This window comes from Corvus moneduloides, chromosome 1 (assembly GCF_009650955.1).
Source record: "Corvus moneduloides isolate bCorMon1 chromosome 1, bCorMon1.pri, whole genome shotgun sequence".
In the NCBI taxonomy this organism is placed as follows: domain Eukaryota; kingdom Metazoa; phylum Chordata; class Aves; order Passeriformes; family Corvidae; genus Corvus; species Corvus moneduloides.
This window is the reverse complement of record NC_045476.1, coordinates 136,219,348-136,291,436: the sequence shown is the minus strand read 5'-3', so window position 1 is coordinate 136,291,436 and position 72,089 is coordinate 136,219,348. Positions and strand designations below refer to the sequence as shown.

General features: G+C 37.0%; 1 long non-coding RNA gene across 1 annotated transcript; it reads left to right on the top strand.

The window, feature by feature from the left end:
- Positions 1 to 15,518: 15,518 nt before the first annotated feature.
- Positions 15,519 to 17,571, top strand: LOC116449903. The gene is made up of 2 exons (XR_004242590.1): positions 15,519 to 15,787; positions 17,331 to 17,571. It is a non-coding gene; the product is annotated as an uncharacterized LOC116449903 (long non-coding RNA).
- The last annotated feature ends 54,518 nt before the right edge of the window (positions 17,572 to 72,089 follow it).

Genomic DNA, 72,089 nt, shown 5'->3' with positions numbered 1-72,089 from the left:
TGAAAATGGAATAGGTATTAAAGAATGCTATCAAAAATGGATTATCACAAAGGCAGGGCACACCGAGACAAATAAATAAAGTATATTTAAATTTGAATTTTAATCATGAATTAACACTGCAGGTAGAAGAAAGTTTTGATGAAAAAGCTATTAGCTGAACATATTGGATTTTTGGAAAGGAAAGCTGGTAGGAGTAGCCAAAACTACAAGGGGCCATGTGGCCCTTCAGAAGGACCTTGACAGGTTGGAGAGATGGGCAGAAAAAACAACTGAAATTTAATAAATGCGAGTGGAGGTCCTGCACATGGGGAAGAATAACCCCATGCACCAGTACAGGCTGGAGGCTAACCTGATGGTAAAACTCTGTGGAGAAGGATCTGGAGCTCCTGGTGGACAAACTGTCCATGAGTCAGCAGTGTGTCATTGTGGCCAAGAAGACCATTGGTGTCATGGGGTGCATTAGGAAGAGCATTTCCCGCAGGTTGAGGGAGGTGTTCCTGCCCCTTTACTCAGCTCTGGTGAGGTGTCACCTGGAGTGCTGTGTCCAGTTCTGGGCTCCTCAGTACAAGAGAAACATGGAGCTCCTGGAGTGGGTCCACTGGAGGGATACAAAGATGATGAGGGGACTGAGACATCTCTCTTATGAGGAAAGGCTGAGGGAACTTGGCCTATTCAGCTGTGAGGAAAGACGACTGAGGGGGACCTCATCAATGTATATCAGTATCTGAAGGGAGGTTGTCAAGAGGATGGAGCCAGGCTCTTCTAAGAAGTGCCAGCAATAGGGCAAGAGCCAATGACAGAAACTGGAACACAGGAAGTTCCACCTGAATATGAGAAAGAACATCTTTACTGTGTGGCTGACCACACACTGGAACAGATTGCCCAGAGAGATTGTGGAGTCTCTTTCATTGGAGATATTCAAGAACCTTCTGGATGCCATCCTATGCCATCTGCTCTGGGATGACCCTGCTTGAGCAGAGAGGTTGGACCAGATGACCCACTGTGGTCCCTTCCAACCTGACCCATTCAGTCATTCTGTGATTCTGTGTTTTCCATTGCCTGAGAGTGACGTCAGAAGAAAGTTACATATAGATAAACTGAAGCTTTGATAGCTTTATCTTTTACAGGAAGCAGGTAGATAGAAACATGTTAATTCAAACACTTAAGAAAAGTACCTTCTTGGGTGTTTTTCTGCTTTTTTTTTTTTGTGGCTGCCTATCTAGGGAATCTGTGTAGTCCATACTGTCCTAAAAACTTTCCTGTTTTATGTAACAAAGAAACAAAAGGTAAACATTACCTTCATTTGAGAAGCCATAATCAAGAATTCCTAAAATGTACAGTTAGACTATGAAAAGGAACAAACAGACAAGAAATAGAACTCAAGTCTCCTAGTGCTAACTTCTCGCATTTTTCTTACTCAATTTAATTCAAATGGGTTGGCGATTGAATCATGGACCCAGGCCAGCAGGGACTCTGAATCATTTGTTCAAAGAAATGAGCTGCTTTTATACACTTTTCTAAGGCATAGTATTTCCTTATATGGCGTGACCCATCAGCAACACATTTTCTCAATGTCCTTCTATGGGGTGGTCACTCACTGTTCACTCGCCTGTCAGCTCCCTGCAGGCTCCTCACCGTACGGGTCTGCTGTGTGACACCTCCTCCCCCCAGGGTCTGGTGGACACAAGCCTCTCTGTGCCGCCATGTGCTCCTTTGTGCTGCCATGTGCCTCTGCAGGCAGGTTTTACAACTCACAACCCAATTCTACCTTATAATTCTCCATACAAATGTCTATATCAACAGTCCCTCAAAGCCCAATATGTGGAATAAAATACTTTTTCACCTCAGTCAATACAAAACAAGGCTGGGATTTTCTGAGCACAACCAATTTGATACAGAATTACATAAGATAATTACACGTAGCTCTTCATTAACTCTCTCTGACTTGAGGGATCATGAAGATCACGATGCCAGGAAAATGGTTTAATCTCTAAACCTTAGAGGTCCCTAAACTGACCTCTGTCTTTATGATGTTGCACACAGAAGTGGGAACATTTTATAATTCAGTTTTACCTACTTTACACTCTATAAAAAAGCGAACAAATCGGTAGAAATGCAGATAAAAGAGAGCTTGAGAGCCTTTCCTGTCACTGTTGGAGAAGTTGGAAGATTGGCTGATGGATGAAGGAACAGAATTGGGATTAAACCTGGACCAGTGTCTCAGCCCCTCTCTACTGAGTCATAAGTTTTGGAGGATTCTGCTAAGCCTGAAATCTGTAAGACAAATTCTATTTTGTTTCCCCATCAGTCTGTTCTTCCAGACATTATTTCACAACAGTTACAGTGACCTCAATTCATATGCCTTGAACTCAGCATGCTCTCCCCCAACTTTCTCCTCCATTCCTGTGTGTTTCTATCTTCTCCAGAACTGCTGGCAATGCAAGTATGAGGTGAACTAATCAGAGACCTGTACTGGAAACTGGATCTAAAATCTCACAAGATGTTCTCTTAACATTTCTTTGGAGCCACTGGCTCATGTGAGCATGACTTTTTGCCCACTCTAACTATTTAAACTGTGACACATCTTTCTCAAAGATTTTGTTTTTTATCCATTTTGCAAATAATGCGAAATTGTTAAATGCAAAATGCCTGTAGCTGTGGCTGGTGTTACAATTAGAGCTAAGAAAATTGGCTTTCACAAAGTCGTTGATTGGTTGATGAAATAAAGTTGGTAATTAGGGAATAAAGAGGGTTGCTAATTAGTCTGTTGGATGTTGCTGCAGTTGATAGGTTGAACATTGATCAGATTTAATTGTTGTAGCTTATCAAAGTTAAAATTTATTAGTCAATGTGTTCATTCCTTTTATTGTTGATAAAATCATTATAAAAATGGTGGTACAAAATGGAGAACAGGGGAATGTTCCAGAACCCCTATAAGGGAATCCTAAAAGGGAGGGCCTCAACCCTTATCTGTATAAGGGTGGAAATGAAGGACTCTTATTGGCTATTCCCTGGACCAGCTGGAAGACACCAAACAACAGCCAAAGGACAACGAGCCAATAAATGGACTCAAGCCATCAGTGAGCCAATCATGATGCTCCAGTTGGGCGGGGAAAGGGGCGGCTGGGAGGCGGAGACTAGGGGTATAAAAGGTGTTGCCCTAGGGATCTGTTCTGTCTTGGGTCGAATTCCCTGTGCTGCTGTGGTTTGTTGTGTGTGAGGCATATAGTTGCAAGTGGCCTCTTATTGTTTTTTGTTTTTATTAATAAATTTGTTTTAAAGCTCAATCCTGAGCCCATTTTTAACAGCTGGGGAGAGAAAAGTGACTCTTAACTTGGATTGCCATAGGCTACCTCCTCAGCTTTTCTCTGACCTGGGACAGGACATGGTGAAAGGGAGCAGCTGTTCTCTCAGGGAGGGAAATCACAGTAGTGTGTTAGTCAGTTGAGAGGCAAATTGACTTAAAATATATCTAATTGTCCTTTTTTATATTTATGCTGTTCCTTTGCTATAAAAGTAATTTCTTTTCCTGACCACTGACCAAAACTAGTGTCTCTATAAGACGGAATGCTCCTTGCAATAGCTGGGAAGAAAGAAAAAGGTACTGTATTTTGCATGAGTTGTTACAATCTGAAAATTAGACATTCTGCTGTTGTCTGAGAGTTCTACCTTCTTTTAACAGGAGTGGCTTCTAGGCTGATCCTAACATTTCTCTTTTCCTAGTGGCAGTATGACCTTTCTGCTGAGGAGTCCGGCTGCCCACGCACGAGTTTCTGTGACCTTTATGGGAGCCTTGGTAGAATGGCTTACAGACACAATCAGCATACTTCCCTCTTATACTTAGCTATATAACAAAAACATTTTTGTGGAACACTTCTGTGTATTTGAAACAACAAAAATAGTTGAGCAATAAGTAAAACTAAGGATTATTTAAGAGTGGAAAAATCTGAACGAGTTAAAATAAAACCCACAATAAGTCATAAAGGTTATATGCAGCTAATCAATGCAGGATTCAAACACATTTTCTTTCCTTATTCAGGACCAAAGTTATTTGAATTTTTACCATTAATATTAACTGCACAATCTTCCATCTTCCTCGCCTGTTACCAGGACTTGACAAGGAATTCCTTTTACCTTGAAATATATTAGTATAAATTCTGTTTGAGTCTTGCTTTTCTAGTAGGCCCTTCTGGCAAGCTCTAAAAATCTTTTTTTCTGGTTCTCCAGAGATGAGTTAAAAAAACAGGAGAGGATTTATCCATGTTCCTTGTCTAGCTGAGAAAGCTTTTGATGTTATTTATTTATCATTGCAAGTGAGATTTTACCTAAAAACAATACCAGAGAAATGTCGCAGGTGGTAGAGCAATGTCAATTACTACTTTTTAATGTAAAATAAACTCAAAAATTCAAATGCATAGAGGAGAGAAAACTTGGTGAAAATACTTCAGTGTTACATATGGAAGCCAAGAGAGAACTGAAAGGGATATTGGAGAAAGTTAGAAAAACTCAGTGACAACACACACTCTGGCTGTTACATATTTGGTCAAAAAGACACAGTCATATAGCTGTCAAATTGTTTAAACTAATATTGTGCTGTAGCCCCATAACAATAAAAATATTGTAGTAGCTAAGACTTTTGAAATTTAAATGTGTTTTAAAATGGGAATTTTTCAGAACATTAGTGGTGTTGGAAGCAGCAAATTCAGTTTCAGGCTTTTGTAGGTATATTTAGAAGAGATATGTTTCTTTATTACTCTGAAAGAATTCTGGTTTAAACAGTCTAGTGACTTAGTTACAATGATGCATGTGTACAAAAATATATGACCCATTTACAAAATACTTCTAAGGCGGCTATTTTTTGAAAATTAAATAAGCTGGTAATAAAAATTTTAAACTTCCTAGTTTTCTTAAAACAATTCATGAAAGGTCTGCATTTCAACTTTACTTGCTCATGAATGTCTTTCAAAATATGCCAAAATGAATGACGTTGCAGTAATCTAAAGAGTGGCTAAATTAAATGTTCAGCTTAAGTTCAAATGAAAAGAACAAGTAGTTTAATAAAAGTGGGAAAACTCTTAAACCCACAGCACAAAAGAACATGAAAAGGCATTAGTGAATCACAGAATAAAGAGGCATATAAACCAAAAATAAAATAAGAACGAATATAAATAGTATTGGCTATTAGGTGGGATATTCAAAAAGAGGCTGCATGCAGGCTTTATTGTGCTTACACTGAAGTCAGTAATAAAACTCCCACTGTATTAACAGAGAACAGATCTAAGCCTACACTGAGCACTTTCAAGATCATGCCACTAACTCTACAGTAAACCATCAGATGATGAAAGGGAGCTTCAGATAGGAAATAACAATATTACTACTTTATTCCCTGAGAACCTAGTAAGGTTAGAGATTACTTCAAGTATGTTCAATACCAACGTTCCAGATGATCAATAGCAGATTTCATGTATGTTGTTAGAAACAATGGCTTACAGGGTGATTGTAAAAGTATTTTTCACATTGAAGTTAAGCAATATGGGTAGAATGAACATCAGCATTTGGGGATCTACAAGCTCCTTGAGCAACCTGTTTCAGTGTCTCACAGTAAAGAATTTCTTTCTGATACCTAATCTTAATTTCCCTTTTTTCAGTTTGCTCCTTGTCTTATCACTACAGTTCCTGATGAGGAGTCCCTCTCTAGCTTCTGTTTAGGCCACCTTCATATACTGGAAGGTTGTAATGAGATCTCCATGCAACCTTCTCATCTCCAGGCTGAACAGCCCTGTCTTTCTCAGCCTGATCTCATCATTAGAGGTAACATTTTCTTATGCTAACTGGTACCTTGGAAAGATCTAAGGATAGATGTGCCGGGTGATGTTGGATGCATATCGGCAAGAAAGAAAGCAAAACTGTGAGTTTGAAGGATCTACATATTGCGTTACCAGCCTGGGCCAAGCTGGTATAGAAGGCTGACCGAACTCAAAGGAAGCTGAACAAAGTGAAGTACAAAGTTCTGTAACTGGACAGGAACAACACCATGCAGCAGTATATGCTGGGAGCCATCCAGCTGGAAAGCAGCTGTGGGTCCTGAATGACACCAAGTTGAACGTAAGTCAGCAATGAGCCCTGTCAGAAAAGGTGGTCATCAGCATCTGTGCTTTCATTAACCAGAACACTGCCATCAGGTCTTTCTCCTCTGCTCAGCCCTGGTGAGGCCCATCTGGAGCACTGTGTCCAGTTCTGGAATCCCAAGTACAAAATACTGGAGGGAGTCTAGAAAGTGCCACCAGGATTATTAATGGCTTGGAACATCTCACCTAAGAGGATAGGTTGAGGTATGTGGGAATGCTTAGCCTGGAAAAAAGGGTCAGTAGGGATCTTACCAATATATATAAAACTTGAAGGGAGGATATGAAAAGAATGGATTCAGGTTCTTTTCCTTGTTGTCCATTGACAGGACAAGAGGCAATGGGTACAAACTGAAATACAGGAAATTCCATTAAAATATAAGAGTTTTCTTTCTCCTATGAGGTTGTTTCAACACTGGCACAGGTTGCCCGTAGAAGCTTTCCTGTTCTCCATTCATGCAGATGTTTGAAACCAGCTGAACATGGTACAAAATAAGCTGCTTTAGGTAACCCTGCTTTGAGCAGTATGCTGGACTAGATGGTCTTCAGAATTGCCATCCAATCTCTGTGGTATTAGAATACCAGTGGAAGAACACTTGATAAGAACTTAAAAATATGTAGTCTGATCTTCTGGTTAGAAAGTACACCTGAAAATTCATAAGTATGGTTGGTCTTGTGTTAAAAAAACAGTAGAATATCAAACTTCCCCAGGAGTATTATTTCTTGCTGTGGGTTCTAGATCCGATCCTGAAGGATTAGACGTATAGAGCAACTTTAGTGTAAAGAGGTATTTTAAGGATTAGGAGCACTCAGAGATAAGAAAAATGTATATCTACAAATAAAAAGCGCAACTATTTTTTTTTTTAAGGTAGTCCAATCAATTTAATTATGAAGCAATTTGAACCTGGAGAGCTAATTTACAGAACACATAATTAGCATATATAATTAATTGCTATGAGATACTATCTAATTCTGAGATTAATGGGATTAATAAAAATGAGAATAATATGCACAGCTAGAGTAGAGGATAGAGTACAATAGTAATAAGTGTCTCTTTGTATTAAGAGTCAACATTAAGAAAGAAAATCAATCAGGTTCAGTACAATACATTCCAATTACTAGACCGGGAGTCTCAAGTAATGATCTAATTTTTTGTGTTGTTGAAGCATCTGATACCAACCTTTCAGCCACTCACCTGGAATTTTTGTCCAAATAATCCCAAGGCTCAAAAAATTCCCCCAGAAGTAGTCTATTCTAAGGAAGGAATCCTCGTCAGTTCCTTCAGGCACTTGTATCAGATGGCCTCAATCCTCCTTGGATAGCTATCTGGATTCATACACCAAAGAGTTAAATACCTGATACCCTGATCTGGAAAACTGCCTATAGTTTTTATACTCTTTGATGTATTTTAATGTAATCGCTATAAAAATTAATAGATGAAAGTTATTCCAATATAATAATTAAATTGTATATCAATCCACCACTATTGGGCAGTTTGCCATTCAAAATAAGGATAGCATATTAACCATCTCTGAGGCAGTAACTTCTTCTGTAACTTCAATTTAATAATTTCAAAAGAAATTTTTTTATCCCAAATAGTCAGTGCACTGAAAATTATGAAATAAATAATTCTGAAAAATACCACATAATATGCACTTGAACCTGTCTATGTGGGTTGACAGAAATTGTGGTATATAAACATCAAGACAGGAATAAGAAACCACCCAGACACATTCCTGCATAATCTGCTCTAGGTGACCCTGCCTTGGCAGAGGATTGGACTAGATGACCTCTAGAGGTCCCTTCCAACCCTAATTATTCTGTGATTCTGTGATAAGAATTACATTTAAGATGATAGAAAATATTAGACATACAGAAAGATGTTACTTATTTCTTTAACATGAAAGTTAGAATATTTTTAAAAAAAATAAATAACGGAGGAAAGACAGGAGTAGAAACTGAAGAAGAATGAGAAAAGATATTAGTTAGAGGATAATGTTCATAGGACATTATACCAGTAAACATACATTTACAAAATCTACAACTAATAAGCTTGAAAACTGTGCAGAAAGAACGAGGTAATTTTAAATACCAGATCTGGTATTTAAATTTCAGGCCTGACCTTCCAGATTTTATTTTCTGATCAGTTTGGTAGTGCTGTGGGTAGAGGACAAAATAAATATTCCAACTACACATTTAGTGCAAATTAAACGTGTTCACTTATGGAGGTTTGCAACTTATTTAGCCTATTAAATGTATTTTCAGTCAGTAGAAACCTCAACCTCCCATTTTATTTAAGGAATTTATCAAAAGACTCACCTAAATTTCTCAGAAAAGAGAAGTATTTTCTTACACCTCTTTTACAATTCACTGAACAACTTTTGGTCTGGCGTAGAATCATACCGTAAATTATGATTGTTGATCATTATCTGCCTCTGGCTTAAAAAAGACTTGTCAAGTGAAGGTATGCACCAGTTTTTGTAGACCTCAAAATACTGTGGAGTGATTTCACTGTTATTTTCAGTTACTTCTGAGTCTTGAGTGGAAACAGCCAAGGGTGATTAACATGCTTGAACTTTCAAGAAAATCAGCGTGATCAGATATGCGGGACACACGATGAAACCAATCAGAGGTATTTTTATTCTGTGATAGGCCACAAACTGAAAGGCAAAACATCCTTAACTTGTAGAGGACTGTGTTTCTGTAACAAGCATAATTTCAACGGGCATGATTCCTTCACAATCAGGAAATCAATGAGAGAAGAGTACAATGCAGAGGCAAAGAAGAGAACATGAGCTAAGAGGTTCTTCTGAAGGACCCACTGTGACTGTAAAAAACAAAAAGAGAAACAAAAGAAACCTAAAAGCTCTACACAATTAAAAAGAAATAAATGTGCACTGAAATGCAAGCAAACAAACAACAGAAAAACCAAAAACAAAACAAAAGACCAAAAACAAACAACAAACAAACAGAAAACCCAAAACCACTCCCCCAAAAAACAGCTGAAAAAATGTGGTCTTTTCAGCCCTCTAACCTATCCCAGACTGCTCAGCTGAGAGCAGCAGAATACTTTTCACTTCATGTGATTCAATTAAAATCAGATAGGAGCTGTCAGACTGGCAAGAAAAGTGGTGGGTGCAGCTAGATAAGCTTTCATGTTTCCAAGCTGTTTAATCGCAGCTTAGATGTTCATTAGTAAATCAAGTCCCTGCATGATGGAAAACCTGTTCAGGTCATGTAGTTTATCAGGATTCAAGTGGTTTTACGGATTTATTAATGAGGTGTAATTAATTGAGAATCAGCAAACTGTATATTCAGGATCAATATTAGCAATAGGACACATAAACCACAATATTGTAAATGTTAATATGCATCAAAGTGCTTTCTAAATACCTTCTATATTCCTGATAAATCTTAATCCCTCTTTTTATCCCCAACACAGTAATACATTCACATGTACTTCTTCAGAAGCTATGGGTGATGCAGGCCCTCCAAGCCTGTGGGACATCCTGCTTGTTCCCCCTTCTCAGGGAGATGAGTGCGCTGGCTGCCCCCATAATCTTAGAGGGGAAATACCCTAAACCCCTAGGGTGCAAGTCACCAAGTGCCCCCTTGGTGTCTGTGAGTGAGATGGTGGCTGTGGCTGGGGGCACTGGCAGAGCCCCTTGTGTGATGGGGCCAAGTTTGAAAGAGTGACACCAGCGCCACTCTTGCCCTGCTCCTGTCTTTACCTGTCATTGTTTTTCACTTGTATATCTGCTTAGATTACTTCCCCCCCGCCCCCCCCAGGTCTCTTAATTCCCCAGTTGCTGTTTGATTGGACTTATGGTTGTATTCCTATTTACCAAGATCAGTTTTGGAATTGCCCACTCAGACAATTTGGGTGTCCCACTCACACACACTCTTACAGGCTTGTTTTTGTCTTGCTGGCTGCTGGGATTCTGAACTCCTTGTCAAGGCTGGGGCCACGAAGAACTGGTGACACAGCAAGTTATTAACCATCAAAACATACCATGAAGATCAAAAGTGGCAATGGGACAGAGCTGTTCTGCATCTCTAATTTCTATGCTTCTGTGATATTTGCACAAATAAATTCCATGTCTGCAGTTACAGAAAAGAAGTAGTAAATATTGTTACCAAAATATATAATCTGTTTTTTCTCTCTTGCTCTGGATCTGGGTTCCTGAACAAGTATCAGAAGTGATGGCTGACATTAATATTCTGAAAGCAAGTGAACAGCAAGATTAAGGTTTTTGATGGATGGTTTTCTATCATTTTATAAATATTTTAACAGTTCTGAGGGAGAATTGCAATACTGTTTTTTGAACAGAAAAGAGTATTATTGCTCAAATTCAGAAAATACTTACAGCTGTACTGAAGTCCTAACAGTGAAGATGCAAAATAGAAGTCACAACTTTGAAATTGCAGAATAAATGATGCAGTTATGATGCCACTACAGAGAAAGGAAAAGTATAACAAGTTTAGTTATTATCAAAGTGAAATTGACAATTCCTTCCCTTTGTATAAACTCTAGTGGAGAATCAGTAAACATATCAATGCTCTACACTTTGTTAACTGCTGTATATATTTGCTCTGCTTCTGCAAAATCCTAAACCACCCAAATTAAAGGTAGCTTGATGCATGTGAAGACCTTTATAAAAGAAAAAATCCATTAAAAGCAAATAATTATTTTTCAGGATGGTGTGGTTCTAATAACAAAAAGCAATTTTTGCTTCACTGCCCAGAATGTCTAAGTTCTTGCCCTCTTAGCTCAGAAACCATAGGACTTTGAAAGTAACAATGGAAGAATATGTCAGCCTAAGTAAACCTAGTGACACTGTTGATTCACTTCTTGCTTGATAAACTGAATAATCACAATTACATACGTGCATGAGAATGGAAAATACCTATACCTTTTAGTATATGCATGGTTAAGCAAAGTAACCTTATAAATTTAAACTGTAGCTACACAGGCATAGTAAGCAACCTAATAAATTTTACAATTCAAAGAATCAAGTGAATAAAGAGTTACTACTGGATAATGCTGTTTTTGCACTGTTTTATAGCTCGAAAGATGCTGTATTTTCCTCTAATTTTAAGAATTTTTTCCCCAATTTCATATAAATTTCATTAATTTAATGTGTATTCCCACAAAACAAATAAATAAACAGAAAACCCACCTTAGAGTTGCTGAAGTATTATTCTTAAAATTAAAGCCTTTAATTTTAAATGTTGTATCTCAATTTTTGACATTATATTTGGAATCATGTTTCCAGTTCCCTTATATCTGCCAGCCTTCTACTGGTGGAAGTTTAATTTTTTTTCCTCAGAAAAATCTAAAATGGTATTTGTATGCTTATGAGTTTTAAACTTTCTCAAGGTATTCAAACCATTGGATAACATTTCTTTTGTTCGTGTGGTAAATGTCAGCAAATTGCAGAGAAAGTTGGAAGATGGATCCGTATGGAATGGCAGATATGGAATATGGAATTTCTAATGGCAGAAATGTCATAGATTGCTGATGATTGCCAAGTGCCTCTCCTGTATTTCTGCCAAGCAATCAGAGAAACATAAGAAAGCATCCACAGTGCTGTTATGCTAAATTAACTCTTCGACAGTAGCAGGGGTGTGTGGGGAGCCTCCTTGTCACCCCTTTAATGCATGCAGCAAGCATTGGAGGAAGTTAAATACTGTAACTTTCTTTTCTGCATCTACCTAATATTCACATCTCTAAGCATCTGTTGGACTTGCTTATAATTTTCCCGGTACCTGCTTGCGGTCAGTGCAGCTCTGTGGCTTCAGAGTATATGCCTACCTGCAGATGAGGACCAAAAGCCCAAGGCCTAAGGTAAAGCAACACTAAGGGAAGCATTTGAGCATGGCCAATATGTAGAAGATAATAATAGTTCCATATTAATTTACTGGTGCTAAACTGGCTAGAAGACATGCAAAGACAGACAAAGGAATTACAAAGAGTGCCATTTAACATCAACTTGGAAAATTTTTAAAACTCTGAGATCAAAGTGGAAAAGACTGATGAGAAAAAACCATTCTGAGTGTAGGTTGTCAGTGTGGTTCAGGAAAGGATCAAGATCATAGATGACTGGTGTGTTGAAATCTTTTGAGATTATTGCCACCACAGTAGACAAGGTGGCACACCAGGAGCTCTCATTCAGGGCTTCTCAGTAAAAGCTCTGCAGCCACTTCAGGGGAGTCTTGCTAAATAAGGTATTTGTTTTAAAATTGATGACAGATACATAAACAAGGCCAGAAGAGAAGTTGAACACTAGGAAAAAAAAATGCTGGTATCTATTGTGTTAGTAGCTCACATTGTGCTTGTCCTGAGATTTACCAGACACTTTTTGCTGCCAGCGATTAAGCCCATGGTCTGAAGTGGCTGCTCACCGAGTGGATGATGGCAGACTGGCAACACACACCACCTCAGAGCATCAAAGACACCAGGGGACAAGCATGATGCTGAATCTTTTACTATCTGAGGGGTGACTTACTGCAGATTCACCTCTGCAGGCTGATGATCAGTTGCTTTAGAGGGGACACATGTTTCTTCACTGTGTATAAAGGGCAGGGTGCAGGCAGCAGGGGTTGCTGGGCAGCCTTTGTGAGGAGACAAGAGCTGCTCTGTGCCAGACACAGCCAGTTTCAGATGGTGCCAGCTGTGCCCAGGGCACAGATGAACCCCTTGGCCTATGGGAGGTGCATCTGGATCAACATATTTAAGAAAGAGTGGTAAAACACTGAGAGAAAAGGATCAGTGACATGAGAGCATATGAGGTTCTTCATGGTGGAGCTAGCCATTCCTACAGAGGAGCTGTAAACCATGGAGGACTCACACAAGAGAGGAGGAAACAAGCATTAAGGAAGGAGCAGAAGCAAAGCAAGGAACAAGGAATAGCAGAAGACACTTCTATACCCTGATGCCAACCCCCTGCCCCACGTGTCACCTCACCAAAGAGGAAGCACATAATCTGCAACGATAACCAGGTGAGGGAAGTCCTGCAGTGAAGGTGAGCTGGGGAAAGGTGGAGGAAAGATGTCTTCAAGTGCTTAAATGTTTGTCTTCTTTGTTTCCAATACCCAAATCTGTAAGTAAATGCTTTAAATTGAATTTAATTCCCCAGAGTTGAGTCTGCTTTGCTTGTGACAGTAATTGCTGCATGATTTCACTGCTTTTATTTTGCCCCATGGGTTTCCTCACTCTTGTTCTTCCTTGTCCTGCTTGTGGTGGAGCAGCAGTGGGAGTAGCCCCACTGACTGCCAGACAGGGCAACACACCAGTCACTCAGCCTCAGATAACTAAAACTTTAGTTATCCGGTCATCTAGGCTGCTTCCATAAGAACAGCTACTCATGGAGAGAGATTCATCTCATTTAAGATAATGATCAGGGAAATGGCCTACACATTTTAAGAAGGTTCTAATTTATAGTTCTTTCCTTTCCAAGACAGTGGCTTGATACAGTACGATTTGTGAAAGCGTAGGTTTAATAATCTGCTGCCCAATAATGAGAACTATCCTCTTGCAGCAGGGAGACCAGTCCCTCAAAACTTTATATATTTATTTTAATATTTAATAAATCAAGCTTAGCAGTGAAATCTGTGCAAGGCTGTGGCAGTCTGAAGTAAGCAGAAAAACAAACCTAGAAGTGCATGTTAAAATTAAATACATTGGTAAAGTCTTGGCACGAAATTATGTGTGGATTTGTAGATTATCCTCTTCAATGGGCATGAATCCCATTTTAGATACCTGCATAGTTTATACATGAGGACATAGAACTCCACCTCACAGCAAGAGTGCATGTCCTTGCTTATGGAAATTGAGGCATTGGGGGTTATCTTAAGAAACAGAAATCTCAAATTCTGTACTTCATTGTCAGTTATCTTCAAGTAAACCACTGTCTAAATTAGCATTATATTTGATATAATCAATGGAGTGTGTAGAGATAATCAGCTGAACAATAAATGCACATCTACTGTAGGATGGAGTGAATAGTTTTCCATACTCTTCATTGTATTGACCAGATACTCATTGATTATAAAGGGAGATTAAGCTTGATTCAGGTGTCCAAACATAGGCAGCACATGCCATTTAAGCTATCCTGAGATGTTCCCTTCTCCATAGAGGTGGTAGACAACGGTATTTTTGGGACTCACACCCATGCCTATGCTCTTTAAGAGCAGCAACTAAACACCAGCAGTGACAGGAAGCTATTATACTATCTCAAATTACAGTAGATATATACATTTGGGGGTCTTAACTGAACTCTTGATTGACATGGAAAGAAAGAATTGTGTCTTACTGGATCGTATATTATACACTATCTCCAAGTGGATGTGGAAGAAAAGGCTGCATAATCATGCAATCTGTAGAAACATGATACACCGGCTAAGTGATTTGGGACATGAATTTCCAATTGATTCTATTCTGCATTAAGTCATAATAATGTATTCAGAAATATTTTGCCACTTGCTTTTGAAAACTTGGCCAGTATATTTTAGATGACTTAAGAATTTATTTATTGTTCAGTTATTTTTAATTTAACTGTTATTTTAACTTTGAATATGTGTGATGAAAAGTTAGAAGCAGGTAGGTAGCCTATTAAGCAAAGGCTGAAATTGTTTGTACTGCATTTTGAGGGAGAGCTGAAAGGGAGATAACAACTGAATATACCATCAATATTTGAAAAGCTATTGTGCTGTGCATACAGTTTCCAAGATAGCAACGAGATAAATATGCAAGAAAAGCTGTTTGCACTCGTGATATGAAGCAGTGTTACTATAGATCCCAACCTGGGAGTATCTGAAGAGCAGCCGCAGGGGAATGCTGCAGGCAGCTAGCTGATGCAAGACTGTCAAAATTCAAGGACTTTCAGGACATTTTCTTAAATGAAAAAGAGACTCAAAATTGCAAATTTACTTCTTTGAAGCACTTCTGTTTCATCTGTGGTGATTACTAGGATGTTTTGCTTTGCCTAAAGATTTCTCTGAACTTAAAATAGCACAGACTAAATTCTTCCTCTCCTGTTTAGTCTTGAAGTTCTTAGATGTCCTTACAGTAAACAGACAACTATTTGGGAGGATATGAAGAAAATAAATCCTTTTTCATATTTTAGTTTTAAAGGTTATGCTGGTTCAAAATTTAAAATAATTACTACTTTTTCTGGTGGTAATTTGTCTGCAAATAATGAAAGAAAATGGTATTGGAATATTTTCAACTATATTTTTGAGTCACTGTAAGTAGGTCTTTTAAAACAGCTTAGATTGCTCACTGTGCAACAAGGAAAACAAAATTCATAGCACAGGCAAGTGTGAATCTGGGTCATGTTTGTTCAGCTATGCCTCTCATGTCTGAAGTCAAAATGCTATTACCATACTGAATATAAAGAAGGTAGTTGTTATCTTGAGACTGTTTTTCACTTAGTCTTTAACACAGACTGAATGGCCAGATTCATTCTCACTACTAAAATCCCATCACATCATTTACACTAGCAGGCTCTTGCTGTAAACTTATAGCAGGGAGCTGAACAGGATGCAAAGACAACATCGAAGATTAAACTATGCAGCTCGAGAAATGTGGAATCCCTGTTTGCTTAGTTTTTTTGGTTCTTAGAATAACTTTCTTTTGGATGGGCTGTGTAGGATATCTGGTAAGTCTCTCCACCTCCTCTGCTTGCTCTATTCTTTTCCCCTCTTGATCTCTCCTGTCAGAAAATGAGCTTTTAGTTGATTCTTTTCCCTTGTCTTACCTGCTAATAGGCATTTTTCTGACTTACCTCAATAGCAGTCATCCTTACCAAAGAAATGATGAAAAAAATATTTCCTAGTTTCATACAGTTATAACTGTTCATTTGCAGTAGCAGGCAGACCAATGGAAACAAGAGAGAAGATCTCAGCTCATCTCAGCCAATGGTATTTCTTTTGGAAATATTTGTTATCATAATTCAGGGACTTTTTCTATTTCTTTTCACCATTTTACTTTTTAAAATATTTCTGACTCTTTTCCTTATGCTTTGATTGAACTGACATTTCAAAAGTCTTATTTTTAAACACAGTAATTTACATAAACAAATACAAAAATTATGCTAATGACAGTTTGTTGTCCTCTTTGAGTAAGTTTACTAAATGCATACAAAATGTTCAGAATTCAGGCAAGAAACATTATCCTGTTCTTATATGAACAATCTTGTATTAATCCATATTTTGCTACTTTTATGCATATGCATTTACCCAGACATAAAATATTCAATATTCTGACAAGCTGGTACTTGGTGTAAGAAATATAGTGGGTTTAACATCTTGTCCTAGATTTTAAGAAATGGGCTTTTTGTGTATTCAACTTTGCATATACAAATAATTGAGTTTGAATTTCTGCATGCATAATTCATAACAGGTGCAAATTTACTCTTTGGATGATTAGATAAGAGCTAATATTTGTGCTCACAATCACTTTAGGCACATAAATTCAGGTCAGTAATTTGTGAGCACAAAATTACTTAACCTGTGAAGGCAGGTAGACACAGGTAAATCAGACCTTGATTTTTCTGACTGATAGAGGGTAGATTTGTTCCTGGAAGGTGCTGAGAACTTGTAAGAAATTTTGAGAATTCGCTATTGGTCTTTTTATCATAAGAAGAGCAGAGTGATCAGCACCTTGCAGAACTATGGCATTCCCAAAACACCCTTTGTGAGCGAACAGACTCACTTTTAGGCTACAATTCAGAAAGTAGATGTTTAACCCAAAGGGCAAGTGAAGTGTCAATGGATGTGTTTATGTGCTTTAAATTAACTACATATTTAAGTAACTTGGTAAATAATGAAAATTTTTAAGAGGTTTGTAAAGGGGGAACAAGCAATTAACATCAAAAAGGCACAGGACATTCAGGAGATGTAAAAGAAATTAACCGTCACACATTTGCTAGAGAGCATTAAAACTTTGCATGGATGCCTTAATTCAAATGTAAAGTGGTATTGGGTAACTGTATCTTAATCCCCCTTTAGCTAGTGAAGAAAGGTCATTTTACTTCTGATTGAAGGTAGTCACAGAAGGTTTTAATATGCTTTGATTTTGTTTCATCTTTTCTGAGTAAAAGCAATAGTATACATTTAGGATGAAATGGCTATTTGTAAGTAAATGGCAGTACATTGACTGCAAAATATTTCTTATGAAACCTCTCATGGTCTGTCTGACAGGAGGATCAGCTGAACACACCAGCCCTGTCACGCAGAGGTGCTGAACTGAGGGCTGAAGGTTCCAGGATTTGCAGTTCAAACTGAAGATCAGCTCCCAAGCTCTGCAAAAATGAGAAGCAGAAACCCTGGTTGAAGTCAGCATTGTCAGAGTTTTATAAATCCTGCTGCAGGGCTCCAGCTGGGCTGAACTCCAAGAGTGTTTATTTGGATAATAACCAAAATAAAATAAAAATGAAGCTCTCTCTGTAACCTGTTCTATTCCTCATTATTCTTGCAGATTTATTTTAAAAGACCTTCTAGAGAAGGGCTATTTGCTCAGAAAGTCAAAAGCTGGAGACTGGTAGCAATAAAATAATTTTTGTTTATTTCTTTTCTGGACTGAGTTCTATATATCTCACTTATATCTATAATAGCCAATTATATATAATTGTATATGCATAAAAATATAACATAATCCATTCTATATTACAACACATTAGTTATATCTATAATTAAAAGGAGATTAATACGAGGACTGATAACATAGGAGAAATTTTAAGTGTGATCAGCCTAGCATTAATTTCTTTCTTTGAATATTCACCAACTTGCCACAGAACATGAAAAGAAAATTCCTCAATGAATAATAACCTTTAATATGCACAGTATACCATAAAACCAAACTAGGATAAAATGTGTGGATCAAGATCTTATTGGAATGATGTTGAATTAGAAGACTGTGGTAATGTCCCTCATGGTAATGCTGTATTCTCACACATGAACCCAGTGTCTTCTAGAGAATGTAAATGAAGGTTCTACCAAGTGGGAGAGGACTGACATCTGTGCTCTGACCCCACAGGGATGTCAGGCACTCAGTGTGCTGCTTTGGAGCAGAGCACTGACTTTGCAGCCCTGCAAAATAGTATTCCTTCTTAACAGGAACCTGGTCAGAGGTGCCCATGTTAGTATGTGATTGGACAGTATATTTGAGTTTACATTCATGCTACTAGGCTGGATTCTTCATAGTTAGTGAGCATATAACAGTTTTGTCTGGTACTGCTAACTATTTTTTTTTTTTTTGGCTGGTGTTATTCTGAGGCATAAGAAATAATCTACTACCAATGCAAATAAAAAAGTAAAACTCATTTTACCAAATTGCACAGACCTCTATCCTGAACTTCAGTGATTACAAAAGAATATAGACAGGCCTGCTAGGAGGGAAACAGGAAAAGCTCTGAGCCATGTAGCATGAGGCTGTATCAACACCTGTCTCACCCTGATTAGCCCCAGAAAACCTGGGCTTCTGTCCAAAGAAGAAGGTACCACAGAACATCTTTAAAATAAATAATAGAAGGAAGCTAAGCCCTTTATTTATTAATACTATCCAGGCAGAAAAAGTCTCAATGTTACAATATTGTGTTCAACATATTAAACTACATTTTTTCTTAAAAGGAGATCTGTGGAGGTCCTTGATTCTAATTAATCTCATTTCATCTACTTATATATCATGACAAGCTGCAAGAAACCATTTTGCAATGAAATTGGAGCAATTTTCTTTCTAAAACACCTACTTGTGAAGTGGCTTTTAATTGTGTCTAAAAACTATATATTTGAAGATGTCCTGTCTCAGGAACACTGAGAGATGAGGTGTCCTACCTCAAAGAAATGGACTTGATTGGTTTACCAAATTTAAATTATGATTTGTAAATTACATAAAATAGAAAGAAGTAGTGTGATTTTTGTATCACTCTATAATGAAAAGAGTTCCTATCAATTCTGTGTGAGTGTGTTGAGTTCATAAAGATAATTAAAAAGTAATCTCATCTCAAAACATCCTTTGAGGGCATTCTTACACAGCTTGAGTTGAACAAAGCAAATCTGAATTACTTAATTCAGGTGCTGAGGAGCTCACCACAACAGAGGAAAGTTCTCAGCTGGTACATACAGGGAAGACTTGCCACACAAGCCACACAAAAATTCAAAGATAGATGAAGGTCAAGAGAAAGAAAAATTAAGTCAACACTTTGTGGTAACCCTGATATAGGGAGTATTCACTGCTTTTAAAAACGAGTTAGGGAAGTCCTGGATCTTTTGGGTTTAATTTCTTTGAAATGCAGTGAAGAGATCATGTACATGAAGGAGGAAAACTTTCCTCAAACCACAAAATCGTACAATGTGATTAATGAAATGTATGTAGGTTACAAAAATTAATTTGATGGGTCTTAATAATAAAATAGATGATGAGGAATCCATGATTAGTGTTGAGGTTTTTTTAATGGTCTTTTGTCATTCTGAACTTTATTATAGTTCATTGTAATAGTCGTTTAACTTCTCTATTATTACTACCCATAGCAGGGAAATGTAACAGGGTGATTCATCTATAAAGACTGTAACAAAGCAGGTGAAAAAAAAATCCATTCCTAACAGACACTGACAGATAATACAAACAGAGGAAAAAATGCTCGGTCCAAATCATCAGAATTGAAGAATATATATTTTTATTATATTATACTATTTATTGTGTGCCTATGCAAATCTTTCTGAAAGAAAACTCAATGAGATGAATATATTTTCCCTTGAAAATATGTTTTCCCTTCAAAGTTTTACTTCTGTTATATCTGGACTTTTGAATTATAAAAACAATTGACTGATACCAAAACATTAATTTCATCTTAGTGTAATTTTTTATGTACCTTAGATACATCTAGAACTCTTGGTTGTGTGTGTGCTGGGAAGGGAACAGAGTTCAGATGAGTTGGAAGGAGCATCTTTTAGTCCCTGTTTCAGAGTGCTTGAACCACCATACATTTTACCTTCTCAAACAACTGGCAGTTTTTTGCCTTCAGAATGGCGAAGGCTTGGCTTTTGAAGCTGCTGACCAGACAGTTTACAATAGTAGGAGTTCCTCTATTTGTTTTTTTTCTGTGAGCTGCCTGAATAATTTGGAACCAGTTACTTCAGGTTTTTGTGCCTTGGTCTCCCTACTTTTTTGAATGGATTTGATATTGACCTAGTTTTATATAAAGTCCTATTTCTTTTTGCTGTACTTAGCAACTGAATGGTCCATTATCACTAAAACAGTAAGAAAATCTGCAGGTGAGGTTAGACACCCGTTTTTCCGTACTTGTGTTGGCTTCTGGTAAATTCAGTGGTAAAGAACCAACTGACGAATAACTGCAGAACATTTTAGCCAGCATGTGGTGTGTCAGATGCTGAAATGTGATGCTGTGTGGCAGTATTTTATCACTGAATAGCATTGTCACACAGCATACACAGATGTCTGAATTAAAGTGGGCCCAGAGAGCCTAAACTAACAAGAGCAATACATTTAACTTGATTTGTACAGCTCATAAGAAAGGCAAATAATTTTAATAATTAATATTTCTGTTGTGTCTTTTACACCAAACATTGCATTTTCATTTGTTTATTCAGCTTTGATTTCATTGAAGACACTGGAAATTTTATCCCAATCTGGATGGATTTTTAATTAATCTTAAAATCACTTACAGGTTTGAAATTAAAGTCTTGTTTCAACAGCTCTTAATTTTATGATTAACTCATATCCATAAAGGTAAGCCTATTCATGCCAGTGTGGTTATTCCATATATAAGATCCCTGGATAACATTATTAAAGTGTCTAAAATAAGTAAAAATTAATAATCGCTGTCTTCTGTCAAGGTTAGATATCTCAATCTAAGGTCCTTCAGGGTTTAATCACCTTGTCTTCATGTTTAAATGCATTTTGAAATCTGTCCCTGTCTGCAGCAGTAAGACCTACAGCAATAGAACTTGGTATCACAGCTCTGCTATTTATTTTCAAAGTCTATTATAAATACGTGATCCTTTTGTTTATATAGCTGTTTTCAGAAAGGAAGATGTTATTTTCATTATGCATATGGATTAGCCTTGGAATTCAATCTGATGACCCTTTACAAAAGCCTGGAGAATGCTCCTGCCTGCACTCTTTTCTGTAAGGATGTCAGAGTGTGAATCAAATGTTCCAATTTTTTTAATAGCTGTAAAAGGCTGAATGGAACTAGACTTTGTACTGGTTTTATGACTAATGTGGGAAACTAGCCAAAGAGAGTTCTGAAAGGTTAGAATGACTTTGATAGTGTTGGTGCCTAATCATTGCATGGAATATTAATGTGACAGACAGGTGCTTTGTAAAGTCCTATTTTAAATGAGGTAGTGACTTACCAGAAGGAAAAGATATATCAGAGTCTGACTCTAAATAATTTCACTGTTTATAATTCCTTGCCATTGGTTTCCAAAGGCAGTGATTACTTTTCATTGTAATATTTTGCACGCAGTAGCTTTATATCTATTTTACAAGATATGTTACCAGGGTGCATAAACACTAGACTGTGATCGAACTAATTTTGATTTAATTTGACATGTCAGGAGCCTCAACTCAACATGTGTTACTCCGTAATCATTTAACCAATGTCAGTAGAATCCAAAAGCCAATTTTATACCTGCACTAAAACCTTGACTATGAAACAGAACTCAGACACTGACACAATTATTTCATTTTGGTTTCAGTGACAAATTAAAACTGACAAAGAGGAAAGAAAATTAACAAACTTTGAAAGGGAAGCATGTACAGTCTAATGGATTAATCTCTAAATTTACCTGCCATCTTTCTGTTTCTCTAATAATCCTGGAAAAAAGAACTAATGAAGTACAACGAACACAGATTTCCGCAGGTCTCAAGCACAATGGCATGCTTAAGAATCTACCAGTTTTCCTAATATTAGCTCATTTGAAAGGTACAGTTTAGCCACAAGTATTTACTTAAGGTGAAATACAGTCTACAAAGGCTCATACCAGTCACAGGTTTTTAAAGATTAATTATTTGAGAAATTATGGATCTTATATCGGAAGTTATAGGTTTCATTCATTAATGTAAGAAAGAATAATTTGTTTAGATGTCATTGATGCTGGTTATAGATTTGGTAGAATTACAAAAAAAATAGGCATGGTGTGGCTGTAAATACAATGATTTTCATTTTTGGCATAAACATCATTTTCAATAAAATTGTGTGGCTTACAATTTCACTGTACCTCCATGATTTTTTGGGGCAGTTTCCAATTCCACATGAAATTCTTGTCTCAGTAGTCACAGACTCACATTTTGCTCTTTACATGTTTGTCTTGCTTGCTCCTTTAATTTAGAGAAAGTGTTCCATACTCCAGTAGAACACTTGATTTTGGCTACCTATTCATTTTGATATTTTGCTCCTCTCTTTGTCTTTTATCTCAGTCTTTTACCTTAATCATACTCTAGTGGTTCCAGCTTTAGAAACAATTACCTTTGCTTCAGAATCCTTTACATAAAGATCTGCTTTTTTTTTTTCTTGAGAGAATGAGCAGTGATTAGCTAGGTGAATGCCAAGGTTCCTCATTTTCTAATTTGTGTGTGGAAGTGGAGTGTGTCATTCCATCAAAATTCCAGTTCTCTACACTCAAAAGCAGCATAATGAAGTAGTGCTTGGCTGTGCAGTGCTCAGGGACTCCATGTTTTTTTTCTGACATTCCCTTAATACTGCTTTTTAAAAATTGTTTAATTACCTTCTGCACAATATGCCACACCAATAGATAGACACACTAATGTAGATTACAGTTATATAATTGGCTTTTTAAACAGGGTCGGGAAAATAACTTCAGGAGCAAGGAAGGAGTGACAGAATAAAGTCTTAAACAGAAAGGGAAACCTAGGATAAAGAAACTGTGACTTGTGCAACAATTTTCAGCTGGCTGATAGGTGTTGAATGCTGCCAAAGTCTCACAAAATGAACAGTGCAGATTTGCACATAGCTCGGTCAAATGGTAATTTTGCATGTAGACATAAATGTGTTTGTCAGGATGAAACTTCACAGTTACACTTGGACATTGTGGCATTACTGTATAGTGGCATTCAGCAAGTTTATTTACTGGCCATCGATGTATTATATTTTAACTTCATTTTATTGGTATCCCCAAGATAAGATAACTTGAACTTTTCCCTATTTTCTGGTTGGTTAATTTTCTTTTTAATAATTTTTTTTAAAGTAGTTTATTCATTGATTAAAATACCAACCCCCTATGCCATTCTGTAATCCTAAAGGCAGTTACTTGGTTTTGGTTTGGGGGGGGTTTTTCTTTTTGGGGGGGGACAGTTTTTTGTTTTGGTTTGTTTGCTTGTGGGGTTTTTTGGGTTTTTATTTTGTTTTGTTTATTTTAATTCTTGATTAACCCAAGATTTGGATGCCAGTTGCATTGTCTGGTAATGGTAACAGCTGATAGTTTTTCATGTAAAATGACAGTACTGTGCTTTACAGCAAGCTGCCCGTTTTAATTACGTATCAGTCTGGCAATTCAAGCCATGAAAAACAAAAATAAATCACACTGCTGCTTAGGCAAGACATTGTCATTTTGATAACAAATATGCATTTGTTATCATTGTACTGGAAATAAAAAAGCAATAATTACATCAAGAGTAATGAGCAGTCAAGGTAATCTGAGCTTGTTAGTACACAAGGGGTGTGTGGCTGAATCAGAAGGGACAGAAGCACAGCAGGTTCAAAGTTGCTGGTACTCTACATGGGTCATGGTCCTGTGAGAAGATTTGCTGATACCCCAGACTTGATGTTCCCTTTGCTGGTTCAGGTGGCACATTAGCATCATGCTTAACACACACTGACAGGTCTAGGTTTCTTTCAAAAATATGCTCCTGGAGGATAAAAAGAAGCCTATTAGCTTCGCTATTGAAATTCTTTGCTTAGGAAATGAGACTGCTGTGTTCTGCTTGGCCTAGAAATCCTAAAACCTATGGCTTTTGCATCTCAGAAGAGCATCTGATTGGGATGGAAGCTAGATTCTCCTCCAGAGATTAGGATGCTAAAATACAGGAGTCCAATGAGTAGGACTTTGAGTTCTTTTCAGACATGTTATACATGTATTTTGCATGCATATTCTATTTAGACTTTTTCACCTGTCTTAACAACACAAGCGTCTATTTTTCTTCATTTTATGAAGAAAAATCTTCATTCCTGATAAACTTCACACCAAAACAAAGAAAAGCCTTGCAATATTAAGGAAGGCCTTAATCATATCTTCTTTGACTCATTGTTCCTAATGTTCTTTTCAGGCATTCAAGGCTTGAATGACTAAACCAGCCATTTAAGGCTATAAAAATCATGGTTCATTTTATAAGAAAAATAAGCCTCACTTTCTTGTGCTTTCTAATGTATTACCAAGGTTCCTTCTCCCTTTCAATATCCTTCCCAGACTATAGATACAAATTTTCACTATGTTTTTTAAAGGAACTGGATCTCATTTGAAAATTTGTTGCATTTAGTTTTCTGTATATTGCTTATATATTTTTAATGACCATTATGACACAAGTTATATCTGCTTATCTGGCATAAGGTGATCTCTACCACCTTATTCTGAAAACTAACCTGAAAGCCAACATACTGCATAATTAAAGCTATGCAAAATCTGTTATGCCCCAGGGAATAGTGTGTCCCCTACAGAAACCCGACTCAATTCCATTTTTAACGTTTTCTTATTCAACTGTTCCTTTTTGTTTTCTTAAGTAAATCATCATCCCCATAAGACTGGTATTGACATCAAGGTAAACTCTTGCCCTGTACTACTCCTGGGCAATTAGAAAATGGAAGGCTAGTAAGGAGAATGGTAGACACTGGAGTTAGATGATCTGTGCTCTACAACCAGGTTTTGTAACTTGGTCTCACGACAAATGAAGAAAAAGTGAAAAATAACATAAAAAATTAAACCTGAATGTCACAGAAGCTCTGTTCATATAAGCGTTACAACAGTTTACTGGTGAGAGCAATTAAGGAAAGTGTTTTGGGAAAAATAGAGAAAAATCAACATCTTCTGTTGTCCTCTCTCAGCTTCTAGAATCAGAGGTATAACACACACATACCCGCAGCCTGTATTCAAGAAAGGAAGAAATGATTTACTGTTTTCTGTTGGAAGGGATCTAAATATTATATTAATTTCAGATCTTTGGAAAAGAGAAGATAATTATAACAACTTAATTTGACTTCTTGAATAACATAGATCATAACGTCATCAAATGATTCCTCTGTCATGCCTTTTAAAAGTTTTGATCTTGATTTCAATTTTAAATCCAACACGTTCCACTGATCCTCATGCATGTATATATATATCAGTGACTAAATCCTTATGTATTAGAATTGCTCATGTTCATTTTATGTCCTCGTTTAGATAAATATCGCACTCACACTGGCACCTCATTTTATTCTTTTCTTGTAAAGTCCAGAAGTCAATTTTAGAATTCACCACTGACTTTTGACTCACAATTTTTCATCTTCTTCATATTTCTCTCTCCAAACCCACTGTCCAGTATTTTACTATCTTAAAATCATTGTTTATCATCTTGTGTTTCAGATTCCTTGTCCTATCTTCTGTCTCTTGATCTTTGCTTCCTATTGTTTTCCAAGCTTATACACTTTTGCACCTGGCCTTCTTAGTAGAAGCAGTGTGAACATAGCTAGATGAGATGAGTTATGGTTTCAGTTTCTAATTGCACAGTAGCTTGCAGCAGTTATCAAAGGCAAAATTTGTTCAGGTTTGAAATTCTAAACCGAAGAAAGCTCAGAATGTTTGGAAACATACAGGCCAAAGTTGTTCATCTTTCTCCTGAGAAAAAGTGCCGCATTTTAAAAAGCTGCATTTATTTACTGGGTCTTATGGTTCTGGAACCAGTAGATCTTAGTACAAGAAAGTATTCTTTGAGTTAAAGGAAATTCCACTGCTTTGAAATCATCCAGTGAAAACTGTTCCAAAACATTTTTGTTAGGGAAGTGGGTATCATCACTAACAACTGAAGGCACTGGTGAAACACATCTTCCTTTCTCAGTAGTAGAGGGGAATTGGGGCATTTCTGTGGAAGTGCACAAACTGAAGTAAATTTCCAGAATCCTTGCAGAATGACACTAGAGTGATCAGTTGTTAATCTTCTGGCTCAGATCCATACCCTGAATGCTATCATTTTTCAAAAGGCAAGATTTTCTTGATAGAACACTCTGCCTACGTAAAACCTAGGGCAGACTACATCTGTGACTCAGAGGTACAGGAACAGGAAAGATTAGTGACAGGGAGCACTGAGCAGTAATCTTTCTTTATAATTTCTTTTTTTTCTGCAACTTCAGTAGAAATCAGTGTCCATCCCTAATTCTATGTATATCAAGTGCAATACTTTTTTTCACTAAACTGATGTTTACCTTGGTTGTGAACAGGTAATAGAAATAATAAAAAGCTACAGGTGAGTCAGACAGGACAGTTGTATGAGATTTTCTTTAAGTTAAAGAAAAGTTATCTGTAGTATTGCTGTATTATAAAATATGGTCATTGTTATACTATGTAATGCAGTTTTATGCTGGAAATATCTGAGTATTTTGTGAATGAGCTGATAGGCGAAACAGTATTTCCAGTTCATGAACAGGTACCTCCTGTCGGCCAACTGCTAGTTGTGGATCCTGTTCTGAGGCTGCTCAGCCCCACCCACTGTCATGGTTTAACCCCAGCCAGCAGCAAAGACCCACACAGCTGCCTGCTCGCTTCCCCACCAGTGGGATTAAGGAGTAAAAGCTAGAGAAGTAAAAGCAAAAAGTGTAAAAGCTAAAAAACTCATGGGTTGAGATAAAGACAGATTAACAGGGAAAGCAAAAGCCACACACACAAACAAAGCAAAACAAGGACTTAATTCACTGCTATTCATGGACAGGCAGCTGTTCAGCTATCTCCAGGAGAGCAGGGCCACATCCAGTGTTACTTTGGGATACAGATGTCGTCACTCCAAAAATCCTCCTTCTTCTCCTCAGTTTTATATACTGAGCATGATGTCATATGATCTGGAATATCCCTTTGGTCAGTTTGATCCACCAATCATGGCTGTGTCTCCTCCTGACCTCCCATGCACCCCCAGTCCTCCCACCAGCTTGGTAGTGTGAAAAGCAGAAAAGACCTTGGCTCTGTGTAAGCCCTGCTCAGCAATTACAAAAACATGTCTATATTAACAGCCCTGTGTTCAGCCCAGATCCAAAACACAGCCCCATACCGGCCACTGTGGAGAAAATTAGCTCTACCCCAGATGAAACCAGCATACCCACCCTTAAAATAAAATTTAAATGCTTAGCACAGGCCTCTGACTTGAGCAGGTTCCCAAGAATTAGTTATTATGGTACACAGCACTTCAGTTTTGAAGCACCTTTGTGAATTTTGCTTACTATATTTTCCTGTGAAGCTGTGTAAGAGTTAGCAGCTCCACCAGGAAACAGATACTCACCATTCTGGCTCCAGTTTTGAATTTGTCATATCCCAGTAGTAGAACAGCTGGAACAGTGGAACGATGTATTTAACATTATGAATGGTATGGTTAATGAAAACATTACACCTGTAATGAAAATCCACAGAAGCTGAAAACACAAGCCTATGCTTGTCAAAAGAAATTCTTACATGAGCTAGGTCACTTAAAGCTACCTAGAGTTTGGTCAATGCGGCTTTTCTGAAGTTCTCTGAAGATCAAATCTAATTGAACAGCAAAAACACTCACCTGAGCACATGCTGGTCACTGCATGTAAGAGCCAGTAGTAACTTACACCAGAATGGGAAGGGTGCATCAACCTGTCTTTCCATTTGGCCTGTTTTCAAAAGGTTAATTTAAGTTTGTATATGAGACTTTCAAGAGTCAGTTTCTTAAAAAAGACAGAAAGAAATCTTTTGTGGGTAGTTCCAATTTGTAAAAATTGAAATTATGGAGATTCATAGGAAATCCATTAAGTCAAATTTATTTTTACCAGTACAAAACTTTATTTCTTAATCTGAATTTCAGATATGACTCTCTGTTATTGTAACCTGTGGCCATTACTTTGTATTCTGTCTAACATGAAAAAGAAACTAAACACTTACTGTTTGTGATGGTTTGTTTATTGCAGTAATTTTCATCTTTTACTTACACCTCTACTCTTTTTACTTTTTAAGGATTTTTTAAAAATTTGGTCCTTGCAGATCATGTTTTCTAAACCTCTGACCATTAACATCACTCTTTCATAAACTCTTCCTAAATGGTGAATGTTATTTGATAATTTTCCCATTTGAGGAGTATTTTTTTCCTTTATTAAACTTTATAGGTCCAATTATGACACTTGATAGCTACAGTGCTAGACCACTGTGGGTGGTGAATAGATATGATTCTCTACAACTTCTTAGGCACAAGTCACATGGATGATATTCAGAATATGATTTTTTTATCATGCTTTGTCTTGAGTGCCTTTGTCTTTTCTTATTACTGAACCAGTGAATCCCAAGTTGTATTGTCCAACTTATGTCAACCTATGCTGCAATCATCGATTCTATTTTTCCACATGGGAATTATTTTATAAAATTACTTTATAACCACATAATATACTAAAAATAATGTAAAATAGAAGAAATAGATCAATAATATTCCTCCTCCATATTTTAGTTTTGGTGATTTTTAATTTAAGCATAAGAGGAACAAGTAAGAAAAGAGAATTTATGCTAATATAGGATCACATTTCTTAAATTCTGAGAGCACATGGTATAATACAATTAGATAAGGAAAGCTACATTTTATATCAATGCAGTGAAATACAGCCAAAATGAAAGACATAACATCATTGGTCTGACTGCATATCTTAATAAATGCCAAGAATTTCTCCCAGCACAAGCTATGCTATACAGAGATCATTGAATGATCCATCTGTGACCAGTATATGTCAGTGAAAGTCGTCAAAATAGTCCTGACATAAGATATCCAGGAATATGCTCTATTTCCAAAGTGGTAACAACTACATATTGAACTCTCTCCTCCACCAATATACCTTTTTGGCTTTTTCCTGCTATAACTGGTCTACACAAAGCATCTCTGACAATAGTTGCAGTTAGATTTGAGGTTTTAAAGGGTTCATAGGGATTTGTTGGCCTTCTGAGTTGGAGTGAGCTTTAATGCGTTCTGAGGAACCATTAATATTCTTCTTTATCATATGAATGTGAACGAAGTAATTTCTGCCTTGTTGACTGAAAATTAACCACAGCTACCATACCCATCTGTACTAGTTTGAAAGCAAACCAGTGAGAGACTCCAAGTGAGAACTACAATTTAATAGGAAAATTAAAATAAATGCAATAGTACAGAAACACTGACAGAGTCAGAGTACAACCTGACACCCTGTCGGTCAGGGTGGCAGTAGCAGTCCGATGAAATGGTGGCTGCAGTCCTGTTGAGGTGATAGATGTGGTTCTGTTGAAGTGGTGATCCTGTAGAAGGGTCTGGTCTTCACCTGAAGGTCCAGTGGTGGTTGTGTAGCTCTTGTCCTCTGGGAAACCTGTAGGTAAGGGCTGAGTGTGGTGTTCCAAACCTCAGACCATATCCAGGTAGGAATGCTTGGTTCCTCCCCCTGGGCGGAGCATCTCACAATGGGATGATGTAATTTTATGAGTCATGCAGTGGGGCTGCATAGCCCATTAACAGAAGATATTCTTCTGGAGGGAGTTATCAGGGATGTGTCATGGAAGAGATAACACTGTCCCACCTGGTTTTAACAGCTTATGAAGATGGTGATAGAATACATACTTTTGGTTACATCTTACATTGTAACCGAAACCACCATCATAAGAAATGTAAAATTAGTCATTTGATATATCTTACAGGCAGGGATAGTTAGGCAAAGAATTTTAAAAATTTTCCCTGATTCAAATTTTTATTTAATGTTCAAGACACAATGGCAGATAAGTTTAACTTGTTTACTCTGATAACCTGCTTTTAATAGTAAAGACTGAATTCTTGAAATGAAAAAAGTCCTTATATTCCAGGAGTCCCTAGCCATTCTCCCTGTCTGGTTTTGGCAACAATTATATGACTCATTTTCAGTAAACCTTCAAATTTAGTATCTTTTAAGGTTACTGAAATTGACTTTCCAGTATCAGTAGCAATTAATGAGATTTTAACATTTTCAAAGTATTTAAGTAACAAAAGAATTCCATTGATTTAGATGTGTTAGTCCCTTTTCTTATTTGAGTATCAGCATAAAGCTTAACAAACGTATTTGTTTAAAGGTTCAGACAGGTACTAAGGGGTATTACAAATAAAACATATTAAGCACCTGGGACATCCTTAAGCAATTTTGAAAATCCTCCTAGTAGTTAATGAATCTTTAGATGACTAAATAAAGTTGGAACTGGGTTTTTGTGATGGGTTTAGGGACAGTGTTATTTTTGGTGTTGTTTGGGACTTTATCATAAATCCTATTCTTTTATAAAAAAAAATTTACAGTAGGAATGAGGTTTTCTTTTTATAAACTTACTGTACATTAGGCATGTCTGATGGACAAATGTAGAAAGATGGACATTTTTTGATTTAGATTTTCCCATTATTATCAAATAGAAATTATTGATACTGCAACTTCTTCAGTTAATTAGATAGTTGACTAAGTTGATGTGACACATCATATACTGTTACTATTCAAAGTGGCTGGTAGAAACCAACCCCTGCTATTTCAAAATATAGGAAAATGCATTTTACAACAGAATGTGAAAAACATAGACAAAAGCTGATTTTTGAAACTAAAATCTCCTATATAAATGCATAGGGAGCACTTTATGACATGAAGTGCTTTGTAATTTTTTTCTTCCTTAACTCTTGTAGGAACCCAGAGTGCCGAGAATATTTCTCTGCCTGTTTTGAAGGGTTTCTACCCCCTTGAACAACACCGTTTTAACCTCCAACCTTGAGAAAAAATGCCTACAATCAGACAAGAACTAGAAAATACAATGGTGTGAATTAGGTGATAGACTACTATGTAAGATTGTCACAGGGTGGAAAATTTAGAGGTTTTAGGCTTCTCTTTGTAGTAAATAGATAAGAGCAAAAAACATCAAAATGGAGGATTGTTGTTGTTCTCCAAAGCTTCTTCTTCTTCTTCTACTACTCCATATTCTGCAGTAAAAGTAACTTGGGATGATTGGACAAAAAATTCTGCAGTTCCTGGCTGTGTTACTGGATAATTGGTAGGAAAGTGAAAATAATACACGTTTCTAGTAACCATTGGTTAAATTATCTTTAAAAGGCTGTGTAAATCTTGATAATTGTACACTTCTCTCCTTCTTTCTCTGGTGTATGTTATGCCTGGGTCACGCTAGTGACTCTGTTTCTCTGATAAGTCTTAATAAACAACTATCTGGCGGCAGTGAGACTCCAGGAAAGTCTCTGTTTTCGCGAACTCCTTGCAAGGACTTTTAAAACTGCCTCTGCCATCAGAGAGATTTGTTTTACGGCACGCTTCAGTGTCAAACTCTGATATTGCTGCTTTTTTTAAGGTCACATCATTGAGCTACCCAAGTCTCCTTTGACACGTGTCTTTCTATGGCTAACTGTTCCAGTTGTTTTGTTACCTATCTCAACAATATCGTAAGAAATGTGAGAACTGACAAGTCACTTTTTTCTAGGAGAGAGAGGTCATCAAATGTCTAGATAGTGGCTAACAATCACTGTGTCTTTGTCAATGAACACATAGGAAGGAAATATTTGAGGCAGAGCTCCTGACACAGATTGAGTTCATATACTTTGAAAGCAGAAGTCTTCAAAAGAATAATGGACAATCTTAATGGGGTTTAGGGCCTCATAATTTTTAACAGTGCTCTGCAGTTTTCCAGACACCTGAACTACATTTTTCATCTGTGATGTACTAAATTCTCATAGTAAGGTAGAAGTTAGCATAAGAACTTCAGAAAGACATTTAATTTCACTTTATGTCAAGGTATTTCTGTCCTGAAACATTCCATTTTTCTTTTTCTTTTCGTTTTCAAAATACATTTTTCTTTCTCAAAAGTATCTGAGATAGATTTTAATGGGTATTACCTGAGTAGTATTGGCAATAGTTAAATCTTCTACCTGCAAAATGGGTTCTTTATCAATTGTATTATTTTTGAAAAGCAAGTAATGTCATTACTAAAAATAACTGTTAATATTATTAAAAATAATAATAAAACAACAAACCAAGACATATTTTAAAAGGCTTAGGTTCTATATATTTCCTCAAGTTCTATTCATTAGTTTAAATAGTTTTGAATTTATTCCAGGAATTAGATAGAAAGTAAAGGGAAGTGACATTTTAAACCATGGTGTTCCATTTATATTTTCACTCAGCAATACTGCTGCTTACTATAAACACTGAAAATGTCAAATCAGCCCTAGATCCTTTTGACTACCAGGTCACTGCTTACTGTGATGCTGATTTATCACTTTAGAGTGCAACAGAGTTCAGCTATTACTTATATGCACAGAAAAAGCCTCCATTTTTTACTAATACACAGGCTGAGTTACAGGTGCCCCACCAAGCTCTGTGCTACCTGTATTTTCACGAGATGTGAGAGTTCTACAGAGTGAAAAAATAGGAAACAAAAAGAAAAAAGCATAAGTTCTAGGAATTTAGGAACTCAAGAGAACATATTTTTGTGATCTTTATTTTGCCCAGTCTGATCTCCATCATAAGAAATCCCCTAACAGGTGCTTTTCATAGCAGTGGTGAAATGCATAAAATATCAAGGGTCCATTACAAATATGAACTTGTCTGTAAAGGAGAGGGCAGTAGGCAAAGAGGTGGTTCCAGCACAGAAGATGAGTGAGGTTATGCAATGTTCTTTTTTCTTCTGCATTCTCACACGGGAGACAGTTCTGATGAAAGAAACAGCATGATTTATCTGTATTTATTTTTCTTTTTTTTTCTGACAGATTTGAGTACATGGAATATAGTCATAGAATCATAGACTATCCTGAATTGGAAGGGACCCATAAAGAACATCAAGTGCAACTCCTAAAATGTACATTTTTAAATCATTAAATTTCCAAATGGGTGGATTTTTCAGTTGTGACTAAGGGTTTCTGTGTGGTACTAAGATTTACAAGCCTATTTGAGGACTAAGGATTTTTATATGCACACAATTTTATAAGCGTCTAGATAGAAGGGCCTAATAAACCTCTGGCAGAAAACTGGGTCACTGTCCTACATTTTTAACACGTATATGAAACAACAAAACCCCATTGCTCTATTTAGGAAGCAAGAAATTATTTGTCCTGATGATAAAGTGTCCCCAAATCAAAAGTTCTTCAGAGTTTTATTTTTTAAATACATATATGTACCTATCCCTTCTGCATTAATTTAGCCTATCTTTTCTTGCCATATGTCTTTCAAACTTACGGGATACTAGGAACACTGAGGTGTCTCAAATCTACATCACACATAAATTACAAAGTACAGGGATTATACTAATAAAGACTTTTAGGGCTCTTTCAGGATGTTTTCTACAATTGGATGGTTACCTTTAAGTAAGAAAAATAGAGTTCTGCTAAATTCCTCTGGACATTTATTTTAGGTATGGATATTTCATTTTGAAAAAGTGAAAAAAATATCTATTTACATGGCCCACTGCAAAATTGCAATGCAAAAGCACAGGTGCTGAATCACATGAGAAGCATCTGCTGGACCAGCTGTTGCCACCATTGCAGTGCAAGAGGGTGCCCAGGAGTATTTTCTCCTGCAGTTTAGTTTGCTCATTTGGGGAGAATGATAGGTGATGGACTGCCAAGCTGAGATGTGATTATTGTATTAAAGAGTGATTTGGTTGACCTCAGGTGTATCATCTTGTCAGTGACTCCCATGACTGGACTGCTGCCAAGACATATTTGCTGGGGAGTGGACAGATTTATTGAGTGCGACAAGAGGGAAAATAATGTCTCTTTGTTATAATGGACAATCTGCATGAGCTGTTATCAAGATAGTATAGCAGAGATGACTAAATATTTGTGATATACAAAACTCAGTAACAATGACTAACCTTTGTGTTAGAATGCTAGTTCACTGAGTGAAAAAAGCACCTAAGCAGTACTTTATTCTGACTAAGAAGGCTGAAATGAAAAAGAATATGATTTCGCTGAACTGTTAGACACCTGCATCTGTCTTGGAATGCAGTTACATAGGTACCTGGCTAGCACTTCAGGAAATCTGGTACTTGGTGTTTTATTTCTATTCCTAGGAAGCTGTGACAGAAAGGCACAACTGAGACACTTGGGTTACATGAGAATGTCCAACAGCATCAGATTCCTCACAGTGTGATTTAGGGACTTGTCATATCATTAAGTGATTATGCAGGAAATAGGCTACAGACCAGCCAGAACTTTTTGTAAACTTTTACTAAGAGTTTATGGACTGGAGAGAGAAAGCCTCAGGTGTTTCAATCTTGATATTGCAGTGTATTATCTTTAGGTATTTTCCATTCCTTTGGGGAATCCAGCTATTCTAGTATGTTACAGAATGTATAGCTCAAAATAGTATCTTTTCATTGTACAGTCCCAATGCTGCAAAGAAATTCTAAAGTAGGGTAAGATTTTGTACTCCACATCATTTTGCAGGAACAGAGTTTCGAGTTTAAACTCCACTTATATATCACTTTTAGTTTCTACTAAGAAATCAGGTTTACACGTGTAATGATAAGACAATCTCCACAGGTTTATGCAAAACTCTGCACAGCTTTTGTCTGTATTACTTAGATTGAATTTTCCATTGGTATCAATAATTTCATCAATAGCATGAGGACTATGGCTTATGTTGTTGTAAAGATGTGTTTTGCAAACAGCTAGTGAGATCATTAAATTAATTTTAGAACAGCTTATTCAAACAACTGATGAGGCCAGTAGTTTAGCTCTTCTCATTAGTGTTGGGTATAAACCTTTGCCCCCAACAGTGAAAGATAAATGTTTAATTTAAATAGATACCTAGTTCCCTTTATTAATGGATTTCCAGTATGCATTTGTAATGCTCTGTTTAGTGTTATGGGTTTTTTTTGCAGATGCATTCTCTACACTTGACTGTTAGAAGTTTTAATACCTTTAATAAAATCTTCTATAAACCTCATTACTAAAATGCAAGGCTGATAGCAAACTTCTAGGGAACTCTTTACACTATCAAGGTCACAATCTAAACAATTTATAACAGCTGTAAATATTTAATATGAGTTGGATACTCAAGGATGTTCATATATTTGTTTCAACTTTTTCCATAGAATTAGTTCCTTAAATTTTTTTTCATTTAGGACAAGGCTTCACATGTACTATACCCAATCCAGCACTGCTACCTGTATTTCTGTGGTGACCAGTGCATGTTGTTTCTTAGTGATGATTACATCAAGTCTGTTAAGACCACATAGAAAAAAAGGGGTTTTTTTTCCAATCTGCCAGTCTACAATCTGAAAGTCACTGTACATTGTATGCCATGGCATGCAAAAACATATTGCAACAACGTAAGCTTCTTTCTCCCTTACATGTGCTTTCCAGAATGGGAACAAGGACTGGTATCATGCAGGTGTATTTTGACAACTGCCAGGAAGATAGGACTCCTAACAAATACTAGGAGATGAAAACAGCTTTCTGGAAGGTAGAGGGAGTTTTGCCATTGGCTTCATCAGAGTTAGAAGTTCCCTTAGGGAGAATATGTGTTGAGGTAGTTGCCATGTTTTCACACTGTTAATTTTATGCTAATAGTATTTAAAGCATAGCTGTTCTGTTTGGGTAATAATGGTGAAACTAGAAGCTATCCTTGTTTTGTTTTCTATTTCCTTATATGTAATGGTTAAAAGGGTTACATTGGTATTGTAATCAAATGTCACTCATGCACACATTAAACTTCTACTCATTATATGTAGTCTCCATGGCATGTCTGACCTTCAGCCTAACAAATGATCCTTGATTATTATCCATTCACTGCACATTCGATGCCTACTGAAAGCATTTTTACACTTGTTTATTACTTTTTACCTGGTTATTATTAACTGCCAATAATATCTTGCAGTTAAACAATTTATGTCATATAAACCACCTTGCAATGCTTTCTAAATAGATATTGAACTACTATAATGCAGGCTTTTCTATGCTAGTCTTGAAGATGTGAATTGTCAATCAAAACCCAAACCTATCCTTATTTGTGCAGCTATTTCTTTGAGCTCAATGGAAAGGCTTTTTTACCCTACATTAAGAAAGTACTATTTCATCTTTCTGTAGTAGGATGTGCTGCAAATAAAATGAAGTAATACCAAACTCATTTATTGTGAAGGGCTGGGCTAGTAATTTGTCCACATCCAGTGTCCCTATTGCATTGTTCCAGTATTCAGGAACTAGAATTGAAGTTACGATGGTAGTCTTATTTTCACTAGTTCTGTCCTTCAGAGAATTCAAAATATCTGCCAGTATTTTTTCCTGAGGTATTCTGGATAGTATATATTTTGTATCAAACACACTGTTCTAATTTCTTTTCTTCTGAGTGACACTTAGGCTAATATTCCTTTTAATCTGCTTGGCAAAGCACTAGACACATCCCCAGCAGTTATAATTATCAAAACAATATTTAATTTGTTTATCAGTTTTATATTTATTCCAATACAATAATCTGTAAGAAAATGTACCTAGTATCTTATTCTCAATGTACAGGACAGGAGAATTTAACATCCAGTTGCTGATAGTCACACCTAGAATAAAAATATTCTGTCTGTATCCCTACTGGCAGTGAATTTCTGTAGTCATAGATCCTTCCTGGTTATCAATGAGTCTAGCTCCTTCTTGCCCATTTTCCTCAGATACTGCTAAGCTATTGAGTAGCAACAATTGTTTTCTTAATTTTTTTTTTTTTTCACTGAAAGGGTGTTTAGACACCAGAATAATTTGCCCAGGGAGGTGGTGGATCACCATTTCTGGAAGTGTTCAACAGTCTGGGTGTGGCACTTGGTGATATGGTTTAAGTGTGATTATGTTGGTGCTAGGTTGTTGGTTGGTATGGATCGTCTTGAAGATCTCTTCCAGTCTTGATTATTCTGTGAAAGGACCTCTGGAGGTCAACTGATCCAATCTCTCTGCTCAAGCTTTGCCACCTAGACCTATTTTCCCAGGACTGTGTCCAGATGGCTTTTAAATATTTCCAATAAGAAAGAATGCACAACCTCCCTGGACAACTTGTTCCAGCGTTTGACCACCAATGAAAAAATGTTTCCTGATGTTCAGAGGGAACCTCCTTGTTTTCGTGTGTGTTCATTGCCTCTGGGTCTGTCACTGAGCAACAATGAAAAGAACCTGACCCCATCCTCTCTCCTTACACTGTCCTTCAGGTATTTATATATAGTGATGATGTCCCTCATGCTATTTCACTTCTCCAAGCTGAGCAGTCCCAATTCTCTAACAGCCTTTCTTCATAGTATAGGAGCTCCAGTCCATTCACCATCCTTATGGCCCTTCACTGGACTGTCTCTAGCATGTCGATGTCTCTCTTGCACAGAGGATTCCAGAATGTGATGCAATACTCCAGGTGTGACCTCACCAGTTCAGAATAGAGGGGAAGATTCACTTCTCTCAACTTGCTGGCAATACTTTGTCTAATGCAGCCCAGGACACCATTGTCTACCTGTAGGAGAACATTGCTGGCTCATGTTGAACTTGGTGTCCACCAGGACCACCACATCCTATTCTGTCAAGCTCCTTTGCATCTGGGCTGTTGATTGAAGTTCCTTTCAATCTGTTCCTCCAGCCCATTCTGAATAGCTGCCCTGTCCTGCATATTGACAGTCCTACATTCCCAAGTTTGGTGACATCTGCAAAGTTGTTGAAAGTGCCCTTCACTGCAGGTAATTAATGAAGACATGAATCTTTGAGGGATGTGACTTGCTACTGGCTGCCAGCTAGACTTTGCATCACTGATCAGAACACTTTAAGCCAAGCAATCAAGCCACTGCAAGTGTGCCAACCCACTTGGTCGTCCGGTTATCCAGTCAGCATCTCAACAATTTGGTGACAAGGAGCCTACAGAAGGTTTACTAAAGTTAAGGTCTACAAAATCCACTACTCTCCTCTTGTCCACAAAACCAGTTATCTCATCATATAAGGCTATCAGGTAAGTCTGACATGATCGGTGCTAAACCCATCTTGCCCATTCCTAACTGTCTTCTTGTCCTTAATCTGCATAGAAATAACTTCTAAGAGGATTCCCTCTATAACTTTCCTAGAGACTGAACTTTGGCTGACCACAGTTACCTGGATCCTCCTTCTTGTCCTTGTAAAAGATGAGTGTGGTTTTTGCTTTTAATCCTGTCAACAGGAACCCATATTGTTGGCCACCTCCTCCTGCAGTTCCTTCACCTGGTTACTCAGGCCTCTGCTGCCCTTGTCCCAGGAGAGGCAAAAACCCTCTCTCCAGTCCCAGACGTGGACACAGATGTCTTCCTCATCAGAGATCTCCTCTGTGCCACTGACATTTGCACCAGTCAAGGACAGTCAACATGCCCTGTGCTTTACTGGGACCATCACTGCCTTATCTTCAGGCATCCCCATGCAGCCACCAACCAGCAGAGGTGCTCTGAGCCTTTTCTGTGTGACTGCTATGTCTCTGCTAGCTGAGTCTTCCTTTGGCCTCAAAGTATAATACAGACTTATCTACAGATCAGAAATGCAAAAGCTTCATAAAACACTCCACCCTTAACTGAAAACAGAAAAGTCACAGCACAAACTTGCTGGTATCTGAGAGCTATAGAGAAAAGTCTTATTTAATGACAAATTTTTTCCTGCACATAAGCAGACACAGATATTTAATGATCTGTATCTTAATTTATTCCCCTGCACCCTGTCCCTCATAGTCCCTACCTACTTGGATTAGGATGCCAGACTTTCTTCCCCAGAAAGTAAACGAGCAATTGTGGTGAATTTTCCATAAATCAAATATATCCTAAAAAGTGTTATATTTACTCTGTATTCATAAATCAACACTTGTAAAAAAATTAGATGTTTTCAGGAAGTGTCAAAATAATTTTGCTTGTATTCTGCTCAGCACTGTGTACTCTGACAATTTCAAAAGTATGACAGCTTAGTAAGACTCAGCTTCAGAGCTCTGACAGGGGCATCTTCTACTCTCATAAAACTTTTAAAAAATTAAATTTTATTTTGGCAAAATTTACAGGTAGAAAAGGAGGTACACCTGTGGAAATCTGGTATACCTTAGCCGTATACTGGGAGATTGCATAGGCACTACTGTTTCAGGCAGACGTTCCCTCCTTCGAGAACATATTCTTTACATTTATTTTTCTATTTCTCATTACATATTATGTACTTAATTTATTACTGTCAATTGTGTGAAGCCAGAGAAAATGCTATTTCATATCAACATTATGGTGATCAACAGGAATCCTCAGACATCAAGGGGGTTTTCTTATTGGAATTCATGGATAAAGAAATTGATCAAATATAAAATTGATAGTGGCAAAAATTTGGTAAGTTCACAGGTGATTTGTGAAAATAATATTTCCATTTTTATTACTATATACTAACCTAGAAGTATTAGATTATTAGTGGTTAGAAATATCTATTATTCTGCTTATACCTGTTGAAATTAATAGGAATTCTGTCTGATTCTTAATTTACTTCCATTTGCTGTAACCTCATGTTATGGAATGTTTTCCAATTGCTCTGTGGATTTAGATAGTTGAACAAACAAAAGAGTTGGAGATAATGTTATTTAAAAATTAACATTTCTTGATATGATGAATAAAGCTTATCTCTGTGGCAACAATGTTCATTGCATCTCTTGTATCAAATTGTAATTTGTGTTGATTTACATTATTCTTGTCTAATAAAAGAGATTAATCTTACCTAGTAAAACTCAAAATTATAATAATTTTAAAATAGTTACTAAATAGTTTGGTAATACTCCAACCAAAATCAGTTCACAGTGATTTAGCCAAAAATTTTAAAAGCCTCTACCCAAAGACAAAAATCAACTATCATTGAGCTCTAACGAATAGTAACCAACTCTGATATGTTGTCCTCTTTGAAAGAACTAAAAATACTACAGTGGAAGCAAAAATTGAGAAACATAAATGTAATTACATTTAAGATGAATATTTTATTTTCAAGAAGCTCAACGAAGAAACTGTGCCTAATTGAGAAGGTTCATGCAGAACTTAGGAATTCCCTTCAAAACGTCGTTTCTATCAACAGCAAACGTTTACATTAAGCTCTGGGCTTTCCCCGTGATATTTTTCTTTCCAGAACACTACCATTCAAATGCAAGATCAGTGGATTTGTTCTGTCCCTTATTTCTTTGGAAATCCCTCCAGATTTTAGAGAAGGGCAATGCATGCAATATGTAGAAAAAGAAAATGAGATAACAATTCATAATAGATTTTCCACCTCACAAAAATTCAGGCTGAAGATCAATTATCTCACTCTACATTTTGCTCTCCTTACTGTTCCTTGCTTGTGAACCTGTGCTCCACTGGAGAACTTTCACAGGTTTTCAGAAGTGGTATACAATAAACAGCTGCCTCAGCCAAGGCATCTATTACCATTTTAAGTGCCTTACTGTAATCAGCCCTTTTAGATGGGTCTGGCAGATTAACAGATTTTTCATTGGTTCTGTACCCTTCTTTAGAGGCTAGGAAAAGCAGGTGAGATATCCTTGAATTCCTGAAATTGCTTTAAATGCTTACCTGCATTCCATTCAAAAATCTTACTAGTTTTTCTGGGAGTGTTTTAGATTGTTCTAATGGCCAGAGCCCTAACTATTTTTTTTTCTTATGTAATAAATTATAGACAGTATACTAAAAATTAAGATCTATTTTTACATAAGTATGTGTAGTATGGTCATGGAGGTTGAAGAATTATAGCTTGATATTTTATTGCCAATTATTGATCTTGCATGTATAATTTAGAGTACTGCATCATACAAATCATAAAGAAATTTGATTTATTGTAGGCATAATTGCTCATTATATAGCAGTCTTAATTGGTTTTCTCCCAAATTAAAAAAAAAAAGTGTGTGCATATATAAACACATGCCCTTTTTAAAGAACATATTCATATAAAGGATACAAAAATTCTTGACTTACAGTTAATTATCTAAGCTTTCATATCAACATTAATTGATAGGAAGACTAGTCTGCTGCAGAGTGATGTAATGAGACTCAATTAATTAATGTTAATTCAAATCTGAATAGAAGAAAACTATGAATTCATCTGGATTTCATTTCCAGAGAAGACTATCAATTTATAGGAAGAAATCCAGGCTTTAGTCAAAACTGCTAATCTAGATCTTGGAAATCTATTAAATGATAGAACAGCCTTGAAAGTGTCTCTGAATTGTCCAGTACAGAGTGCTGTGCTGCCATTCAGAAGGCTCCTGACAGGCTGGAGAAATGGGCAGAGCAGAAAATTCTGAAATTCAACAAACACAAATGCAGGGTCCTGCACCTGTGGAGGAATAACCCTATGCACCAGTATAAGCTGTGGTTTGACCTGCTGAGAAGCAGCTCTGAGAACTCTTTTTTTTACAGGAACACATCTTCAACAAAAACAGCTAAAGACGCTTCCTCCTCCTCCCCCCTTTGGCAGTGAAACCAGCCTACAGCATTTTACTTGGTTCACTTGTGGCAGCTGTGGTTGTAGGGACCCTGATGTCTCTTATGTACATACAAAAACCTGGCTTTCCTGTCCTGGCATGAGTGCTTAACTACTACCTGACCTGCCACCTTCCATTTCCTTCTAACAATATTTGAAAGAAAACGGAAGCTGTAAATGCCTTCTGTAAATCCCTATTGGTATGAACCCGATGAGGCTGGAAATGTGCACTGTGTAGAGGTTCTAAAACTGAATGGTCACATTCTGGTCACCAGAGAGACTGAGACATGAGGGAAGATCCTAAAAAAGCTGAAGAACCCTGGCACTAAGGTGCCACCTCAGTTCTGCAGTAGCTGAGAAGGGATTTTAGGAGTCCTTCACTTGGATGGAAGGCCTTAACATTTGCTCTGATTCCTGTATGGCTGTCTAAGTTGTATTTTGTTACTTCTGTATGTTTGTACACAGAGCAGATGAACTATTGCACTACAGACACACTGGCTTGGTGCAATTTTTCAAAAAACATTGGTTCAACAAGATGAAATATAGAAGGAAATTGAAATTTAAATAAGGAAGAAGTAGAAAATTCAAACAAAGGTCTATAACATTTTTAATGTAATTTTTGTTCTCCATTTCAAAGGTATATACAAAGAACACAACCGTAGAAAAATGTTACAAGATGTCATGATTAAGGCAAGTAGAAAAAAATTTTTTTTTACCTTATAAACAAAGAATATTCAAGCTGCTATTGTTAACTTTTCATTCTTATCTCTAAGTTAAAGGGTACATATGTCTGAATTTATATTTATTCTTAATTTTCTGGCAGCTGTTAAAGTTGTTTTCAATAAAAAGAAAGCAAAATGCTTTCAATCTGCAGGTGTGATTCATTGTGTTACTGAAAACAATCTCTGAATTTATTATTGTCAGTATTTATATCAGATTTTATGAAAGAGAACTTCAATCACACAACTACATACTCAAGAAAATTCAGTTATCTTTTATATATCTTTTTAAAATAAAGTCTAGATTCCAAAGTTGGTCAATAGCTCAGCATTTTTAATTTTTATAAATGTAGCTATATGTGATTTTGCTAATCTAAATCAACTAATCAGAACAGAAAACATTTAAGACCATCTTCCTTTACCTTCAATTTAATTAAGAATGGAGCTTTTTGGGAACATTGATCCTAGCTACAGGTACTGAGCACATCACAGTCTGACTGTTTAAGTATATGTTAATATCCTTGTTTTTTGGGTTACAATTTAAGCTGAATATCATTGAATACATTGTTTGAATGAATTTCCATGATCATTGTGTGTGAGTCTATCTGATGACTTATCCAGGTTTCTGTGGAGATTTTATACTATTTTCTAACTCAATCATGGTTCATTTTGTTCACTTGTGTAAAAATAGCTATCAAGACTGGAACATGGGAGGATCCAAAAAAAAAAAAACCCCGAGAACAAATATGTTATGGAAACCGCCACTAAATTTAATTGATATCTGATGCATCATGGAAACATTATCAATTGGCTTCAATTTCATACAGTTTCCTCAATTAGTAGTTGGTGAAAAACATTAAAAATTCCCTGAAAATGAGATACAAGTTCAAAGGTTTTGAAAATTTTCTAAATGCTATTACAAGAAAAAAAAGAAAATAAAAATACCTTTGTCGAAACATTAAATTGTTGGTTTGTTTGGGTTTTTTTCCTGAATATTTGACTAATACTTGCAGAATTTTCAGCTGGCTGATGATGAATCAAGTCATCTTAGGCTGTTATTTTGATGCTGATGGAAGCCAGGAAAGATTTACCGGTTCTGCTTGAGAGTTCTCTTTTTTTTTTTTTAGCGCCCACTGTTAACAAAGCAACTCAGCACATGGAAACCCACATATCTGGCCTGAAGAAATCTTTGTCTTTACTGACAAAGTAAACAAGCTATTTCCTTCTGCGGTCTTATGGTTATTAATATTATTCCTTTAGAAGAAACAAGCTTGCTACTGAAGAGCAAGATAACGCTTCTTACGGAAGTTTCAGAGATGATCACACTTGCCAAGCAAACAGCATCATTTTATTTTGCAGATTTATGAGAAGAAAGAATATATACCGTGAATATTATTGGTAAATACTGGGGTAAAGAAGAAGAAAAAAAATCATTTAAAGGATTATTTCAAATAGATTCATTGCAGAGCATTTATCTGAGCTTTTTAAAACTGACTAAAACAGACAAAAATCTGCATTGGTAGCATAAAATGCTAGGTGGTTTAACCAGGGATATTTCAGCTGGTAACTATTATTTGAGCCTTTCTGTGAACACACTTTGGCTTTTGAATAGTGCTTTCTTCATTCCATAATAATAATAATTTAGACTAAATATGGTTCCTTACATTCTGTTAAATGACATAAGATATATAGGTCATGACATTACCACAAGTATTACATAATAGTGGATATTTTTTGGCAAAAAATTACTTCATTTTAAAAACAATAGGTGACCTCCAGTGAAGCTGGGAATAGTCAGTATCTATCATGAACATCACAATGGCTGTGTGAGTTTTCGTAGTTCCACTGACTGGAGTAAATTATCTTGACATTCTGTGCAATCTATCTAACGCTCAAAGCCTTTATTTACTTACAGAAAAAGTTGCCTTCTCTCATTCTAACAAATAGCATTTCATGAGGATAATACGTTAACCTATAGGTAAAATGGTCAGGACATAATGGTCTACTGGCATTACCATGGCTATCTTCCTTAGTGTTGAACAGTGATATGCTGTAGTTCACTAGACAGCCCAAAGAGGACCAATCATCCGACAACCAATTATTTTAGATCTCTAAAGACCTAGCACTGAAAAGAGTCACTCAAATGCCACTGGCAAAATTTCATAATAAATTAATAGTCGTACTAGTTTGAAAACAAACCAGTGGGAGGCACCAAGTCAGAATAACAATTTAATGGGGAAATTAAAGAAAAGTAAAAAAACTAAAAGAAAACACTGGTTCAAACTGACAGAGCCAAGATACAACCTGAATCCCTGTTAGGCAGGGTGGTGGTAGCAGTCTGGTAGAATGGTAGCTGTAGTCCTCTGAAGCAGTGATCCTGTAGTAAAAAGGGTCTGCTCTTCCTCAGAAGGTCCAGTGGTGGCTATGTAGCTCCTGTCCTCTGGGAATCCAGTGGAAAGGGTTCTCTCTGGTGTTCAGAGTCTCAGATTATATACAGAATGGGATGCTTGGTTCCTCCCTCTGGGTGGAGCATCTCACAATGGGGTAATGAGTCATGAGGCCAAGTGTTGATTAGGCTCATTAACAGAAGATAGTCCGAGGGAGTTACCTCTGAGTCATGCGGCAGAACAATGATGGGCCATTAACAGAAAGATAGTCTGGGGGGAGGAGGCAAGGAAACACTGCCCCACCTGATTTCAACAGCTCATGAGGATGGTAATAGAATACACTGCAACCCAGGACAGTAGTGTAATCCATAATTATGCTATAATCTGATGCTTTTAAAGCAAAAGCAGGTATGTACCAAGAAGAAACATTTGAAACCCATAGAAATTCCTCAGTAATGTCCCAGGACTTTCTGAAGGTTCTGTGGTTTAAGATACTCAGGGCAAGTCTATTAAAAAAACCAACATGTCAAAATATCATATGAAAATAATTTTTAAAATCTCAGCCAAACAGTTATTGAACTTTTATTATAAAATTGTGGCAGTGTTTTGGGGTGATAATAATCATAAAGAATAACCTTTGCTTTGGGTTTGGTTTTTTTTATTTTTTTTGGTACAAAACACAATATGTTCATTTAATATAGATGCACAAAGGTAAAAAATATATGTGAATTAAAAGCTTTGGAGAGTTCTAGTGAATTGTCTAAAAATGATAAATATTATTCAAATAAGAAATGGAATAGTATTTAAACTAAAAACGCAATGAAAAAATTATCTGTTAAGCTGTGAGGTATTTAGCAGGAGAGAGATAAGGGAGTTAGCATTTTAAAAAAATTTAAAAACAAACATAGAACTTTCAACCTAATATGTTCCTGTAATGAAGATTGAAAACAGGATATTTACTGTCTTGGAAGAAGAATACAGTCTAAATCAAGGAAGAAGTTAGCAAACCACTGCTTAAGTTCTATGTCAAATGTCATGTAAAACATAGTTTAAAGTGTTTCATGTAAGAAAAAGTGCAGTGCACAGTAGCTAAAGTAATATACAATTTCAAGAGTGTAAGAAATAGAGAAGTGCTAAGAAAACCGATACTGGGATAGAGCAGAGTTCATAATTACTGGATATGTACAAGGATTCACCATGTTCTTCCTGACCACACCACGCTTCATCCTGAAAATTAGGATGCTTTTCAAAAAATGAAAGGGATGAGAAATAAGGGAAGTGACTTGATAATCTTGTTTTTTAAAAAAATGTTCAGTTTGTCTCTTTGGTGTGATTGATTCCAGGTAAAAAGTTGCAGAGCATATGATTTGAGCACAAATGAATGGGTAAGATGAGAGATATATATCCTCAATAATAACTTTCAATGTCTGGGATATCATTGCTGTAAATAATTGGCTTTGATGTCTCATCAGTATTTTCCTTTAAGTTATTACTTTATAAATCTTTTCTTTTTTTCAGTTTGTAGTGATTAATTTTGGAAAGATTATATGTCACTGTAGTATATTTAATTCAAAGTTATGGATGCCTGCAGTATTCTATATTGCCTAGATAATATGACAGTAACAGTAGTCCTATTTAAAGCAAGAGGTTGAATTAAATATTCTCCCAATTTTCTTCCACCTAGCATTAGTAGAATTACTTTAAAGTGAAACTAGAAATTTGTAAGAGTGGTGGCTTATTTCCTGACAAAACAGTATTGAATATGTCTGCATCTAAAACCCTTTCAGTTTACAAATAGGTGTGAGGATACAGATTGTTGTAGACATACAAATATGTGAAGAAGAATAAGCATGGCAAGTGTAAAAAGAAAATGTGAACCTCAATAACATATTTTGGTTTTCTTAATACAGCTGTAATTCTTAACTTCTTTAAAATAAATATATTTTATCAGGAAATGTGTGAATCCTGATAATTCTCCTAGCAAATGAATATACTGCCAAGAACTAGATAGATATTTAAATGCAGTTCAAAAGATGACGAGTATAAATACATCTTTATGGATAGAATCCTCCCTCCTTCCAATTTGTATCCAAAAAAATCAGTGTGACAAGAAATGCTAAAAGATATAGATATATTTTCCCAATTTCAAAACTATAGCTAAATACTCCACATTATTATCTCTGAAGCAGAAGAAAGACCTGATTTAGACAAAGAAAATTTTCTGACAATATTAACCTAAATGCTACAATATAAGATGAGCTTCTATTGTCACTAAAAAGCACTGTCGCTAAATTCACAAGTGACCACCTTCAGGTTCCAGACTTAGGTTTTAGAAGAAAACAGCATCACCTTCTGAGTAGTCAAAATATCATTTATACCTTTTATTATTGTATTTCAGATGTATTTCTTCCATTTGTCTAGCCACATTCACATTGCACTTTTAATAAAGGCCTGTAGATATTGTAGAGAAGAGCTTTCCAGTCTGCTTGATACCCTCTTAAACAAATAAAGAAAATATTGGCTTTTTTCAAACCTCTGGCTGTTCAGTCTGTGACATGAGGAATACAGGGCATGGTGGTGACTAATAGGTCTCTGTGCACTTTAAGTGTGAGACAGTACCAAAGTTCACCTCCTTTCAATAGTTCTATTTATAAACTTTTAATTAGATCCTTTGCAGCTACACATCCTTTGGTCTGATCTAATTGATCATGCATTGTGGTTTTAGTAGGTTTCATAATAATAACACTTGGCACTAATATAACACTTTAGATTTTCAAAGTTAAACATTAAGTAATTAACCCACAGAAAGCCCTTTGGAAGTTAAGGACAGTAAGTAAATATTTTATTCACTTTATAAAACAGGAGTTTGGGAAACATGGAGTGATTTGACCAAGAACAGTGAGTGAGAAAAGGCTTCGTCCTGGGTTGCAGTGTATTCTGTTACCATCCTCATGAGCTGCTGAAACCAGGTGGAGCAGCGTTTCCTTGCCTCCTCCCTCTGGACTATCTTCTGTTAATGAGCCCATCAACGCCTGGCCTGACGACTCATCATCCCATTGTGAGAGGCTCCACCCAGAGGGAGGAACCAAGCATTCCATCCTGGATATAATCTGAGATTCGGAACACCACAGACACCCTTTCCACTGGATTCCCAGAGGACAGGAGCTACACAGCCACCACGGAACCTTCTGAGGAAGAGCAGACCCTTTCTACAAGATCACTGCTTCGACAGAGCCACATCCACCACTTCAGGAGGACTGCAGCCACCATCTTATCGGACTGTTACCACCACCCTGACTAACAGGGTGTCAGGTTGTATCCTGACTCTGTCAGTTTGAATCAGTGTTTTCTGCCTTTTTTTTATTTCCCTATTAAATTGTTATTTGGACTTGGTGCTTCCCACTGGCTTGTTTTCAAACTAGTACAGGCTTCTTAAAGAGAATCCTGGAGAAGCTGATAAAGTGGGCTTAAAATCAGTACTTGCATTTTTCTGAAAATTTTGATAATTTGAAACACTTTATTTCCAGATTTGAACTAAACCATGGTTTTATTTCTAAAGGTAAAATAAAAATAGAATACAAAAAAAATTACACATATATATATGTTAACTTACATTTTGTTTTAAAAGCTTTAAATTAATTATATTTATTGTCTTTTTAACATCTTTGTCATAAAGCTGGTTCTCTTATAATGCTATTCTTCATGACACATCTGTAGCTTTAAAACAGTCTGTCAAAGTTGCAATAGATGGTAGTAAAACCATTACATAACTTTTTGATTTACTAAAAAGCAAGAAAGGAAGCTGCAGCAGAAGGAAATACTTTGTTTCCATGGGGACACTTAGTTGAAAATAATGTGATTCCAAAAGTTACAGAAAAGCAACTTTTTTTCCCAGTTAATTAAAATGGAACTTTACGAGTCAAATTACAAGTCCATTGTATCTTGATGTCAGTCAGAAAAGCTAGCACTTAAATAAATTTAGGGACAAGCAAGATGAAGATACTGTTACCCTAAAAGCTATTCTTGACAGATATTGGGGATGTGTTTTTTCTTATGTGGGGTATTTTTTTTTTTTTTTTGACATTTTTATTTAACATATATTTGCTGGGCATAGTTCAGAGACTATAGACCCCCTTTATTGAAAAGTCATTACTAAAACCAAGGTTGAATTTTGATTGTTGATGCTTATCCTTCATTAGTCTTTTATTTCAACTTCTGTTTCCCATTCTTCCTGGCCCCATTGCAGCTTTCTGTCTAGATAAGAATTTCAGTGTTGGAAGTTTTCCAGTTTATAACTGGAGGCTGTAACAAGAGCTGGATGGTGGAAAAAAATGTGAGAGCAGGAAAGAAGATAGCAGCTGAAATTAAATGCTGACAATCTGGGCTAAAGAGCCTGCATGGCTTGTCTTGGGGAGATCAGTGAGGCAAAAAAAAATCAATTTTTATTGCTAATTAGCAATTAAAACCTTACCCTTTTATAGCTTATTAAAACATCATATAGAACTAATGGCTATTGAATTCGCAATGAAAATTGCACAGTACTTAAAGCAACAAAGATTTTTGTTAGGAAACAATGAAGTCTATCAATATTCCTTGCTCTCTTCTGGGTTTCCTAATGAAAGCTCTGACCTCTGCCTAGATATGCCACTCCAGAAGTGAACCCAGCAGCATTAAGAAGACAAAATTGACCTTGAGGAGTGGTACCTGACATCAGTGGAAGAGGCTGGCATCTTGTATTGGTGGTTTTGTAGAATCTACGCTGACATTAAAAAACATGGAAAAGAGATCATTTCAGTTGCCTGGGACTGGCAGCAGCTGAGATGGTGGTGATGATGTAGTAGAAATAGAGGGAGTAAGATCCATCAGTTTAACCATTTTTACTATTCCTTGACTGTATTCCTGAGGCATTTTAAGGGCCAGAGGGAGTCATTTAAAATTTCTGACCAAAACAGACAACCAATCTAGTTATTCATATTTCCCACTCCCCACTCTCTATGTTTGCGCAGTTCAGATTAATTCTTAAACCAGTGTTCTTCCTATCAAAAATTTTGTATACCAACGGCTGTAAGAGCTTTAAAGGAAGAAGGAAACTATTACATGAATGATCACCTTCCATTTAAGTTGAAGTTTGCTAATGCTTGGAAATGAATAGGTTTTGAGAAGCAAGAGCAAGTCAAACTATTTTTTAATTTTACTTGGAAAAAAAAGTGGCAGTTTCAAGTACAGGCATGTAAAAAATAAAATTCACAAGTCTAACAAATTCACAAATCTGTGTACAAATTACTTCTTTGGGTGAGTTCTAGTTTCTAACTTTTCTCCTTCAAATATTTTCATTCCTTTTGCTCATGAATTTGAAATCTTCAAAGTTATTATTTTACTTACATTTCATACAAATTTCTCCTAAAATCCTTTGTTATTGGAAAATAAAAGAGAAATCCCAGCAGAAATATATTAAGCTTTGTTTCCTTAGGTTAGTGTCCAATGTGTGATTTCTAAGTACACCTCATTTGTTATTATATTTGTCTTACTGTTTGAGTCCAGGCATCCTTTACATTAAAGAAGAAAAATTTGTTGGCTATTTTAGCCTGCAGCTTTGTAAGATGCTGCAAGAAGCATCAAGGACAAATCACCTAGAATTGCAAGATCAATTGATGGGAAAGGAAGAGCCTATCTTCCACATTATCACAGACCCCCTCATTAGGCATGCTGTGAGAGTGCTGACAAGTTGTGATGGATCAGCAGGCTCTGTCACACCAAGCTGTGTGGGAAACGCAGCCAGTGCTGCACTTACTGCTGGCATCCACTAGACAACATTCAGTGGGAACAGCACACCACTGAGCACATGGACCTCACAGACTGCAACAGCACCTCCCACTCAAATGTGCTTGCTGCCATTTTTCCAAAGTTCTCCAACATTCACAGAGTGGAAATGTTTACAGGAAGTGACACTGCAGTGATGCACTTCAGGAAGTGAAGCCCTTCAGAATGTAAACCAGCAGTAAAAAAAGCAGAGAAGCTTTATGATCAACATTGTAATGCCCATTTCTGGAGCCTTCTGTTATTTTTGTAGGACTCACAGCACAGTACTTGGTGCCCAGGAGGATGTTCTTTAACCAGACCTGTGCTTGGATGTAGTTCATGACATGACCATAGAAAAGGTTATGCTGACATATTTAGCCTGCTGACATAGTGCCAAAGTAGAAAGAAGAGTGAAAGGGGTGCATCAGCTTGTACTGATGCCTTAAGAGGCCTCCTAGAAACAGAGACTAGACAGGAGTAAGGGAATAAAAGCAGGTATTTATTGGAAAGGCCTCCAAAGGTACCCCCTGGGGAGCCAGAGGCTACTGCCAAGATGGGCCCCAAGATGGACAACAGGTCACGAGTTCTTCACACTTTTATAGGTTTGGTTCATTTGCATATCAGGGTTAATTCTCCAATTAAAGCTTCAGTTTAATGATGTAATTCCCCTCCACTTGCCCCCCTTTAGAGGCCTTTTGGTTTATACTTTTTGGGCCTAGGACAGTCTGGATGTCCTTGAAGAGCAGGCCCAGAGAGGCTTTGTTATGTCTACCTAGCATGAGAGAGCAGAAATTAACAGGTTACAAGAAACTTCAGAGTTACACACTAAGCAGTACAGAATTTGAAAAACATAAAAGTTAAAACCTAAGGCATCATACCCCCCCCTTTAGAGGGGGCCTCTACCTTGTTGAGACTCTATTCTAAATATTCAAAATATCTACTACATCATCTTCGTTTGTATCAGTCTCTGTTTTCTCCATTGTTTCAGGAGCAGAAGCCTTCTTTACTCTGGAGTAGTGAATCCAGGGTCTTTTGCCAGCAGCTTTGACTGTGGTGAGGGTGGTCAGCAAAATCTGTAATGGTCCTCTCCATGTGGCCTGCAGAGGATCACTGTCCCACCACTTAACACAGACCCAGTCTCCAGCCTGGAAGGGATGTGCAGGGGTGTCCAGTCGTATGGGTCTGGATAACACAATGTAATTCTGGAGCTTCTGCAAAGTAGAACCTAAAGCCATTAGATATCTCTGCAAATCAAGTTTTCCCCTCATGTGAATTTCACCTGGAACATGTGGAATTTGATATGGCCTGCCATACAATATTTCATAGGGACTGATTTTATCCCTCTGCCTCAGCTGTATGGGGATCCTCAGTAAAGCCATAGGCAAGGCCTGAACCCATGTCATGAATGTCTCTTGACAAATTTTGGTTAATTTGTGCCTTAAGGGTCCCATTCATGCATTCCACTTTACTGCTTGCTTGGGGTCTATAAGATCCCAAGCAATTCCCAAAATCCGGCTAACCTCTTGAATCACATTTTCAACAAAATGTGGTCCCCTATCCGAGGCATACCCAAAGGAAGCCCAAACCTTGGTGTTATATGATTAAGCAAAACTTTCACCACCTCCTTGGCTGTGTTAGTGCAACAGGGGTAAGCTTCAGGCCATCCACTGAAAGTGTCAACCAATACCAGTATGTACCTGTATCCTTCTTTGCGTGGTAACTCAGCAAAGTCTATTTGCTAGTAAGAGGCTCCCTTACTCCTGTCTAGTCTCTGTTTCTAGGAGGCCGGATAAGGCATCAGTACCACTTGAAGAAGAGTCACCACAAAAGGAGGTGGCAACAATGTCCTCCACCTCTGCAAAAGTCCTGGGCTGCAAACTGTCTATAGTTATCCACAGCTATTAGCTGTGATATAGATTTGCTATTTTTACTACCTACTGCTGTATTTGTGTTCAGCATATGTGGGAACAAGAGAGACTTTAGCTCCAGTAGCAGGCAGAATTTGCCTTGCTACAGTAAAATTCCCCAGGGCAGACACAACCGTGCAACGTTGTCAGTGTTGATGCTTCTTTCAATCAGTTATTATTAACACCAGTAGTTTAATCCTAAAGGTAGAGTGCACAGTTCTGGCAGTTTAGTTGCCGAGGATGGAGAAATGGTGACTGGATCATGGACAGTAATTTCTTTATAGTAATTTTTTCTGACAATCCATAAAGAAAAGGCTTGAGAATATCTTATTTAAAGCTGAAGTTAGTAAACTGAGATTAAAAAAAAATTAATGGAAGAACTTGTCTAGTAATTAAGTTACTTTTCTGTTATTGAAAAAATATTTTGAAACAGATACAATGGTTATGTACTTGTTAAAGAATTTGTTGGAATGATACCTTGACTTACATTAGAAATAAAACTAAAAATCCTAAGTGTCCAATTTTCCTTAAAATTATCTGGTTTGAATTATTTTGTAGAATTTGTTACATTTTCTACTAGCATGACCTCCTGTTTATGTATGGAACTATATGATGAGGGAAAAAAGAGAGGGAAGAAATATATTTCTTTCCTAAGAGAGATGTATGACCTGTGAATGTATGTAATACTAAAAGAAAATTTCATCACACAAATAAAGAGATTTTTTTTTCAAATCTATTAAAGATGCACAATATATGATAATAATATACCTATAACTTGGTATATTAAGTTCATATACTAATTTTTTCATGATGATTGAGTGAATTATTGTCTATGTAATAAAAAATTGTATTTTGCCCCCGAGGTTATTCACATTCAGGACTACAGGTGAAAAACCATGCATTTGTTTATGATGAGATGCATTCAAACATTTTATCAAAAACAGAAGACTTTTATTTGATAATAATTTATGACTCATATATAACAATAAATGAAATTTATTGAAAATGCTCCTGCACATAATGTGATGAAAATACTCCAGTCTCATTAAGTTTGCGACAATGCCACACATTTCAGAGATTACAGTAAGGGTTCAATTTATTTGTGAAACCTCAGATACATTTGGTTTAATATACTAAAAATAAAAACATAATTAAACACTGTCGTAGGGACTGTGTAGAATTTTTTAATTTGCCTGATTTTGAAAGTTAGACAGTGGGTAGAATTGTGAAATGGAGAGGGAGAAACCCATTCTTTATTGGGTGGAGCAGCATAATTAAAGAAATAAAAACCTACTGGCTTATCTTCTAGAAGCTTCATAAAATGCCATAATTCAATTTGAAGATAAATAATTTGTAAATACATGGATCAATTTAAGGTAACTGAATCTTTTGTTTTTCACTTTATTGTCAACTCTTTCATTAAACCTGAGGATGTGACAGCTTGGGATAGACTTTCAGGGTAGATAAGTTTACATGGTAAATCCGAGAGTACACAGAAGCATGACGACATGCAGGCCTGTACTATCTACTAAATTTATTAAAATAACTACCCAGTGTGATCATCTTGATTTATGTTCTCTTTAACTTCTGAATAAATTATAAGGGGATATGTTTATACTCTGCACTGGATTACCCAGTCAGCTTTTGAGATACCTTTATTTCCATTACACAGTCCTAAAGAACTACATTTTGCTTTTTTTTTTTAATTTAGCACCGGAATTAATACAGTTGCCACATTTCCATTCTCATGGAAACAAAGTGGTGAAAAAGGAAATAGACTGCCATAGTTTATGGCTTTCTTATTTAATCTCCTTTCATACATATTCAGACTTCTGCTGGTAGAAAAAATTTTGCATTTTAAAGAAAGCATTCAGAACTGATCAATTCCCAACATTCACACATACATAAGAACATATATATATATATATATATAAATATATGCATATATAAAAAAAAGGTATTGTTCCTTTTGCTGGGAGATTTTTAGTGCCATGTTTATTGCAAAATGGGATGCTGGATTTAGCATCTGTTGAGAAGAACATTAAGCTGATTCTGAAATTTGTGATAGCCAAGCCAACAAAGTGAGAATTTGTAACAGAATAGTGTGATTATTGTGAAGCAACTTCGGTGTAGGACTGATATTTTGTTTTCTCAGGTCCTGAAAGAACACTTGCAAAAGTGTCAGGAGTTTTACTTTAAAATTTTGCCTTAGATAATTATGTTGTTACCTTGATAATATATTTTGTCCATCATCTTTCAAAACACTGAAATGCTTTATTTAAAATAAATAACAACATTATTCTCTCAGTTCATGTCCAACACAATAGCAAAAAGGAGTACAAACATTGGGCAAGACAAAGATTGTTATGAAAAATTACAAAATTGATCACCAGGGTTCTGTTATCCAAGATGGATGATATGCTAAAAGTGAATCAATAGTTTAAATAATGAAAACTAAATTTTATGTTTAAAAATCTTTGTTTCACTAGTTTGCCATGAGTAATGCAAGTAATGTCTTGCTGAAATATATAGTTCCATCTGAATATGGTCCTTTAAATCAACAGTACTGCATCTGGTGTTAAAAGGGAAGTACTGTTTGGACAGTCTGTCAGAGACAAAGTAAAGCCCTAAATCCAAGCTGAAATTAATTGTCCTCTAATGAGACTGTATTTTCATGTCTGAAGCAACTGTTCAAAATGTGATTCAAAATTCAATTGAAGAGGTTCTCCTTCTGAAAAGTATAGATTTATATTTCTGGATTGGCAGAAATAAAACCCCTAACAAATATATCCTGTTCCCAGGGAAAGGCAGGTATCAAATTTATTGACAAAGAGGATCAGAAATTGATAGTCTCCAATCAAAAGATCGCAAGATAAAACTTTCTTAATATCTGCTTCAGTCCAGCTCTTTTCTTCCTCAGCTGTGTTTAGTTTTGCTCAAGATTTTATAACACAATACTCTTGAAAAATTTATTCTGCTAAAGATTTTGCAGAACAAGTGACAGGAGTCTACATAAAAATATGAATGTCCAGTATCAGGTGCAAAATTGTTCCACTGCCTGTACAGCTGCAACTGTCCACCAGCAAACAGGGTTAAGTCATTTAGAGAAAGAAGGGATGGCTTTTAATAAAAGAAGTAGTCATCATCCATCATAAAATCTGCAAGCTAGGATGGAACCCAGAATTTTCTGATTAACATTTATTTAGACACTGTTTTTTATTTTATAAATATATAGTAGTGATTTTTAAAGGCTATGGCACACAGCTTGTTTCCCAGAACTAGAAAAGCATGGAGACTGTAAACAAGCCTCCTCCTCTGTTAAAATAGTCTCCAAGCTCAGAAATGTCCAAAAGAGATTAATTGGCTATGATTGATGTTCCGATTGTCCCCACCTGGCAGTCAAGACTCTGTGCATCCATCCACTGCTGGAACCAGCAGCCTTTTCTGTAAAGAGTAGAGACAGGCAAAACCTTAGGCAGCTGTGGGTTAGGGAGAGGGGCAGCCTGCCAGAAAAATATTCTTCTTCCTGTGCCCAGAAGATCACACTGCCTCTTTCAATTAATTATGAGAAAGCAGAATTACCAGTGTTCCTCTGCCTATCCTGCTGTAATCCTGCCATAATCCCAGTTTTTACCAGTGCCACATGGGCAATGAAAACCAGCAGCAGACAGCTTTGTTTCTGAAATACTTTCTTCCATTTAACTGCAGCTTACCCTTCTCCAGCATCACTGCCCAGTGAATGTTCCCTGAGATATTGCTGCATGTTATATTCCTATACTTCCTGATACAGTGGTAAAATTTCACTTACACTCTAGTCTTCCTGATTATGCATTTGTCTTCTTAGGAAATTTTACCACAGGTAAAATGTCTTCTCTCCAATAAGCTCATCTTTGTCTCCCTATTGACCCTTGTTATTGAGGGATAATGCTGGCTTCCTAATTTTGGCACTGTTTTGAAATATTAGTAATTCAGGCAGTGGGATTGAACTTTCATATATTCACATATAGAGTGAATGTATGAAATATGCGAATGTATGTGAATGTATAAGTGGTATTGGAGTAAGTCCATCCTTTCCCTGTAGTTTTTCTATTAAATCTTTACTTACAAACCCATTGCAACAAAATGCTTATTGAGGTATAAAATAAAAACCTGTACTGAGATCATAAGCAATATCTAGTATGTCTCATTAAGAAGAGTTAATCTTAAGGTCATCAAGGTATCACAAAGCCACTGGCAAAAATTGAAGGGAGTTCAGTAGATTTTAGGCCCTCGCAAGACTGTATCATATTATGTGGTGCTTCTCTCATTTTTCCGTTGAGTTTTCCAGACTCCCCTCTCAGCAAAGCTCTCCAGTTTCTGTTCGTGTTAGATTGATGGGTCTAGGAGTAATAGATTCTTCTTCTTCATAAATAACTATAAGGCTGGTCTACTACAGTTCTAAACAATAATCTCAGTCGTCTTTTTTTTTTGCTTCATTGGGTTTTCAGGGATTTCAAGGGATTTCAGGCATGATTTTTGAGGCTAATAGTTACTGCTTATTAGCATGGGAAAGCTAGTGGATTGTTGTTTTCTTAATTGACCATCTTTTTCCACCTCTGAAATAAATATTCAATGTAATACATTAAACATTAAAGGGGCAAACAATCACTTGTGGGATATTTACACAACTAAAGCACAGGAATACATGTATAAGTAGAAAAAGGATGAGTAAAATACCAACCAAAAAAAGTGCAAAACAAGAAGGAAAGATGCCCAAAGAAACCTGAGTAATCCACAGGACTACTAAGACAGTGGTTTGCAGAAACAGAACAAGTCCCATTCCTGAAACCATATGAATTATGTGAGGAAAAGATAATTTTGCTCTGAGAAGGGACATGACTGTAAACACACCAGCCATGAGAGAGGAAAGATGGGAAAGAAAGGAGTCACTCAAATGGATTTTATCTGCCTTCATGAAAGACCTCTCAAACTGAACCACCTTCACCATGGCTAAGAATATCGAAGACTAAAGGGATCAGCACACACGGCATCAGCTCCACCGTGCTTCTATGTGTTGCAATATACTATTATGCTGCACTCACAGGTAATGTAAATAAGATTGTTAAGCAATAATTAAGCAAAAATCCAGTAACCATGCCTGATAATGAGCAACAACTACCCATTCACAAGATGTGCTGTTAGTGAATGTCAGTCTGGAAAAGTGTCAGAATTTTTTTGAACACTCATCATAATGGTCTCTAATTTCCTGCATATTCCTATATATACAGCCAGATGCAAGTCTTTTAAGACTTTTGAGAGCTGTTCACCAGTATTAGACTTTTAAGAGAACTGTTTTATCTTTCCTTTTTCCAGAGTTGGATGAGTATATGGCAACTGACATTTTGACCAGCTGAAGGAAATGAATGAGAAGACTTCCAGAGCTCAGTGGTATGAATGGTTTTCTGTAGGGAGCTAGGACCTGGTGCAAAGATCATATCCCTTGCAAAGCAGCCAGGGAAGGGGACCTAGCACATTGTAGTGGTTTGGTTTAACATACTCATTACTGTTTATCTTCTGTGAGATAAGAGTTAGGAGAAACGCAAAGCAGGCACCAAACTTGAAAGAATATAAAGAAATTTATTAATAGACCTAAAAGAAGAAAAAAAAAAATCACACTACACCTTCAGAACACTTCTCCTCCCCCCCACCTTTCTCCCTTCTCCCACCGACAATGTAAAAAGACAACCCTTGAGATGTTCAGTCTGTTTACCACTTCCATAATAACCTTGTTCAGTCCATTTAGGAAGAGGAGTCTCTCTTGCTCATGCTATGAAAACATTATCACAACGAGACAGCCGCCTGGGTTGGTTCTCTGCTCGCATGTGAGTACCTTCCCCCGACTTGCAGCTTTTCCCACAACTGCTTTCGAGGGTCCACTCTTGAATTACTGGGGTACAATTTTAATGTTGAGCCGTTCAGAAACAAAATTTCTCTTCACCCATCTCTGGGAGCATCTCATCTCTAAGAACAGAGGCCCTTCTCCTTCCCTGGGAGCAAAGGGTCCTCCTCATCTTCATCTCTAGGACTATCTCTGGGAGCATCTCTGGGAACTGAGGTCTTCTCCTTTTCCATTTGGAGCAGAAGTCCTCATTGCTTCCATCTCCCCCTGTTCAAACTTCTCATTAAATTAAGCTGCTTCAGCATCTGCCTATCTCAGCACAGGTGCTTTTGCTCACAAGTACAAGTTGAACGCTCCACCTCCCATGCCTTCATGAAATTACAACAGGTACTCTGATACATCATAGCTTTACAACAGAATTTCAGCTTTAAGCATCTCCTCTTTCTTCTCCCTCAGGTTTTCAGCTCCTCACAGCACTAAAAGGGTTAATCTCACCCAGGCCTTACAGCTGGAATTTCGCTTATCGCTGTTGGTCACATGAGCTTTTGCCGGACAGCGGACAGCGGTGGGCAGCTTCAGCTGAATCTTGGCCGCACTGGAGAGGGGGAGCCGGGCTGCTCCGGCTGTACAGAGCAGGGCTGTGGGGAGGTTCCGTGGGTGGAACAGGGCCCATCGGCTCCAGGATGGCCATGGCCCAGCCCAGCCTGGCCGAGCAGGGCCTGGACCGGGCCTGCCAGCCCCGGCATGGGGCCTGCAGCCACCTGTCCCAGTGCTGGAAACGAGAGAGAGATTCTTCCCTGGGGTTTGTGTGGATCACAGAGGCAGTCACAATTTTAAGTGGCTTAAAGTATTGTCCATATTCAAACTGGCCAGCTGATAGGTTCTATCAGGTCACAGAGGAAGCTGTAAGCACCCCTTTGCAAGAATATCACTTCCGGGACTATGCTTGCTAACCCATGACACATATACAAGAGAAAATTCAAATTATACTGTTTTTCACTCTGCTACTGATTAGCTACTTGGCTTGATTTAACAATTTTAGTTTTTGTTAATTGTAAAACACAATTTTGCTTAGCCTGTCTTAAAGGTAGACAATTTTTAGTTAAAAAATAGATTTTGATCTGAGATATGCCTTCAGATCATCATGTGTAGCAGCTCACCAATGCCTGTTTCTGCAAGAATCCGCAAATGCTTTACAAGTAGTAACAATGTTGTACCATAATAATTGATTAATCCAAAACCTGAAATACTGTCTAGTAAAACATGGTACTCACATAATGATGCATATCTTTTATGAGAAAATGAATGGATATTTCCTTATCCATTCCTCAGTAACTGTGAAATCTGGTCAGTTAGCTGGCTGGATCAGCCTTGTATTGTCAGTCTGCTGAAGTTAGGGAGACATTTGCTAATGCTTGTGATAAAACCAGTATCTGGTTTTATCAGTTTAGTTAAATAAGATTATTGTCTATGTAAACACTGTTATAAGATCACTGGGGGGAAAAAAAAGGTTTCCTGCTTATAAAATTTAATCAAATATGTTCCCTTGCCTCCCTTTTTCCCCCCCTCTCTTAGTATTCCTTTTTATTTTAAGTTTATTATACCTTTCTAAGGATGTTGTTAGTGCCGGGGAAAGTATTACAGAACTCATTTTGGGATGAAGAAAAAAGCAACATCTTAGACCATTAGATCAGATTCAATTCAGAAATAATTTTTCCCAAGTAATGCTTTAGGCCTTGTCTGAAAATACCTTGTCATCACACTTCATAAGACCCTGAAAAAAATCTCATTCAATAAATGTAGTGATTGAATCAACAGCTGTAGTGTAGCTGGAAATCTTATACTGACTGAAGAGTAAAGCACCATACAAGGGACACAAAATTCTTTGTAGCTGTGAAAGAAGAGAAAAACATCTGCACAATTCTGTCTGCACGTTTGGAAGGCTGAAACAATTTGAAGATGAAATAACAAACGACAAGAATTTCCATATAAAATTTTACTCAGGTTTAAACCTCTTTATTTTACACTTGGTAGGTGATCTTTGACCAATTAAAACATTGGTTTTCATAAAGTTCATTATTGGTAAACTGACCATTTCCACACACTGCTTGAGGCCTTGCTACCTTGGTTATGGAAGAGGACAGCAGGCAGACCATCTAGCGTGGCACTACTAGTCAGCAAGTTATTTATACTTTGTCCAGGGAAAATTATTTAATTAGTCTTCAACTTTTATCAAAAAACCCCAAAGTATTCTTTTTGAAAGATGCGTCCTTTGTACCCAGATGCTTTACATTTATCTAATATTTTAAATTGTTGCAGCTGATTGCACTGAGATTGCTTGCATTCAGTTTTCTTAACGTGTATTATGAACGCCATAATATTACCAGCATAGGTAGCAATAGCAGTTTGAATATCCAAGCTCCAGTCACATAAAAAATTTGCTACATACAAGAAGCAGTAGCAGTATCTAAATTCAGCAACATTGTTTGTGTGTCTAATGAGGGTGGCAGGATTGTTTCTCTCCATTAGCTGTGTAGGTTATATGGTACATGCATTTGTTCATGTAATGTTCTGAATCACTTTTGTCTTGAATTTACTTTATTAAACTGTGCATTTCACAGGTCTGCTCACATAACCACTGTGAAATACAAAAACCATATTTTTTTCATTTTTTTTACAGACAGGCAGCCGAAGAACTGATGACTTGACTTGAAATATTTCAGATCAATGTACAGATTGTAGTGACTTGAATAGGCTTCCAGTCATCCCAAAGAGTTTAAATATTCAGAATTCTACTTCTTGCCTATATCAGGTCTAGAAATTAAACCCAGATACATTGAGCCAAGCATCATCTTCTTTCTGACACAACAGTTACTAAGTGAAATTTACAAAAAAATAAATGAAATTTTACTTGAGTAAAAGTTATATTTATTTATGATATAATTGTAGACTGTAGTTTCTGTATGAAGAATCTGAACTCCTTTGTGACAAAGAAAGATTTTTTAAAAGGCAAACACTCTACGTACACTTGGTTTTTAAATGATCACACAGTGGAGCAGTGTTCTTTTTATTTTACCTTGTTTACATGTGCAGATGAAGCTCTATATCCTTGGCACCCAATGAGAAAAGAAGTGAATAGGACAGTCGTCTAAGCACTAACACTTCTAAAAGACCCTTATCTCTGAAAATATGATAATAGCTAAGATTCATTACAACAGACTTGCTCTTTGTGGCCTGGTTTTGCTGCTACATTTAATGATGGGATGACCTTATCAATTCTAATGACTCTACAGTGGCTAAGGGCTGTATTTTACCAGCATTTAATATAAGCTATAAATAAAGTACATCTTTCATCTACTTTAAAAGTGGGCCATGAAGCAAAGGTGAATTCCGGGTAATAAACAGAACCAACATATCAGGTAGGTGTATGCAATACTTTTCATCTGCATGAGTTTGTTGGTTTTTTCCTGTGATTTATTCCAGTTACCATTACCTACTCCTGCATTTGCAGAATACTGGTATCGTAGGTATTAAAGCTTAAGACTTGGCAGTGCTAGGCTATCTTAGAATTATCTTAGAGATTTTTTCAACATAAATGAATTTATGATTTTATATAGCCTACCAATAACTGGCTGAGGAAAAAGCTAGATTATGTTATAATGATGTTCAGTGTGAAATAAGACACATTGACCTATACGGAGGCTGAATTTGTCGTTTCTATTTATGGATAGAGGGGAGACAAAAGTTACCACATAACCTGCGCACACCAGACTTCCCTGGTGCTACACTTTCATTTTTTCAATCAGAATGGAAAAGCAATCCAATTTTCTCACTGGATAGGGTTTTAAATAAATGTAGGAACAGTCTGTGTTCTGTGCTTTCTAGCATGTTCAGCTAGGTTTATTTAGGTTCAGATAGGTGTTCTTCTCCAATCCACTTCTTATTACCAAAGAAAATAAATGTGAGCAGGTCTTAGGTTCTATACTCCATGTTTCATATTTTCTTCTCCATTTTTTGTATGTTACTTTAATATTTTCTTTGTACATTTATTGGTTTTGAGGGGTATACATATTTATGTCAGCTTTATTAAAGTTGAGCATATGAATTTCAACAAAGTGGTAGGTATGTATATAATTATTTACCTGTTCAAACAATGTGAGCTTGGTGATGATGTCACAGAATCACAGAATGATCAAGGTTGGAAGAGACCTTCACGATCATCTTGTCTAACTATCAACCCAGCACCACCATAATCACACTTCAACCATATCTCCAGGTGCAAAATAGAGATGCCACTTGAACATTTCCAGAGACAGGTACTTCACCATGTCCCTGGGCAACTTATTCCAATGCCTGACTGCTCTTTCAGAGAAAAAAAAGTTCTAATATCTAATCTGAACATCCTTTTGTGCACCTTAAGGCCATTTCCTCTCATCTTTTCACTTGAGACATGGCAGAAGAGCCTGACCCCCAACTCACTACAGCCTCCTTTCAGGTGGTTGTAGAGAGCCATGAGGCTCCCCCGAGCCTCCTCTAATCCAGACTAAACAACCTCTGCTCCCTCAGCCGCTTCTCATAAAATTTGCTTCAGACCCTTCACCAGCTTTGTTGTTCTTCTCTGGACATGCTCCAGCACCTCAATGTCTTTCTTGAAGTGAGGGTCCCAAAACTCAACAGAGAATTTGAAGCGTGGCCTCAGCAGTGCCAAGTACAGCAGGACAATCACTCCCTAGTCCTGCTGGCTACCGTGTTCTTGAAGTCAGTAGTGTACTATAGATTACAGTTAAGTTACAAAACATACAAAAAGTAACAACAACCCAACAACCCAAAATTTCTTTTGAAAGGAAAATCTTCACCTGACCTCATTCATGGCTTGCATATGCATTTTTCATTACAGCCACAGTAAACTCCCTGCATGAGCTTTGCTTTCATATGACTATTGTCTGTGTTACAGTAGTGCTTAAAGGTTCAGATGCAATTGCAAGCCGAATTATTTTAGGTAAATGGAATCAAGTCCCCTGAAGATTAAAACCTCTGGTATGAAATGTTTCTGGCACATTGATTTATAAAAGGTGCTCAGCCCAGCACTGATTCTGATTCTTGGATCGGTTTCATGCTGAGCTTCATGGTGGAGTGGAGGGGTTTTCAGCCACTGTGAGCTGGCAGAAGGGGGTTTTACCCCTCGCGTGCCAACACAAAGAAGCCCGGAGGTCAACAGTGAAACCCCTCTGGAAGGTGGCACTCAGTGCCCAACACACAATGAAAAAGGGGTAGAGCTCCTCACCCTGAAGGGGCTGTATCTTCCTGTCGCTGTTTTGCAGGCACGCAGGCGAAGGCAAAGAAGTAAAGAGAGGAGACTCTCCATATGTGTTCCACACAGGTTTATTTCTATGAAAAGACAGGGAGGAAGAGGCCAATTGGTGGGAGGGTCCAGTGATTTTATACTGGGTGTGGAATAGGCGGGGAGAGGGATCACAGCCAATGGGATAGAGGCAAGTAGGCGGGGTTGACAGGAAGGGAACCAATGGGAAAAACACATAGGTGGGACTTAGGGAAGGATCCAATGGGGCGTCAAGGGACAAGGAACTTTCTAGAACTGATACATATTAAAGAAGGGAAATGAATATACATAACTTCATACCTAAAACAGAAAAGGGACAATATTAACCAATTGGGAGAAAACATGCAAAAGGCAAAACAAAGGAATCATGGGTTCTCACCATGACTGTAAATTACATGCTAAACTTGGGTTGCTGACCACCACAGGTGGTTGTCTGAGTTCTTCTCAGGAAACAGAGTGGCTGGAGCCACCTGCACCGTCACAGTGGAGTGGTTTCACCATGGTCTGCATGGTACACCTGCAAAAGCAGACAGCAGGACAGGAACATGTGTTATCGTGTGTGAGTGGGACACCAAGCTAGCTTTTCAACTCAGACTGGTAATGCTGAAGAGGAAAATAACTGTATTAAAAGCTATCCAAAGAGTTACAGAGGTTTTTGAAACAGAGGAATTAGCAAAACCAAGCAAATCACATGGACTCATAACAGGTAGGAGAAGACAGGAACAGGAAATGTGACCCTGCCAGATGTGGCCACTCAGCACTGCGGGCTCCTCCTGGGCTTGTCAGCATGGACACATCACAGGTATCCCCAGCTGCTGCCACAGCTCACCTACATTCACCATAGGTATACCCCAGGGACCAGCACCTGCACCCTAGGGATGCGTGCTCAGCTCTTGGGGCTGTCACCCACCCCTGGAAGGGCAGCCAGGGCACTCAGGTCTCCTAGAGCAGGTGTGTGCAAGGAGGCATTCCCACATGCCCAGAAGAAGGGGGACCTGCAACTCCTGTCATGGACTGTGGTTGTGGGGAAGCAACTGCTTGGGATTAATAAAAGGGGGTGTAGCAATCATAGAATATGAGGTTGAAAAGGTGTTACAAGCCACCTGAGAAGGCGAGGGTAACCTGTTGCCTAGAACTGAAAGAAAGTCTTTCCAAACAATGTTAAAGTGGTAATATAACGTGCAGTTTTTTAAGGAAAGCTTTCAGGTGCATGAATATAGCTATGCGCACACTCAGGATTGAACTTCTACAATTTTTATAAGATGAATTAATTAGTCTATCTAGCAGGTACATCCAATAGGAGAACAGCTGCCCTGGTAACCCACCCTTGGGCCTGCCTCTTGGAGACTCCCCAGTGGCTTTTAGCCCTATATTTTTTTATGTCTCCCAAGTGCTGGTACAAAACATGGTGTCCTTGTTAGAAATTCTTTTTTTGAAAATAAGACTAAACAGAATTCCAAGAAGGTGGCATAAATGTGTGGGAAAGGGTAATCTACTATTCTGAAGTGTATGAAAGTGTTAAAAATTATACGGCTATATATTAAAATCTACAAAGTTGCAAATATATAAAAATATATATAAAAAGAGAAAATATTTAGGCATCAAACCCAGGTTCTTGGGAACAAATCCCTTGGGGCAGATTAGAGTGAAGTGACACTTCACACTTCACAATGAATGGTTGGTGTTTATAAATACATACATATATATATGTAGAGTTTATTTTAGAACAAGTTGGTTGCAATGGAAAGCAAGTATGTAGATGTTTTGGTTACTATTATCTAAAATAACATAGAAATATAAAAGCATAAAAGTAACACTGAAGGAAATGTATAAGGGAAATGAAGGAAAGGATAAAAGTAGAAAAATGTCACCACCCAGGCACCTTGCAACCAGCCTTGATTGTTGCAGTTTCAATGTCTGTTTTCTGGAGTGGTGGTCACAGGCTGGATCTATCAGGTGGTGAGAGAAGTCCACAAAAGACCAAGATTTCATGCATTTTATTAGCTCAGGTTCAGGTGGAACACCTAGGTACCTCCCCTGGGTAATGCTGTGGATCACAGGACACTTTGGGAGTGGTCCATGACACCACCCAATATGCTACAGCTGCCTCTCATGTCAATGTCCCATTATTTCTCCAGAGGGGAGTTCTCACAGCTGAGCCATTTGTGTAAGGACTTTGGCATGATAAAAAGCATTATCTGGTCTTGCAGGATCTGCCTCTTATCAGCCTCTTCCCTTATCTTTTACAGGACCAGCTTGTAGCCTAAGGTGGCAGATTGAGACATTAGCATTCCAGTCTCTCACACTTGTGGATGCATTCTTCTCCCCAACCTTGTTTACTTCTCTTTAGATCTGGGCTAATTGGACAATAGTATTACCTTTATCTTACCTCAAGTTCCATCACAGACCAAATTCCAGTTAGCAGGCATATTTGGGGAGGGGTGGGCTTTGGTGGTCCCAGATGAGCAGCCGCTTCTTTGCACCATTTGCTACAGTGGACAAAAGTCCTCTGCTGATCTGATGTTTAAGTCATTAATCGTTTCAGTCTGTCACGAAAGGACCTCAGGGATCATCTGACCCGACCTTTCTTGAAAAAAGCAGGCTCTAGACAGGATGTCCCACCACTTTGTCCAGCTGGGTCTTAAAAGTGTCCACTGATAGGGAATTGATCACTTCTCTGAGGAGATTATTCAAATGGCTGATTGTTCTCATTGTTAAAAATTTACTTTGTGTTCAGTAGAAATCTTCCCAGGAGTAACTTTTACCCATCTACCCTCATCTGTGACTCCTAGTAAAAAGAGTCTCCATTTACTTTGTAGCAATACTTTAAATACTGGAACCTGGTGGTATTTATTTATGTGTATAACATTTTCCAACAGTCAGATAATGTGGTACATCTCCTGCATTGATGATATTAATCCTAAATTTATAGTTCACTGATTGTTGATTAGTTATATTTTGGTAGTAAATCAGTACATGACTTTGATCCTTGGATCTATGTTGACTTCTTTGCCAGCCACAGTGTTCAAGCTATCTGGCTGAAGACTATCTGGCATGAATGATCGTAGCTGTGGAAATATCCCAGCTGCATTGCAGCTATCTCTAGCTGGAGGGACTCTAAATACACTGCTATTAAAACAAAAAAAAATTAAACAAAAATATCTTACATTTATAATTATCTAAATTTATATGAAATATGGCAAATAGAGACCAAAGTGCATAATTATGTTTTATAGAAAGTTTATTAGTATTTGTGTAAGATGACACTGGTAATTTGATTTGTTTTTCAGACAGAAGAAGTATCCCCTAGTTAGATTGTATAGACCTATTTGTCACATGAGCAGATGCACTTCCCCTCAGTGAGGTTGGTATTTTGAAGACAATTTAAGAATTATTGATGCAGAAGTCCAATTCAGTCTAACAGACTGTTCCAACATATATACACTGTGCTAAAGGACTGATTTTATAAATATATGCACTGGGAAATTCAAGGCATATGGCCAAATTCCTGTATCTCCTGTAGCTCAGCCCTTGAAATCTTCTGAGGATTCAGCTTAATGAAGACTGGCAGTGTCACATTGACATGCTGCTCTTCTCCACTCTCTTATCATTGTTGTTTTTAACATTTCTCTGACATAGTAGCACTTGTTCACTTGCCAGAATGTTCTTTTGAACTTTAAGTAGAAGAGATCGTGAAGCTGGCATCCTGAAGAGCTCAGTTTCACTCCAGCTTTTCAATACTATAGAAGAGCCAATGATGTAATGGAGAGAGGGGCAGAAGCAAAAGCTGTCATGTTTTCATTCCTCCATTAAAACTGGTTTATTTACAATACTCCCCTAATGTAATTTAGCTTGGAACATGATCAAAATTAAACTGCATGTTTTGAATTAAAACTTAGGTTTTGATCATATTCCAACAGAACTACACTAACAGCATGCTGTAATACTGCAGTGAATCTTAAAGGATGCACTAGAATATAATGACCTTTTCTTCTGCTCTGCTCTGTGCTGTGCTACTCTCACCTCCTACAGCATCCTAAATTCTTCCAGCCTCAAGATCTCAGTCTTGATGAGAATGACATTTCAAAAGACTTAATTGGTAGCAAAAACATTGTTAGCAAGACTATTGAGAAAATAAACTATGAAAAATCTTTTTTTGATTGTTCAAAATATTGAACTCTAAACGTGCAATCAATAATGAATTGATAAGGAAGTGTTAAAACTTCTGAAAAAAAGTCACACAGGTACTGAAGTCATAACACATTTCAGGGAAATGGGAGATATTTTCTCCTTCTTGTTCTAACTGCTTTCCTATCCTTTATTTCAGTAATAGTACCTGCCTGTGCAGCAGCTCTGGCCTTGTCATCTTTCAATCACTCTGCATATAAAGAAATCAGAATACTCAGGTGAAAAAACAGGAACTGTCAATACTCTGTTTTTATTTTCTGAGGTTTTTTGTACAGGGTGTCATGTGATTTTCTAAGTGCCAGTTTGTGAAGTCATAGCAAACGACCACCCACCAAAAAAAAAAAAAAAAGAATGATACTGACATATATCTATACTTCCCAGTACAGCCTGAAGACTTATGGTCAGGCAGCCGTCTGAGTATGCATCTGAATATGAGTAGTTTACCCACGTGATTCCTTCCTTTATCAGCTGAACAGACCAGGGCTGAACTTTACTTTGACACTTCACTTTTGCATAGCTTCTCTCTTCTTCTCTTTGTCCTCACCCATATGCTCCTCTGCACTTTTTCTGCTGTTGTATTATATGAGAATCTTCGAAAGAAGTTTAGTGATGATGAGAAATTATGAGAAATTTACCAATACTTTTTCTCATCACATTGGGCAAGAATAATTTGGAATAATGGTTTTAAATATTCAGCTTTCCAAAGATTAGTAAGATTTATAACTTAATCATTGAAAGGGTGTTCCTGAATATAATTACTTTCATATCACTATTAGAGAAGAAACTGATGTTATTTCTTTATCTCACTTTATTATGAAATAACTCTTGTCTTTTAAAAATTGTTACAATACAATTGTTTTGCTTTACTTCTGAATTTAATGAAATTGCAAACAGATTTACAGAAAATCTCCAAACTGGTGTCAAGATGTGAAAATATTCTAATATACTGTCACCGGACTAAGGTCAAATGCTATTTTATTATAGCATTAAAAGAATTATTAAATACTTCATACACAATGAAATCACATTATCTAGATGGGGTTTTTATATGTACAGAGTATGATGTTATTTCACTTAGTGATTTATAACACCTAAGTTGTAGAAAACAGAACAAAACTCTTCCCTAGTATTTCATATTAGTAAATCAGACTTTGCGTTTACCAAAGCTTCATCCTTTCCTATCCTTTCTCCTCCCTTTTCCTCTGGCATGTCATAGCACAAGTTCAAGTCGAATTGGTCTGAATGCAAGGCAGTGAAAATGAGCAAGAGATTTGTCATAGCTCACCTATCAATTTCAAATGGTTTTAGGAGTTGCAAGTTAGCTTGATGAATTGCATTGGAAAGTTAGATAAAAAGTGTTAGTGGAAAGTCAGATTTCTTTTGTAGTCACCCAATAGTATTACAATAGTGACAATTCAGGAATAGTTTCTAAAGCAAATTGTTATGGTCAAAAACAAATGGTACAGCTATTATAGAAAAAAAATCTAATTATTTGTTTTTTCATGTAATCTGAGGCTCAGTCTCAACTTCATGTAAAATGAAACATATGACAAGTACTTTCATAGGTTAATGTAAAGAAAAAGAATAACTTACAAAAAAGGAAAGGAAAAGCAAACCAAAACAATAATAAAAAAAAGAAGTTAAAATTTAGCTCATTTTTAAGCAAACTCATTTTAAGCAAATACTGTATTAGGGAGTGAATTGTCACATGAAGAATTTTTTCATCAGTAAGGACTACTTTTTTCCAAAAAACATGGTATACATAATAAAAATAAGATAGTGACATGAGAAATGTACATTGTAGTCTACTGTTCTAGTACAGTTTTAACGTGCAGTAGTTGAGTATTTACTTCTCTTTTTTACATGTTTCTTGGTAAAACTAGAATCTTTATATACCTTCAGTAAAAAAAATCAAAATAAACCCTAAACTAACAAGAACAATCCAACCAAAACCCCCAAACCAATACAATTTTTCCTCTCTCTGCATACTCTGCAGAGAACAGACTGCAATCTGGTCATAAAAGGTGCAGCAGAACAGAATGACTTCAATAGCTAAAAAGAATTCCTTTAAACGAGATGAATTAAAAATTCTTTTGGTTTTAAGAACTGTTGGTAGTTAAAACAATAGTCTCTGTAGCTTAGTAGAGAAAATAATTAAAATGAGTGTCATCTACAGAGACTTTTTATTCAGAGTTGAAGGTTATTTTGCTCTCTCTCAGTTCAGCTGCACCAATGGGGAGGAGCAGCTGGCGCTGGTGTCCATGGCAGTTGCCAGCCTGTGCCAAGGGGTGGCTGGCAGTGCCCACTGCTGTGGATGGTGGGAAACAGCCACTACAAGCTCCAGCAGCTGCTGCAGCAGACCCTGATGCTCATTATTTGGAAATATTACAGTTCTACCCAAGTAGGTGGACATTCTTATCCAGACCCAAGTCAAATACTAAGGCCTTTACAAAATTTGTGTTCTAAACTCAGTTTTAATTCCAAGAAGAATAGTGTTTTCAAGTCAGATGTCTGTCCCCTCTGCATGTAGCTGACTATCTATGTTCAATTAGCAACTTTGAGTTTGGCTGTCAGTCTAGAGTTTTTGTTCTTTTGCTAAGTGGATTCTCTTGATGTTTTCTATGTCTAGATGGCAATACATGGGTGAATTTTTTTTTTCCAGAGTTTGATTTTTCAGTACAAAAAAGGAGAATTATTTCACTGTTGAATTATTGCAGTTTTTGCCAGTCTCTCATTATGGACTGAAGTGAATAATAGTGAATATTACCAATTTGCCTGGTATGAGAGAGGTTTCTTTGTTTAAGTAGAAAACAGAAAAAATAAGGGTAAGAAAGAAAGCATATGTATTTTGAAGGCCATGGTTAATCTGAGCTGTCTTCATTTTAGATGTCCAAACATTAGCTTATTTAATTTGTTTTTAAAGTCAAGTTAAAGGAAAGAACCTTTAGGCCCTTCCAAAAGATGTATACATACATACATACATACATACATACATATATAGTCCTGGAATGGAGTGATTCATCCTCTGGAATTGACTATTTTCTCACTTGTCAATAAATAAAGAAAAAACTACAAACTTAAATTAAACCAGATTTCGGATAGCCAGATGGTGAGATAAATCCCATGCTCTGAGTAAGAATACTAGCAGATATGCACTAATATATGAATAGCCACTCTAGCTTTAAACTGTTTGCTGTCAAGACTGTTTTATATTTCCTCTTTGTTAGCTTAAACACTTAGCTTTTGATAAAATGGGTAAGAAACAGAAATAAATTGCTGCAATTTTTTTTCTTTTCCCAGCATATATAACACCTTCAGTTTTCAATACAGGTTGTCATGCATTATTCCTTCCTAAAGTAATTATTTAACTATCCTTTGACTTTCAAACATGAAAATTTGACTCCAGGAGGTGGGAAGAGAGTAAATATATCAGCATTGAAGAGAATATCAGGGTAAGAAAAAGTTATCAGATGTGAATATAGTAACTCAAACTGTTCACCGAAATAAAGACATCCCTACTTGGTATGATAAACCTTAAGAGGTTGTCTTGTTTATGCAATTGGAAATTCAGTGTTCCCTGAATGCATAAAAGATAACTCAGTGACAAGGGATTCCCTTTTGCTAGCTTCTCTGAACATTTATTTTAAGTAAATCGGATACCAAAAAAAAACCCTATTATGACTAAAAGCTTGATTAAAAAACTGTATAAACAAGAAAATAAAACATAAGAATAAATGTAGTACTAAAATTTGTATGCTAAACAGGAGAGAGGTATGGGGTGGCCTTGGCTATAGACTGAATTGTGTGGGCTGACTTACAGTCCTCCTGTTTAGGTCTGGTTACCTTTTTAGAGAAGTAGTTGAATTCAAAACATAGAAATTGTACTGGGGCCTTCTTTGTGGCCCCCACATAATATTTAAGTGGTTTAGACATATTTTCCTCTGCTCAAATTATTTGAAGCAATGTTAACTCTATATTATAGCTTTTATCTTGTGAAACTATAGTGCCTGCAGTGTGCTCTGTGGAATGTCAGGAAAACAGGTGGAACATTTGGATGTATAAACTCTTCTGTGTGAGCTGGAG